General features: G+C 56.5%; 2 protein-coding genes across 7 annotated transcripts; both read left to right on the plus strand.

Moving 5' to 3' along the window:
- The first annotated feature begins 5,375 nt into the window (after positions 1–5,375).
- On the plus strand, positions 5,376–12,867 carry CDKN1A (cyclin dependent kinase inhibitor 1A). The gene is made up of 3 exons (XM_084890077.1): positions 5,376–5,513; positions 9,632–10,087; positions 11,342–12,867. Exons 2-3 carry the CDS (start codon positions 9,643–9,645, stop codon positions 11,389–11,391), a joined length of 495 nt encoding a protein of 164 aa, XP_084746203.1. The 5' UTR covers positions 5,376–5,513; positions 9,632–9,642; the 3' UTR covers positions 11,392–12,867.
- A 13,939-nt stretch (positions 12,868–26,806) lies between these two features.
- On the plus strand, positions 26,807–60,407 carry RAB44 (RAB44, member RAS oncogene family). 6 transcript variants are annotated; one of them, XM_084890057.1, is made up of 15 exons: positions 26,807–26,970; positions 31,630–31,841; positions 39,600–39,711; positions 41,397–41,571; positions 43,127–43,270; positions 43,897–43,987; positions 44,285–44,380; positions 46,461–46,648; positions 47,433–49,001; positions 49,215–51,547; positions 54,362–54,443; positions 55,439–55,553; positions 56,766–56,867; positions 58,576–58,652; positions 60,263–60,407. In XM_084890057.1, the coding sequence occupies exons 2-15, from the start codon at positions 31,641–31,643 to the stop codon at positions 60,351–60,353; spliced, it is 5,376 nt and encodes a 1,791-aa protein (XP_084746183.1). In that variant the 5' UTR covers positions 26,807–26,970; positions 31,630–31,640; the 3' UTR covers positions 60,354–60,407. The 6 variants fall into 6 exon arrangements, with proteins under 6 accessions (XP_084746183.1, XP_084746184.1, XP_084746185.1 ...); XM_084890058.1 differs by having other exon boundaries at positions 47,433–48,942; positions 49,225–51,547; XM_084890059.1 differs by having other exon boundaries at positions 47,433–48,453; positions 48,844–51,547.
- Positions 60,408–60,948: the final 541 nt, after the last annotated feature.

Genomic DNA, 60,948 nt, shown 5'->3' on the forward strand with positions numbered 1-60,948 from the left:
ACAAAGAGGAAGAATGCATAATTCCTCCTCTGTTGGGGTCATCCAGAGGCTGTTCTGGCTCCTCACCTGGGGAGGGGGTGTCTGGGGGCTCTGACAGCCAGCTCAGAAGCCTGGGCAGTGTCTGCGGGCAGTTGCCCTTGCCACCAAATGTCTCTCCCAGGTGTCACAGTGTCTGACATCCCACCATTCGCGCTTCATTCCGTGCTGTCCCTCCACAAAAATGCAAGCAATGATAATCCCTAACATGTGTCCGTGCTTTAGACTTACCCCAACAATCCCGAAAGAGAGAGACAGAGCGAGGCCCAAGCACTAAGTGCTAGTCTTCTCCAATCACTTTCCTCCGAACAGAAAGATGGCAGGGGCAATTCTACTCTGGGGTGTACATCCAATAGGAACGCTTCCACATGTGGCCGTGACACATGGGTAAGAATAATCGTGGCAGCCCTTTGTGTAATTACGGAAAGTTGGAAATAACCTAAGTGCCCACTGACAGGAGCAGGGATCACCGGATGCTAAGGAACAGTTAAAACGATTGGCCCTGTTTTCATAACATATTGCTGCACAACAACCCAAAATATAGTGGCAGACACAGCCACTGGTTTGCTCACAATTCTACAATCAGGCAGGGGCTCATTGGGGATGGTTTGTCCCCACTTCATGTGGCTTCAACAGGGGCTGAAAGATCAACTTTCAAGAGGGTCCCACTCACCAGCTGGCGTGCTGATGCCAGCTGCCAGCTGCCAGCTAGGAGATCAGCTGGCCTATTCCGGGGAGGCGCGCCAGAGTCTGGCCTGTGGCCTCTGTACATGACTTCTCCGGGCGTGGTGGGCTCAGAGCAATCACACTTCCCACACGGAGCGCCAGGTCCTCAGGAATGCAGAAGCAGAAGTTGCTAGACCTTCTCAAGGCTTAGGCCTGGGATAGCCACAGGGTTACTTTTGTCCCATTCTGTTGGCTAAAAGAGATACAAGCCGGACATATTCGGTGGAGGTAGGAGGTGGGGGTTGTGGTGGTGGTGGGGTAGTGAAGGCAGGGCACACATCTACAAAGGAGTGTGAATACCCAGAGATACACTGCATTGGGTGCCACAGACTTCCACAAACCACAGCCACCCACAGCCACATGGCTAAATCTTAGGTAGGTTATGCCGCAGGAACAAACAAATGCCACATTTCAGTGCCTTTCACACAACAAAGGGTTACTTCTTTCTCACACACATATTCGACACAGCTGGTGGGGTGCTCTGCTCCACACAGTCACTCAGGACCCCAAGCTGATGAGATGGACCACCATGTTGAGATGAGACCTCACTTTTGCCATAGCCATGGAGGACAGGACTGGAGAATTCCACTGGTCTCAGCCCCAAAGGGACAATGTCACTTATGCTCATGTTTCAGGGCTAGGACGAGTCACATGACCCTGTCTAACCTGCAAGGGAGTGCTGGGAAATGTAGAAGATGAGCGAGGAAATGTAGAAACGTAGGCAAACGGGCGAGGATTACTGTGTTGGCCACATGTGGTAAAAACTGCTGAAAACAAAGGGAAGTTCAAGAGTGCTTACTTCGAGGTAGGGGAGGGAGGAAGGGGTCAGGAGAGGAGAGAAATTCACAGGAAGGTGCCAGTGATTTTTAAAGAGACGGAAGTCTAATCTCAGAGTGTAGGCTAAAAATGGCACTTCTGTATATTCAGCTGAGGCTGCTATGCATCAAAGGTACAAAGATGAATAAAATAAAATATGGGCTCCTCCCCAGCTCAGGTGATGCAGGGGGCACGCAAACCAAGCAGGCAGCCAAGCACAGTGGTGTGGACTGCTCGCCGGGAGCTCTAGGAGGCACGGGGCACTCTGAGAAGGCCTCCGGCCGAAGGGTCATGTAAGTTGGGCTGTGAAGGATCCATAGGAGTTCAGTCAGTGAAGGAAGGCGTGAAGGTGGCTTTGGGTGGTTAGGAACAGTCATTCAGGAAAGAGGGAATGATATGTGCAGGCCCTCCACTCCGCGGGAGGCCCGTCTCCACTGCATTTCCTCACCAGCTTCCAGTCCCTCAGGGATCTGATCAACTCATTCACACCGTGCTGTGCCCCCCAGAGCCCTCCACAGGACCCCAGCTCATTCTCTCCACGGGAGTGCCGGCTGCTAATGCTCACAGTTGAGTTCTTTCTTAGGAGCTGGACACAGATACTCCAGGGGTAGCCACATCCAAATGACAGGAGGGAGAAGGGGTATAAGGACCTGCCCCTTGCTTCAGGAAACTCTGCAGGACCAGCCTAGCTTCAGAGCTACCTAAGGGATCAACCTCCAGTCTCCTCACAACCCAGCTCCTCTCTCCCAGCTCAATCCTGCTTTCTTTACCCAGGTGTTGACTGCGCATGTAACTCCCCAAGAAATATCCTTCCAGCAAATCTCCACGTTAGAGTGTGTATTCTGGGAAACCTACCAAAGATTCCACTAAAGAGCTGGCTGGCTCCCCACCCACATCTCTTCCCCATTGCCATCCCCACCTCCAGTCGGCGGCCCCACGCCAATTGGGGGTGGGGTCCACTGGCCAATCTCCCACAGCCACTTCCCACAGCCGGCCTGGCCCTGATCCACCCCCACTGGGGCCGAGCCAGCCGGACACATTCCCCTCCATCTCGTGCATGAATTTGTGCACTGGGCCTCTAGTTATAGAAAAACAGGATTCATGCCAAAGGAATGACTTTCTCATGGTGAAATCGTAGGCTTAGGCAAGGTGAAATCTCCAGCTTAGTGATGCCAGCTGGACGTATTTGTGTAGCACAAATTCTGTCACAAAATCCTCTGCCTCCCTGCATGGTCAGTCCTGATCTGTATACTGTCTGGGTAAGTCCCCAGTGGGTCAGGGCTGGCGGGGGGTGGGGGGTGGGGGGGTGGTGGTGGGGTGGGGATGGGTGGGCATGTCTCAATTTCATTCTTCTTTAACAACAGCAACAAAGCAGGGCTCTGCTTAGTAATGTAATATCTCTGTTCTGTCTCTTCTCTGGGATCTCACTTCTTGGGAGCCGTGTGGAGGCAAATTCCTCTGAAAGCAGACGCCCGGCTTGGGGCTCTCCGGGCCTTTCTGAGAAAAGGTGACATGTTCCCAGCACTTCCTCTCCCTTCATGGGAAGTTCCTGCGCCACCACGGAGTCCTCCTCACATCCTCCTTTTCAGGCTTGGGCTTTCCACTTTTCCTTTCCATCCTCACCTCCCTGCCAGGGTGGGGGGTGGGGCTGATCTGGGCCTTTTTGTCCCCCAGGTTGAGCCTTGCTCCCTCGCTAAGCGGTGGCTTTTTGAGAGCCTGACCCCCGCCCTGCAGGCCCCTGGCCCTCAGGAGCATGTCCCGGTAGGCTGAGGCCTGGCATGGAAGAGGCTGATGGCTGCTTTGTCCACGGGGCTGCCTGCTTTGGGTGGAAAGTAGTGTGTGTGTGTGTGTGTGTGTGTGTGTGAGAGAGAGAGAGAGAGAGAGAGAGAGAGAGAGAGAGAGAGATGGGAGACAGGAGAACCCCAGACCCCAGAGAGACCTTGGTCTGAGCTTTTCTGAGCAGAATATGCAGTTTTCAGCTTACTCCTTGGGGGTGGCCTGAGATCTGTTGTGTACACACACCTGTGTACGTGTGTGTGTGTTTTTGTGTGTGTGTGTGTGTGTGTGTGTGTGTGTGTGTGTGTTTTGGGAATCAGATCTCCTGTGTGACTTCTCACAGCTTGCTCCTTTGCCCTCTCCAGGGAAGAAGTCCTCCTTTAAGAACATGCCTGGCTTGGAAACAGTAGGGGCTTTGTAAATATTGGTTGAATTCTATTGTGTTGGTGGCAGTGAGCTAGAAGTAAAACAAAACAAACAAACAAACAAACAAAAACCCCACAACCACCATCACCACCACAACAAAAAACACCTCATTTCCCAACAGGAACAAAAAGTTATTTCATTGTGAAGCTCCATGCCACAAACCTGTAAGTAGTGCACTACAAGCCTTCATTAAAACGTTCTCCCCCAAAGCAAACAGCCAGACAATGTGCAGTCTATTTGCAATGCCTGGAGGCGCGGGGGATTCAGGGCACGGGAGGATGTGCCTCTTCTGGCAAGCAGCCTTCAGGGGCCGGCATGTGTGCAGGGCATGTGTGTGTGTGTGTGTGTGTGTGTGTGTGTGTGTGTGTTGGGAGGAGTGCTGTTTTCTCTGAGGTCAGCTGTGAGAGAGGAAGAAGACTGGGCATGCCTGGGCAGAGATTTCCAGACGCCGAGCAGCCCTCCGTGTCAATAACTGAAGCTGCTCTAAGCCTGGGTCTAACTTTCCAGCGGGCTTTCTGTTCAGATCTACACTGTTCCCTGCAATTTTTAAAAAGGCAGAAACTGCAAATGTCTTAGGTGAAGGAAGGGGCGAAGATGGGGCCCAAGGGGGCATAGGGTGAGGGCACCTCGCTTGCTCTTATCTGTCAGAAGCACCGGGGACATTTGCAGAATTGCTCTTCATCAGTGTCGCCCCCGTAAGCCGTCTGGAAACAGGGGTCCCGGTGTGTCCCTTAGTCTAGAGCCTCTGAAATACTGAGGGCAACAAGCAGAGAACTCTGACGGAAGGCAAAGTGACTGTGACCCACCTATGGCCGTCTATTTGCTGCATGTTGTTAGGGCATGGGCCTTCTCTGCCTCAGTTTCCCCCGCAGTGTGTGGGCTGTGTGTGGAGCATCCAGGAGATAACTCATTCACCAACCAAGCCTTCTGCCCTGCCTCGCACCAAGCCCGGGCAATCACAGAGGTTTGCTCTGTTGAGGGAAGAGGCGGGTGTGGGGAGCGAGGACCCTGTTCCAGGAGGCTGTGCACTGCAGGACTTGCCCCGGAGACAGGATGCCCCTTCCTGAGAAGCACCCCCAATTCCCTCCTGTTCTGAGGCTCCGCCAAGTCCCCTCTGCAACCCTTCAGCTCTGTGGGCCTCATCTGTGGAATCAAGGGGACTGACCGTGCTGCAGGCCTTCAGGGGCTTTGCTGGGGTGTCTGGGTCCCCCTGGTGCGTGGGGAGGGGTGGTCTGGTGAGGGACGGTGGGAATAGTGGTGATATCATGTGAGGCTTTTCTGGGAATTGCAAAGTGAGGTGTGCTATTGTTATTATTTATGGATTTTTATTTATTATCAGGGTCAGAAAGGGGGCTTTTCTTAACAGTGCCATCCTTCCTGGGGAGTGCCAACTCACTTCCCACCAAAAAAACCGCATTGGTGGCTCAGCTCGTGGGGGAAATGGGCAAGCGCACGACCCCCAGCTCAGGGTGCAAGGAGGGAGCCTCTGTCCCAGGACACAGGGAGGGATCAGAGCTCAGCCGGTGCAGGGAGGGGCGGTGTCCCCGGGGAGGGCGGTGCCGGTGCTGTGGCTCGAGCAGCCGTCCCGCCCAGAACGTTTATAAGCCCGGAGCGCCGGGCGGCGGCAGCTGAGAGGTGAGCAGCTGCTCGGGTGGCAGCTTGGGATCCGGAGCTAGTTCCGAGCCGAGCCCGTTCCGTTCCGTTCCGTTCGCGAGCCGCAGACGCCGTCGGAGGTGAGGGAGCCGCGGCCACCGGGACGCACCGGGCCGGGCTGGGCGCGGAGCCGGGAGCCCGCGGATGAGTGTCCGCGGGTGTGCGCGTGCTGTGCCCACGGGTGAAGGACGTGCGTGGGGCTTGGATCTGCCCGTGGAACGGGCTGTGCCGGAGACCCGGACGGGGAGAGGGACGCGAGTACGCGGGACCCGTGCCACGGCCCTTTCCCTGGAAAGCCGGGGCGCAGCGGGCGCGGCGGGCGCGGGGGGCGCGGGGGGCGCGGGGTGGGGGAAGCAGCTGTCCGCGCCGGGCCGCCGGCGGGAGCGCCCAGCGCAGCAGGTTCTCTGGACCCGCTCCCGGCGGCTCTCGGACCCATCCCCGCCCCGCCCCGCCGCTGAGGTCGGGGTGCCGTGGGGTCCGCCGCCCGGCCGGGCACTGAGGTCGCGCGGGTTGAGTCCCCAGCTCGTGGCTATAGGTCGGGGCATGTCCCTTAGGGCCAGCGGGGAGGGGACTCGCGGGGACCAGGGGACTCCGGGGGTTTGGGGGGGGGGGGCTAAGGACAGGGTGTTCTGTACCCAGAAGTCCCGGCCTCGCCCCTCGCGGGCCCGCCCGCCAGCACAGTGACCCATTTGGCTGGACGTGTTCCCGGGGACGCCGGAGGTCCAGCCCGGGCGTCCGGGCCCCGCCCCGCGCCCCGGAGTCCAGCCCCAAGCCCCGGAGCCCGGCCCCGCGCCCAGAGCCCCGGCCCCGCGCCCAGAGCCCCGGCCCCGCGCGGTGGGCTCGCTGCGGCCAGTCCATCGGGAAGCGCTGGGGCCCACGCACCTCTCCCCCCGCCTCCCGGCCCGGCCCGGCCCGGCCAGGGCTGCCCTCCGGGGCGGGGGGATCCCGGCCGGCCTCCCCTCGGGGGCGGGGGCTGCGGGCGGAGCGGGCTCTGCACGGCGGCCCTGGGTGCGGTGTCGCCCGGTGGGACGCGGGTGGGGTCGAAACTCGGAGGGCGAGGCTTTGCGGGGCGCCGCGTCAGGGGCTTGGGGCGCCCCCTCCGGAGGCCACGGGCTGAGCCGCCGCTCGCCCCGCGTCCAGGTGCGGCACCGCCCTCCTGGGGAGGAATCCTGGCACCGGGCTTGGCACCGCAGGCGCCCGGCAGCGCCCTCCCGCCCTCCCCGCCCTCCGGGTCGCGTTTCGGGGCGGACTTTCGGGCTGTTGTGTTTTCTTCGCTCCGGCTATTTTTATTCCAGGGACTGACTCAGCCCGCCCTGGGCGTGGAGACACGGTGGGGGGCCAGACCCCTGCGCCCTGTGCGCGCGCTGCGTGTGAATGCGTGTGTGTATGTGTGTGCGTGTGTGTGCGTGTGTGTATGTGTATGTGAATGTGTGTGCGTGTGTGTATGTCTGTGCGTGCTGTGCTGTGTGTATGTGAATGTGTGTGTGTGTATGTCTGTGCGTGCTGTGTGTGTGAGTGACAGATGGCGCCAGAGCGCGCGGTTTCCCAACAGCCGGTGTTTGGGAAGCCGGGCTGGGTCAGCGTGACGTGTTCGGCCCCCCCCCTCCCCGCGGGCCCCATCCCCCCCCAGTGACGCGGCCGCAGTGGAGCGGGTTTTGGCGGCGGGAGCGGGAGCAGGAAACTGACTCAGCGCGCCTCCCTCCGCCCCCAGCGCCGAGGCTCGGCCCACGCACCGCCCCCCGCGCGTGATTTCCTGGAGGCCAGCGCCCCCTTCCGGCCCCGCCGCGAACGGCACACGTTTCCCGCCTTTCCTCCCGCGGCCCCTCCGGGCTCCTCACAGGCGGCCCCTCCACCCCTCCAACGGCCCCGAAAAGCACCCCATTGGCTCAGCAGAGCTTACCCGGTGCTCACTGTTTACTCGGGAATTAAAACTGGTTGAAGCCTAAAGCACAAAGGCCAGCGAAGAAGGCTACCTGTTACCCGATTCTTGTTTGTAAAACCAGGGTTTGTGTTTGTGAGTTTCTCTGGGCTGGGAGTTAGGATAAGGGGGGCCAGGGTTGGGGTGGTAGGAGGAGAGAGGTCACTGCCTGGATTAGGGTCCCGTCCTCCTCCCAGAAGCCAAAGAGGAGCCCAGCTGGTGCCCCCCGCACTGAGGCCCAGGGTGTCCGTGTCAGGTCCCCGTGTGTCCCCTCCGTGTGCCCTCTGGGACTGCCTAAGACTTGCTTAAATCCCCTTCAATTTGAATTAAGTACGTCTGGGGAGGGAGGGGCATGGATCTACATTTCGATAAAGCTCCCCAAGTGATTCCAACCAGCCTTTCTGAAACCTTGAAATTAGTGAGGGAGTGGAGTTCAACCCACTCAGGGTAAATGGGCGCTGCACTCAGGGTAAATGGGCGTGGGTTCAAATCCTGGCTGTGCTACCCGTGAGCTGTGTGACCTTGGGAAAGTTATTAACTTCTCTGAGCCTCGGTTATCTCTTCTGTAAAAAGAACTAATATGCCCACATTTTAGGAAAAGTTAGTATTTGGAAACATCTTAGAACAGCCCTGGCATGTAAAACTATACAGATAGATTTCAGTCCTTGCCCTGCAGACAGCGGGCAAAGGCTATTCGGAGGCTCTGCGCTGTGAATCTCCTCTCTGGGGCGGTGGCCTTTGACCGTTTTTAGCTGCATGGTTTGGGGGCAAGTGTCCTGTCTCCTCCGCCCTTTCGGCTCGGTCTGAGGCTGCCCAGGGCGCCCCTCCCCTCTCAGCTGAGATGTGAGTGCGCTCACGCGAGGGGCGGAATGGGGAGCGGTCGGTGTGTCACGGGTCCAGGTTCCTGCCCCAGGAGATCCCTCAGCACAGCGTTTGCCTCCAGAGCCTGCAAATCAGGACTTGTCCCCAGGAAAACCCGGTCCCTGCCAATTCCGCGCAGCCCTTAGCCCTGGAGTCAGGCCAGAGCGGGGCAGGCAGGGAGATCGGTGCTCCCTGGAGTGGGAGGAAGGAGCCAGGAGACCGGGAGACCGGCCGCCTCTCATTTTCTGTGCCTGCAGAACGGGTTCCGTGGAGGCAGACAGCATGGGGCAGGGGCTTCAAGGCAGTCTAGACTGCAGTCACCACGGCCTGGCAGGATGTGGCTCAGCCGGGAGAAATCGGCCGGCTCCTCCTCAGCCCCAGGCCACTCGCTGATGACACCCCTGTGAAAGGCCCAGCCCACAGCACCTGTCAGCTGCTGTCTGGGTGGAGGCTCAGCCAGAACTGAAGGCAGAGAAACAATAACACGTCTGTTTTCCAAGCGCTTCTGCGTCCCAGGTGCTGCTCTAAGCACATTCTCTCCGCCGCAGTCCCTCCTCACGCCTGTCCTCGGAGATGTTTACTGTCAGTGTCTCCCTTTCACAGAGGAGGAAAATAGGGCCCAGAGAAATTAAGCCACTTGTCCAGGGTCAACCAGCAGAGCCTGGATTCCCACCCAGGCAGTCCTGCGCCAAGGCCCTCGCTCTTAACCACGACAGACAGCCTGCCCGCTCTCTGCCACCCTGGGCATTTGCTTGATGGTGCTTCAACGGCCATCCTCTTTAAACGCCCATGGACCCATTTCACAGTTGAGGAGACTGAGGCCCAGAAACATTAAGTGACTTTTTTTTTTTTTTTTTTTAAAGCTTAGATAGTAAGCAGCAAAGGTAGGCCCAGATCCCAGGCGTTTTTCTCCAAAAGTCCAGGGTGCTTTTAAGTGTGAGAGCAGGGTTGTCCCGCAGGGGCCCCTGGGAAGGGCCTCAGGAGGCTGGAGGAGCTGTGCCAGCCTGTCCATTCACTGGGGAACTGACCTCCTGGCCAAGGCTGGGACACTGGACTCGAAATTCACACGTACTTGGGGCATTCACACCCGTGAGGGACACCTCAGGGGGGAAAGTAAATTGATTTTAGCTGATAACGCCGGGTGGTAAACAGGCCCTTGATCCCTGCCATTGCAATAGCCTTTGTGGACATAAGCTTGCCCTTTAGCTGCCCGCTCTCCCGGTCACCCTGGGGTGCCATGCTGGCCGAGCTCTGCCCCCACCCGGTGTGTGTTGGTGGGAAGGAGGTGGTGGGAAAGCAGCTGGGCGGAGCCGCAGACTCCTCCCACCCCCTGTCCTGGTAGGCGGGCGCCCCCAGCACAGCACGCCTGGTACGGGGGGGGGGGCGTTTCCCGAGTGACCAGGCGTCCTTGTGTCTCAGCTGCAGGCACCATGTCGGAGCCGTCCCGGGACGCCCGCCCGATCCCCCGCGGCAGCAAGGCCTGCCGCTGCCTGTTCGGACCCGTGGACAGCGAGCAGCTCCAGCGAGACTGCGACGCCCTGATGGCCAGCTGCGTGCAGGAGGCCTGCGACCGGTGGAACTTCGACTTTGTCACCGAGACGCCGCTGGACGGCGACTTCGCCTGGGAGCGGGTGTGGAGCCTGGACCTGCCCAAGCTCTACCTGTCCTCGGGGCCGCGGCGGGCCCAGGGCGGCCCGGCCAGAAGCACGCGGTGCAGCAGCTCCCCGGCCGTGCTGCAGGGGGCCGCGCGGGAGGACCACGTGGACCTGTCGCTGTCCTGCACCCTCGTGCCTCGCTCCCCCGGGCAGCCGGAGGAGTCCCCGGGCGGGCCCAGCACGGCCCAGGGCCGCAAACGCCGGCAGACCAGCATGACAGGTGAGGACGAGGCGGAGGTGACACTACGAGGGACCACGGCTAGCATCCGTGGTGCGAGGGCTGGCCTGTCTGGTCCAGCCTGCTCATCATGAGGGGAAACGGGCTCAGAGAGGGCAAGGACCTTGCCTGAGGTCACACAGCCAAGGCCAGCTACCCCTTATTTGGAACACTTATTGAATGCTAGCCCTTCACTGAATTTCTAAGGTGGGTTTCATTTAGTCCGTGTGACATTCCTGCCGCCCTTTCACAGGCAGGGAAAAGCGTTCAGAGAGGTAGGTTTTCCTACAGACCCACAGGGAGTTTGCAATGCAGAGGAAACTAATGATAGTAATTTCCTGGCCGCCCCGTCCAGACTAAACTTCCCTTCCCTCTTCACACACACACTTCCTGTCCCTCTGCTTTTTACTGCCAATAGCCATTTCTTTATCTTGATATTGTCCGTCTTTCCGACTGGGACATTATCTCCGTGAGTTACCCACATTCACCGGTGAGGACACTGAGGCTCAGTGAGATGCAGCCAAGAATCCCACAGCAGCCTTGGCTGGTTTTGCTCAGTGGATAGAGCGTCGGCCTGTGGACTGAAAGGTCCCAGGTTCGATTCCGGTCAGGGGCATGTACCTTGGTTTTGGGCACAACCCCAGTGGGAGGTGCTCAGGAGGCAGCTGATCGATGCTTCTCTCTCATCGATGTTTCTCTCCCTCTCCCTTCCTCTCTGTAAAAAAAAATCAATGAAATATGTTTTAGAAAAAGAAAAAGAATCCCACAGCCACTCTGTAGCTGGGTGGGCACTAACAGTAAGAACAGGAGCTATAGCTAACGTTCCGTGCCCAGGCGCTGTGCAGGGCCTCCTGGGTGACCTGAAGGTCAGCATGGAGCAGGCTGCCCAGAGCTCGGTGCACATGCAGCGCACCGGCCTCCTAGCGCTGTGTGACTGAGGAAGGGGACTTCTGTTTTATTTTCTTTTAGTTCATTTAAATAACCACCTAGGACCGACCGGTGGCCAGGGTTTTGGGCGGCTTGGGTTAGAGCAGGCCCAAGGATGTGGGCTCCATTGTCAGTCACGTCTGGGAAGCGGGCTGCTGGGTAAAAGCCCGGCGGGGGTGGGGGTACGGGGAGGGGGTGCGGGGTGGGGGGGAGTTCTTCCCTGCACTTGGCAGCGTGGGAGGGGTCGAGGCCCCTGCAGTTGGCCTGGCTGGTGGCTCCCAGCGGCCTCTCTCTCCTGGCCTGGCTGACCTCTGCTCTCTCTCCCCGTAGATTTTTATAACTCCAAACGCCGGCTGATCTTCTACCAGAGGAAGTCCTAACCGCCCGCGGGAAGCCTCTCGCTCCTGGAAACACGGCCTCCCGCAGGCCCGCTCTCCACCCTGCGTCTCAGCCCTCAGTGTGTGTGTTAATTATTATGTCTGTTTTAATTTAAACTCCTCCTCATGTACATAGCCTGATGGCCACCACCCCCCCACCCCGCCCGCTGCCGGCATTAGAATTATTTAAAGAAAACAGACAGCGGAATGATAGGCCCATTCGATTGCCAGGTACTTTTATTATGCAAACTATTATTTAAAACCCGCTCCTCCTACACTCACTATTTCTCCTCTCCCGGAGGTGAGGTGGCCCGGCCTGACCCTCATCTGCTGGGTGGTGCTCGGAGGGGCCTGGCTCCCTCCCTCTGCTCCCTGCTTCCCGGGTGGTATGAAATTCTGCCCCTTCACCCTCAGCCCCCGGGAGGAGTAGAGAGATCGCACTTTGAAGGAGCCCAGCAGCGTGGGGGGCGTCATCCACACTTTGGGGTCCCCTCGCCGCCTCTGCGGGTGGGCAGGGTGACCTTGAAGTGGGCACCGCTGGAACAGGGGTGGGGACTGGCACTCTCCTGTCCTGTGAGGGGGAGGCAGGATCCCGTAGCAAAGCCTCTGCCTCCCTCATGCCCCTTCCTGCCCAGGTGCCCGATTTCCCAGCCCAACTCCCCCTCCCCCCAATCCTCCCCCAACCCTGGGCAGCTGCGCTGGGGTGCCCGACCCCCCAACTCAAAGGACTGAGGGCAGGGTCTACCTCGGGCAGCTGGAGCAGTGGGCGCCCCCTCTCAGCCCGGGGGTGGGGTGCGGGTGGTGGTCTCTCTGAGAGGGATGTGCGGTGGGGGAAGCAGATTTCTAGAAGGAAGTGACACCAGCCCCTGGAACTCATCCAAGGGTCTCCCCGGCCCCACCCTCCCATTCCCTGCACTCTGAAGAGCAGCGGCGCAAGGACCCAGGCGTTTGACATGGTGGGAGGGAGGCCGTGGACCAGGCTCACAGCGGGCTGACCGCGGGCCTGGGAGCTGTGTTATCTTTCCTGGTGCTGAACACTGAGCCCCCAGAGGCACCGAAGCACTTAGTGGGTCTGCCCCACCCCTGCCCAGCCCTGTAACACGCTGTCCTGGACTGTGTTCCCCTGGTCCCCGCCTCTGCCACACTGTACATACACCTCTCCGGGCCGGGGCCACGTCCTGTATTGCTCCGTGTCCCTCACAGCCCCCTCCCCCAAGTGCTGGATATACAGCAGGTGCTCAATAAATACTCCTTGTTTTTACTTGTAAAAATATCTTGTTATTTTTAAGAATAAGTAGGCAGAGGTGGTGTTTTTTTATTTTATTTTTTGGTTGTTTTTATCATTTAAAAATTAAGCACTTAAATTTTAAAAACACAAAAAGCTTAGCAAAAGAAGGAGTATCAGGCAGAAAACAGACAAACAAGAGCAACATATAAAAAATAAATCTATCACACCTCTGCAGAGATTGCCATTGTCAATATTTTGGTTTGCTGTGTGGTCTTTTCTAGTAAAGAACACATTGTAGCTTCACATCATTACTCGTTGGGGAAATGCAAATAAAACCACAACAAGACACCACTAGACACCCACCGGGGTGACTAAGATGAAAAGGGCTGACAATGCAACGTGCTGACGAGTGGCCTGGCCAGTGTGGCTCAGTGGTTGAGGGTCGACCATGAACCAGGAGGTTTGATTCCCAGTCAGGGTACATGCCCGAGTCATGGTCTTGATCCCCAGTAGGGGGAGTGCAGGAGGCAGCCGATCAATGGTTCTCATTATTTATGTCTCTCCCTCTCTGAAATAAAAAAAACACACATTTTTTGAAAAGCACAATGTGCTGTTTGTATACCTTGCTGGTGGAAATATATTTCAACTACATTGGGAACCTGGCAGTATCTTCCACAGATGCCTCCCCTCCTGCCTGACCTCATGACCCAGGAATTGTAATCCTATGTTTGTTCTCAGGAGAAATGAGTACGGATTTCCACCAAAAGATATGGTCATGCAACATTCTTAACAGACCCCAACTGGAAACAACCTAAATGCTCATAACAGGAGAGTAGCTATGTCAGTTGTGTATCTTTCTATAGTGGAATACTATACAACATTTTAAAAAAATTAAAGTATTTTTACACGCTTGCTCTGATTATCTATATACTAGTGACCTGGTGCCCGGATCTGTGCATGTGAAAGGATATTAATTAGAAGGTGGCCTGCAGGGTGGGGACTGGGCAAGATGGGCTGGACATGCCCTGGAGCCAACCTCCCACAGTCCCTCCCTGGTGTCTGTAGAGGGAGCAGGGTCTCTCTGGCAGGTGGGGTCCCTCGGCTGGACTGTGAGTATTGGGCCGAAACCAGCTCTCCGACAACCCAGCGTGCAAGAGGGCACTCTGCAAAATTGCTGTTGTACAGGGTGTGGGATGCAAAAGCAAGTGTGCAGTAAACCAGATTCGGGGCCAACAGTGCCCCAGCAACAACATAAGCCACGGCTGAAGGTGGAATCATGCAGCCCCACAAGGAATCAAGCTCCCTCTCTGGTTTCGGGGTGCATCACCCGAGAACTGCCGCTGCCAAGTCACTGCAGCTCAGCAGCTCCTGCGTTGAGCGTCAGCTCCCTGGTGGTCAGTACGCGTCATAGAGACTGGTCGGATGGTAGGAGGGACACTTAGCATATATATATAAAAGGCTAATATGCAAAATATCCCCTCAGGAGTTCAACTGAGAGACCAAGAGTTTGGTCGCTTGCTATGTCATGCACTTACCACCAGGGGGTGACATGCAATGAAGGAAAGGCCCTGACCAGCAGCCAGAAGGCCCTGATCGCCCACCAGGCCTAGGGACCCTACCTGTGCATGATTTCATGCACTGGGCCTCTAGTCTGTTCATAATTAATCATCCCAGGACTTAGTGGCTTAAAACAATAATCATTAATTTGCTCCTGAATTTATAATTTGGCTAAGAACTGCTCTTCAAATGTTGGGTCAATCTCTGCATGCCTTTGCTCCTGACCCCGGGGTCCGAGATGAGGCTCTCCGCTGGGCTTCTCAGAGACCTGGCACTGCCTACTTGTCTCCCGTGGATCTTTCTCGAACTGTGGGATATGCCGGGCCATGCTTCCCGATGCTTGTCCCAGAACACAGACCCATCATAGAGTCCTCTTTCGCTCTGGGCTCCACTCAAACATGGCAGCTTCCCACGCCACCCAATACACGGCTGCAGCATTAACGCACGCCTCCCATTCCAACATGGCCTCTTTTTAGTGGTAGGACGTCCCCAGTATAATAAGGTGTCCTTTCCCATAGGAGGAACACCCCAGTATGCCCCCGTTCACTGACCACTTAAACCTTAACCGGCATGATAGTCTTTCCTGATGTGGATTGAAAAGAATGCAATGGCCGTTATTATCAGCTTCTTATCATCAGAGGCTGGGCAGACTGTTCCAGTAAAGGTACGGTATGTGACATATTGGCTGCAATTAGAGCTACCACCTGGTAGCCATCAATCACCACGTTTCACTTGGTTGTTATGGCAGCAGCACGGGGTGGGCTGAGTGGGGATACGCTGGGGCCACCCTGCACCTTTGAGAGTAGGACTGATGGCCGCAGCTCCACGTGGGATGTGTGGTGTTGCTTCTGATGTGCTATCTTGACTAGTGGGACAATTTTAGAGACTCCTAATTGGATCTTTCCATAATGGCTCTTATTTTATAGACTAGAGGCCCGTGGCATAAAGATTTGTGCAATAGGCCTTCCTTCCCCTGGCTGCTGGCACTGGTTTTTCTCCAACACCTGGGACCCAGGCCTTTGCTCTGGCCTCTGCCTTCAGTCTTCGCTCTGGCTGGAGCACCACTTCTGTAGCTCCCTCCACCCCCCCGCCCCCCACCCTCCCCCTCATAGTAGGTGTCCTGCTCCACCTGGCCGCTTCACACCTGCATGCATACTGCCCAGAGGCCCAGAGTGGCTGGGAGGCAGGGCCATCTTTGCTGGGTTAATTTGCATACTCACTCCTGATTGGCTGCTGGGTGTCACAAAATGATGGTCAATTTGCATATTGCTCTTTTATTAGTGTAGATTAGGGAAGCAGTGTGAGGTTCTCCCAGCTGCTAACTCTATCCATCCCACTTTAGGGGCTAGTAAGTAACCAAGACCCAGAGGGCTCTGAAGTGAATCTGGCAGGACTGCCTATGCCCTCTACTCTTAAAGGAGGGGCGAATGGTATTTTGGGCCAGGTGGAACCAGTGACAGCTCAGACTCTATCCCATAGACTCAAAAGATCTGGCTTCTCCCCACACTGTACAGCTATTCTGGTAAGTAGCCAGAGGGCACCTTGTGGGGAGAGCTGAGGAGATATTTATTTTATACACTTTGAGTGGCATCATGGTCTTTTTCTTTAAGCAGTGGGTCTGGTGAAACTGGGTGAAAGGTGGTCACTTTTCATCAGAGCAGCTGGAATCCACCTCTGCTCCCCACCCCCTTGATCCAGTGTGGCTGAGTCAAGCAGTATCTGCACTGAATGCTCATCTCCCTTACCCTGGGGACACCGCCGCCACGGGGCCCAGCCTGCCTCTGGTGAGCCAGTGGCCTACGTGGCCTCTGCTCCTGCAGGATCATGGCGTCTCCGCCAACTGCATCTCCCCAGCCAGCACCGAGTCCTTCTCACCAGTGCACCTTTGCTGCTTCGGGGAGAGAGGGTCTTCTGGGTGGTAAGCAGGGGAGATGGTGAGCTGGTGGGTTCTCATGCAGGGAGTCCGTTCTCTCTCCTTTCCTCTCTGAGCCTCCTTCCCCCCACCCCCCTTGGGGTCTCCAAGGCAGTTTTGGCATTCCCCCCCTCATTAGCTGTTGGCCGGTACTGTGCCTAAGCTTTAAGGACCAACTCAGCAGTGTGTTAGGACCAGCTCCTGGGGCGCTTGGCTGGGTGTTCAATCCTGAGTCAAAAGAGAGAGAGAGGCCTCCCTAAAAACAGCCTCTATCCAGCCCTGTGTTCCTCCTCTCTCCTGCTCTGGTTCCACCCCGTGCCCCTCCCCGCCTCCCGACAGGACCTCCCATTTCTGCTCCCCTGTTCTTACCAATACACACCAGCCACGTTATTTCCTCCACACCAGGGGCTGTACTTTCCTGCCTGGGCAATGACCTGACCCTAATTATTGGCCTAGAGAAACGGCAGGCAAACTGGAATTTGGAAGTGGGAGGCCTATTTTTGTATCGAGTTTTACTGGAATTCAGATAGGCCCATCTGCTTACCTATTGCCTATGGCTGTCTTTGCACTATTATTTTACTTTAAATCTTATTGTTGGGAGTGTTACAGATGTCCCCCTTTTTGCACTATTATTTGAAGTACAAAGCAGATGAGAGGGGTTGCCACAAAGGTCATATGGCCCCAAAGCCCAAAATGTTTACTCTATATTCAATGGACTCTGGTCTATAGGCAGTGAGGGGAGGGGGGGGGGGTGGGTCTGATCTCTCATCAGAAACTCTAGAGGCCAGAAGGGAATGGCATGAAGTACTCAAGGAGATGGAAAGCAAGGATCTGAAACCAAAATTACTATGTCCAGTAAGGCTATATCATTCAAAATAGATGTCAAATAAAGAGCTTCCTGGACAATAAAAGGCTAAAGAAATATATCACCACCAAGCCAGCATTACAAGAAATGCTAAAGGGACTACTGTAATGAGAAAAGAAATAGAGGGAGAGACATAGGCATACAGAATTAAAATGGATCGGGGGCTCTGGGGTTAGAGTTCAGATGGCAGACATCCTGGTTTCCTGTGCTGAGTCATTCCCCCCTGCTGCAGAGGTCATCTTTCTCACTCAGACATCAGCCATACAGGTGACCTTGCCTGGGGGAAGACAGCTGATCCACCCAATTGGAAAACACCTTGCCCAAGGGTACAGAGTTGCTCTGGTCCATTAATAGACTGAAAGTAACAATTAGACTAAAATAAAATAAAATAAAATAGCCTCTAGGCAGAAGCAATTGCCCCACCCTGTTGAAAAAAAAACTTTGCCACACCTGTGGATAATTGCCTGAGGGCAATTCAAGACAATATCATATCAGTCTAAAGGCAGAGGTCTCTGGAGGCTTTGAGTCTTTTGCCTGATCTGATTAGTCAAACAGTATTTGACAGTGTCCTGCACTAGAGTTTGAGAGGCATAGCAGATCAACCTGATATATAGTCACAAACCCAAATAGGCAGTCAAAATGAGGAGACAAAGAAGCAACCCCCAAATGAAAGAACAAAAGAATTCTCCAGAAGAGATAAGTGAAATGGAGATAAGAAATTTATTTGAGCCTGACCAGTTTGGCTCAATGGATAGTGTCGGCTTGGGGACTGAAAGGTCCCGGGTTCAATTCCGGTCAAGGGCATGTACCTTGGTTGCGGGCATATCCCCAGTGGGGGGTGTGCAAGAGGCAGCTGATCGATGACTCTCTTTCATCGATGTTTCTAACTCTCTATCTCTCTCCTTTCCTCTCTGTATAAAATCAAAAAAATATACTAAAAAAATTTATTTGATACAGAGTTCAGAATAATGATGGTAAAGATGCTCAGCGGCATGAGAAAAGATATAGTAACTATGAAAATAGAAATAAAGAATGACATAGCACAAATAGAACACATTGGAAGGAATACACTGCCCATTAGGGAAAGCTGAGGATGAAGTCAGTGAATTAGAAGACAGGGTTGAAAAAAGATCAGAACCAAAAAGGAAAAACCATTTAAAAACAGGAGGGCAGCCTAAGGGAGCTGTGGGACAACATGTAATGATATTAGAATAGCAGGTGTGCCAGAAGAGGCAGAAAGGGAGCCAGGGAAAGAGAATGTGGTTGAAGAAATAATGGTAGAAAATATCCCTAAGTTGGTCAAGGAAAAAGTCACACAAGTCCAGGAGGCATAGAGAACCCCAAGCAAGAACCCAAACAGGCCCATGCCCAGACACATCATAATTAAAATGCCAAAAATCAAAGACAATGAGAGAATCTTAAAATCAGCAAGAGAAAAGAAAACTGTTACCTACAAAGGCGCTCCCATAAGGCTAAAACCTGATTTCTCATCAGAAACTCTACAGGCCGGAAGGGAATGGCATGAAGTACTCAAGGCAATGGAAAGCAAGGATCTGAGGCCAATATTACTATGTACAACAAGGCTGTCATTCAAAATAGATGTCAAATAAAGAGCCTCCCAGACACACACACACACACACACACACACACACACACACACACACAAAAGGCTAAAGGAGTACATCACCACCAAGCCAGCATTACAAGAAATGCTAAAGGGACTGCTGTAATGAGGAAAAGAAATAGAGAAACCTTGCTGAAACCGGTTTGGCTCAATGGATAGAGCGTCGGCTTGGAGACTGAAGGGACCCAGGTTCGATTCCGGTCAAGGGCATGTACCTTGGTTGCGGACATATCCCCAGTAGGGGGTGTGCAAGAGGCAGCTGATCGATGACTCTCTCTCATTGATGTTTCTAACTCTCTATCTCTCTCCCTTCCTCTCTGTACAAAATCAATAATATATATATATATATATATATATATATATATATATATATATATATATAAAAGAAATAGAGAAACCTAGGTATACAGAATTAAAATGGTAATAAATAAGTACCTATCTTTATATATAAAAGCCAAGCTACCAGAATGATGGAACAACTAAAACAATTGGTTGCTATGACACGCACTGCAGCGACCAACTGGCTCGATCAGGGCCCCGGTTGCTCCCCCCTCTCCCCAAAGTCCCACAGCCCCTCCCCCTGGCCAGCCCTGCCCCTGATCAGCTCCTCCCGTCCTGATTGGTGGCGGGGCTGGCAGACCAGCTGCCTGCAGTTTCTCCCCACTGCCAGCCTGGCTCCCAGTCAGCTCCCCCACCCTGATCGGGAGCAGGATCGGCCGACCCCCACCCATGCATGAATTCATGCACCAGGCCTCTAGTCAATAATAACCCTAAATGTAAATGTATTAAATGCTCTAGTCCAGCGGTCGCCAACCTTTCTGACCTCAAGGACCACCTGTGGTCCTCAGACCACTGGTTGGCTACTGCTGCTCTAGTCAAAAGGCAAGGGTATCTAGAAGCCCATCTGCCATTTCTGGCACCAGCCATCCTAGATCTTCCCCCTCAAAAGCAAGCTGAGACAAGGGCTTGGGAGCAAGGTGTCTGCCTGGGGGGGTCCTGGAAGCACCAGCTCTCGAGTGGAGACTGTGAAGAAGGAAAGGAAGAGCCACCGAGGGGCTGCTGAGACTCTGTGTGTGCACCCGGGCCTGGCCCTGCTTGGGAGGCCTGACAGGACCATGTGTGCATGCCCTGGAATGGTCCATCAGGACCCAGGGCTGCGGCCAGGGTCAAGTTCAGGCCACTTCTCACAGGCGAAGCTAGCTCCCACTGTTAGCCGTGGAAGTGGAGTCTTGGGCTACGGAGACGGCATGCGTTTCCTGAGGCCCCCACGGGAGGAGGGGGTTTGGCGGGAAGCCTTATTGATGATGTAAAATTGAGGGGGTTCCCTTCCAAGGTCCCATCTCCCTCTCTCTCCTGGTGGCAGAAGTCCAGCTGTGTGGTCAGCAGGGCCAGGGTCAAGGCCACTCCCGGAGCTTCTCTCCTCATTAACGCAGAGCGCAGCCTCCCGCGTGCCAGTCTGCCTGGCCGAGGGCCCCGCGGCTGCTGAGGCCACGTGGCGATGGAGAGAGAACATGCGAACGCACAGGCGAGTGTGGCTCACGGAGCCAGAGAGAGCAGAGTGAGGGGACTCGTCCGGGGATTTTAATCAGGAGCTTCTTCAGACAAACCATTCAACCTTCCAAGATTTCGTGAGCTTCTGATGGGGTCCACCTCCCAGCCAACCCACTGTTCCCCAGGCCAGACTGACAGGTAACCCTCCCCTGCGCACCCTGTCTTCTGTGCATGGCCTATGTCACCCCTCCTGTATCCCCCCCCGCCCCCCACTTTCCCCCCTCCCCTGGAGGCTCCCAGTACCAGATGGGGGAAGGGAGGGTGTTCATCTCCTTGGAAGGATGAGTTGTGTGAAGCTGGAGCTTCCTGGTGGTGTTTCCCAGGTGACCATCCCTCAATGCCCGACTCTCCTTGGTTTTCTTTCCTTTATTCATGTTGACTAGCTGGTTACAATAACACGGTGAAGGCGGGAGCAAACAGAAGGATGCAGGCAGGGGAGGAGCCGCTCTGTCCCTCCCGGGAACTATTGTACCTGCCAGAGCCTCAGGTGGACACCGATGTGGGCCTGGGGCCGAGCGGCTGCTGCAGCCCTGCCCCTGATCAGCTCCTCCCATCCTGATTGGTGGCGGGGCTGGCCGACCAGCTGCCTTTAGTTTCTCCCCACTGCCAGCCTGGCTCCCAGTCAGCTCCCCCACCCTGATCTGGAGCAGGGTCGGCCGACCCCCACCCATGGATGAATTCATGCACCAGGCATCTAGTCAATAATAACCCTAAATGTAAATGGATTAAATGCTCTAGTCCAGCCAGCCCAGTGCCCAGGCCGGCCCAGTGCCCAGGCCGGCCCAGTGCCCAGGCCGGCCCAGTGCCCAGGCCGGCCCAGTGCCCAGGCCGGCCCAGTGCCCAGGTGCCCAGGCCAGCCCAGTGCCCAGGCCGGCCCAGTGCCCAGGCCGGCCCAGTGCCCAGGCCAGCCCAGTGCCCAGGCCGGCCCAGTGCCCAGGCCAGCACGCGGGCAGACATCACGGTGGCTTTCCCTGCCCCCCAGTCCACAGAAACAGAGCTCCCGGAGGGCAGGCCGTGGCCTGCTTTGTTTCCCAGCTGCTAGACGGTGCCCAGCGCGTAAGTATTTGTCCGGTGATTCACCACGGCTTGGATCTTCTTCCTGAGCTGAGCACTCATCTCCCAAACCCCACCCCAGCCCCTGTCCCCAGCCCTACCGCACCCACCAACCCCCAGAACAGGGAGTGTCTTGATTCAGGCTTCACGAGACTAGGAAGTGAGCTCAAGCATCTTTAGGGGCCTGAAAACTTGATGAACAAGGAGTGGGAAAATGTCTCCATTGATAAAATGGCCTCAAGGTTTGTTAGTTCAGCTTTTGTAAAATGTAGTTTCTCAGCTCAGAGTTTTAGTCCAGTGACACTGTATTTTCAAATTAGCTCCATGTTTTCCAAAAAGGCCCAGATCTTACATTTTCTTGGTACTTCCTTAGTCCACCTGCCAGCTGGCTGAGGGGAGTTTCCCCCTGGGTACGGAGACGGAGACGGCATGCGTTTGAGGAGACGGCTGGTGGAGCGGGCGAGGCCAGGCTGCGACATCAGGGAACGCTGGGACCCCCTCCCTCTCCGTGCTGGCAGGGTGTGGGCAGGTGCCCTGGGGGCTGGGTCTTAACCATCTAACCTCACTCCGTTCAGAGAGAAGTGAAGAGTCCCTCCTGGAGAGAAAAAGTTCCGGGATTTGCTGCATTTGTCCAAACCCAGCGGCACACGCTGCTGGCCCCACTGTCAGAGCACGTCCAGCCCAGCCGCCTCTCCTCACCCTGCTGCCTCCTGGTCCCAGCCATCATTGCCTGTCTGGGCTATTGGACCGGCCCCCTCCCTGGTCCCCCACTCCCGTCTCTCCGGGTACAGCTCTCCACAGCGAAAGCAGCCAGAGGGCCTCTTTCAAAACCTCCGTGGGACCCTGTCATCCTCCAACGGCTTCCCTCTCCCTTCAAGTAAAACCACGTCCGTCCGTAAGTGACCTACGTATAGGGCCTGCTGTCTGCTCCCTCTGACTCGTCTCTGCTCTTCCCCTGGGACCTGCCCCAGCCGCCCTGTGTCCTCGCCTTCCTCACCTGCCGAAGCAGCTCCTGTCTCAGGGCCTTCGCACGCCCGTTCCCTCTCCCTGAACACTCCGCTTCCAGGTCTTCTTCCTCACACGCTCCATTCCAGGATCCATTCCAGGATCCCCTCCTCAGCCAGGCCCCCGGCCTCCTCTAAGCTCACCTCCCACCATTCCTTCGAGTTACTTTTCCTCAGACACTTATTGCCACCAGGCATTCTATGACACATAAATATATATTTTTTTCTGTTTTCTTTTCACTTTTGTATCCTTGGTGCCTAGCACTGGGTCTGGCACATATTAAGTACTTGAAAAAAATATTTACTTGTTTTAAAAAATCCTATTTACTTCAATAAAGCCACAGAAACTCTATCAATTTCCTCAGTGGTAAAAAAAGGAATAAAAAGATGGTTGTGAGAAAACATATTTATTTAGAAGTTAAATTTATTAATTTTGAAAGCCCTTTGTTTTGAAATGATCTCAGACATACGGAAAAGCTTCAAAATAGAAAAACAATTCCCATATACTCTTCAATATTAACATTTACCACTGTTCCTCCACCACTCTCTCTCTCTCTGTATATCTTTAAAATTATTCTTAAATATGTTTTTGAATGTATAATGTACAAAGATGATTCAAAGTAAACAATAAAACATAAAATCTCCTTCCTTCTTTCCAACACTTTCTCTTCAGCCCAACTGCTACCAGTATATTCTTGTATATTCTGTCAGAAATATTCTTTTTTTTTTAAGTTGAATTTTTTTAGGATGACATTAATAAAATTACACGTTTCAGGTGTACAATTCTACAACACGCCAGCTGTATGTTGCATTGTGTGTTCACCACCCCAAGTCAGGTCTCTCACCATCACCATTTATCCCCCTTTTCCCTCTCCCACCACTCCCTGCCCCTCACCCCCTGATAATCACCTGACTGCTGTCTGTCTGTGAGTCTGTTAGGAAGATTCGATGCATTTACAAACATATACCATGTTTCCCCGAAAATAAGACATCCTCGGAAAATAAGACCTACTTACAGGTTTCCTTCTGAGTGAAATATAAGGCATCCCCCCAAAATAAGACCCCTCTAGGCTAAACATGAGAGATTTGGTCCACTGATTCTGAAAGAAATGGAATCACAAGAAATTCACCAGGAAATTCAGGAATTGGATTGTTATGATGATGTTCCAGAAGATGATGACATGATTGTCATTGAATAAATGAGTAAATTCTTGATACTGTAGGATTCACAGTTTGTCTGGTTTGTGTTGACAACTACCGTATTACCGTTCCGTATACAGGTAATAAATTTCCTTTATTTTCACTTAACAATAAATGTGTACCGTATTCTTCTTCATGGAAAAATAAGACATGCCCTGAAAATAAGACCTAGCACACCTTTGGGAGCAAAAATTAATATAAGACACTGTCTTATTTTCGGGGAAACAGGGTATTTGCACAGCATAAATTCTATCCTCACACATGCACGTTTTTCATGCAAAGCATACTAATATCCTCACTCTTTCACACCTTACTATTTTATTTTTTTTCCACTCAATATTTTTTATTGATTTTTTACAGAGAGAAAGGGAGAGGGATAGAGAGCTAGAAACATCGATGAGAGAGAAACATTGACCAGTTGCCTCCTGCACACCCCCTACTGGGGATGTGCCCTCAACCAAGGTATGTGCCCTTGATCAGAATCGAACCTGGGACCTTTCAGTCTGCAGGCTGACGCTCTATCCACTGAGCCAAACTGGTTTGGGCACACCTTACTATTTTCACTTGACAATAGATTTTGAAGGTCATTCCCTGTGGGTCCACCTGGTTCTTTCGCATTTTCTTCCCAGCCACACAGCGGGCCATTGTCTGGCCGTATCCGAGCTTACTGAACCCGTTCCCGCTCCCTGCGGATGAACACGTAGGTGGTTTCCAGCCCTCTGTTACTGTGGGCACTGTGGGAATGACTACCCTCTTATGGCATCATGCGGGCGGCACCTGTAGGACCAGTGACTAGAAGGGAAATTGCTGAGTTAAAAGTGTTCTGCATTTTAAATGTTGGCAGAGCTCACCACATTTCTTTTCATGAAAGACATACTAGTTCTTCTTCTTCTTCTTCTTCTTCTTCTTCTTCTTCTTCTTCTTCTTCTTCTTCTTCTTCTCCTCCTCCTCCTCCTCCTCCTCCTCCTCCTCCTCCTCCTCCTCCTTCTTCTTCTTCTTCTTCTGTTTTAATGTTTAAAATACTCCCTGAGGATATGTGTTTTATTGACTTTAGAGAGGAAGGAGAGAAACATCACACGGTTGCCGTCCACATGTGCCCTGACAGGGAGGTGAACCCGCAGCCGTTTGGTGTATGAGACGGGGCTCCAAGGATGGCAAAGTTTCTCTTTACGCAGCATGTTACTTTTCTTATTTTTTTATTTTAAGTTTACCGATTGGACAACTTAAACTATCTCATTGTAGTTTTATTTTTAAAAACATTTAACATTTGTATTATTTTTTCTGAGGAGAGAAAGAGAGAGGAATGAGAGAGAGAGAGAGAGAGAGAGAGAGAGAGAGAGAGACTTGAGAGAGAGAGAGAGAGAGAGACTTGAGAGAGAGAGAGAGAGAGAGAGAGAGAGAGAGACTTCAGAGAGAGAGAGAGAGAGAGAGAGAGAGAGAGAGAGAGAGAGGGAGAGAGACTTCAGAGAGAGAGAGAGAGAGAGAGAGAGAGGGACTTCGGTGGGTTGCCTCCCATATGTGCCCTAACCAGGGATCAAACCCGAAACCTAGGTACATCCCCTGACCTGGAATTGAACCAGCAACCTTCTGGTGTATGGGACAACCCTCCAACCAACTGAGCCACCCGGCCAGGGCTATAGTTTTATTTTTATTTCTTTTATTACGAGTTAAGATAAACATTTTTTCACATGTTTAAAAGCCAGTTGGTATTTCCCCCATGAATTGTCTCTTCATACATGGTGCCGATTTCTCTAAGGCCTTACTGGGTTTCCACTGATCAGCAGGGACTCACGCTATAAAGAGGAAATCAGTTTGTTTTCTGTGATGTGAGTTTTTATTGTACAGTTTGCTTGCTTTTTGAGTTGTCAGCGGTGACTTTTTTTTTGCTCTCCAGTCATTTTATTTTTAACGTGTTTTCTTTCTCCAGGAGAGAACACTGTACCTCCCCGTGGTTACTGGTGCTGGGACGTCTAGAGAAGCTTCTGTAACGAGCATCAGAATGGCCCCTGAAAGTATGGTCTCGGTTGTGTTATTTTAAAATTTCTGTAGAGTTGAGTATCTCAGTCTTTTCTGCTATGGCTTCTAATGCTTTGTGATGTTCCTGGAGAGGCTGTGCCTGCTCCCAGGTTATTGGAAAACCACCCCCGGGTTCCTTATGGCTTTTGTTCAAAGGCAGAGAGAAGCATGGAATGAGCCTGTGTTTCCCACCAGCTTCAACAGTCACAGAGCAGGCCAGGGCCAGCGCCAGGGCCAGGGCCAGCGCCAGGGCCAGTGCTGTTTTATCTGTTCCCCACCATTCCCCCGCCCTTTCATTATTTTGAGATAAATTCCACACACACACACAAAAAAGAATTGTATGATTTTTTATTGCTTAAACTTTTTGCCCATATAAAATTATTTTATTTTTTATTGATTTCAGAGAGGAAGGGAGAAGGAGAGGGAGAAAGAACCATCAATGTTGAAAGAGAATCATTGATCAGCTGCCTCCTGCATGCCCCACACTGGGGGATTGAGCCTGCAACCTGGGCATGGGAATTGAACCATGACCCTCAACCACTGAGCCATGCTGGCCAAGCAACCCATATAAATTATTTTAGAGTTAGAGCTCCAACTTCGTCTTTTGCAAATACCTAAGCCAGTCTTCCAATGGCTTATTGAATAAACCGTCTTCCTCACTGATTTGAAACATGTTCCTTTATTATACACTAAATTCCCATGTATATATTTTAGGGACCAGAGGTCACGGTTTGATTCCTGGTCAGGGCACATGCCCAGGCTGTGGGCTTGATCCCCAGCGTGGGGTGCAGGAGGCAGCTGATCAATGATTCTCTTTCATCATTGATGCTTCTCTCTCTCTCTCCCTTTAAAAAACAAATAAATAAACAAACAGATAAATAGCCTGCTATATTTGGTCAAACGTTTAATTAACTCACCCCTAATGCCTTGGTAGGGCCAGACCAAATGATTTTGCAGGCCTTAGATGGCCCTAGGGCTGGAGGCGGCCTGCCCCTGCTCTACAAGGTGACCTAGCTGTAAGCTCCCCTGAGATTCCATGGCACTGCCTGACAGTGAGGGCCTAGGCAAGGCACGGTGTGCAGCTTCACAGCCAGCGTGCCCATAACTGTGCCCATTAACACTCTGGCCGGGATAAGGCGTGGCATCGCCATGGCAACCAGAGATAGAGTCCAACCTCTGGCTTTGCCATGGAGGGCTGGCTGGCCGCGGGCCGTCCACCTCGCTGTTTGGAGCCCCCCCTTAGACGGACTCCCCTCCCGGCTTTGCCTGCTCCCAGTCCCGGGTTCTGGAGCAGAGGCCTGGGAGGAGCAGGCGGGATTGTGAAAGGTAACAGTGGCCACTTCTGCAGGAAGTCTCAGAGATCAGCACAGGAGATCCGCTCGCCGGGAGCGGAAGAGAGATGAAGCAAGAGACAGACTGTTAACAGTCCCGCGATCGCTTGCACGCCCAGGAGGCCAGGAGGCCCCGGAGGCACAGGAGGCCCAGGAGGCCAGGAGGCCAGGAGGCCCAGGAGGCCAGGAGGCCAGGAGGCCCCGGAGGTGCAGGAGGCACAGGTGGAGCACGGATCCTGAGGTGGGAGCCACCCCCGTGGCGATGCTTTTCTTTGGAGGGATGAGGATGGGGGGCAGCAGGGCCCCAGCCAGCTCGATGACAAGGAAGCAAAGGGCTGAGTCCTCTTTCCTTGTGAATTTGGGGCTCTCTCCCTGGTCTAATGGAGGGCACCTGGGCAGGAGACGGGGGTACAGTACCTGCCCTTAAATGTCACGTGACCTGGGGCAACTCACCTGGCTTCTCAGAGCCTCGGTTTCTCTATCAGGTTGGAGGGAGGAGAGGTGAGTGGACTAGAACAGGCGCGAGGTGGGCGCTCAGACCCCTCAGCTGGGCAGTTTGGGTCTGTGACCATTGTCATTTGTAGTTATTGTGGTGAGTGGGGTGAGCGCGGACCCAGCCCTCACCCCTTTGCTGAGAGAGTGACGGGAACGGGGATGGGAACCGGGAGGCCCCGGGCACCCGCAGACACTATATTGTGACTCGGGGCCAACTCCAGACCTGGCTAGATTACTTGGGCGGGGAGTGCGGGAGAGGGGTCGAGCTGCAGGGTCGCGCATGTGCGTTCCTGGTCACAGGGGCTCTGGCCGGTGAGGGCGTGAGGTAGCGAGGATCCAGGAGGGGGAGGGGTGCTCAGGAGGGTGCCCCTGCTGCTGACTCCGGGCCTGTGCTTCTGAGTGACCGAGGGGCAGGGACCTGCGCGCGGGGCTGTGAGGGCTGGGGCTGAGGTGATCACAAGGCTGGTGGCCGGTGGGAGCTGCTGGGGAGGGAGCAGGAGCTGCTGAGGAGGGAGGTGAGCTGCTGGGGAGGGAGCAGGAGTTGCTGGGGAGGGAGTGGGAGCTGCGGGTGCGATGGACCCGAGGGTGCCCCGCCTCTGGATGGCCACGCCTGGCCCCGAGGGCACAGACTGCTCCTCGCTGGGGGGGAGGGGCCCGGAGGCTGCTGAGGAAGACACTGCTCTGCCTGTCACTGGTGCTCTGGGCAGGGCGGCTGCAGGCACCTGCTGTCCTTGGCCCAGGCTCACGATGGGCAAGGAACAGCATGGCCTCGGGGAAGGGGGCAGCCTGGCTCCGGGGTTGGGCGCTGAGGCTGAGCGGGCTGGGCACTGCTTTTTTTTTTTTTTTTTTTTTTTTAATATATTTTATTGATTTTTTACAGAGAGGAAGAGAGAGGGATAGAGAGTTAGAAACATCGATGAGAGAGTCATCGATAAGCTGCCTCTTGCACACCCACTACTGGGGATATGCCCGCAACCAGGTTACATGCCCTTGACCAGAATCGAACCTGGGACCTTTCAGTCTGCAGGCCGACGCTCTATCCACTGAGCCAAACCAGTTTTGGCTGGGCGCTGCTTTTGTACCAGATGCTGCGGGGAGCGGCCAGAGGTGCAGCTGGGCGCCCCCCCCAAACCCCCCCCTCCGCCCAAAGCACGTGGAGAGCGTCCTGTGTCCTGCCATGTGGCCGCAGGGATGCACTTCAGGACCCTGACTTCCCTGACGTGTGGCGCTGACAGACTCTACATCACAGGAGGCGCTGCCCCCAACACTGCGGTTCTAGAAGCTTCCGCAATGGGAATTTTATCATCTCCTGCTATCTCCTTCGGCGGAAGTGCATGTGAAACTCGAGTTTCCTAATGCCACGACCCGAGCGAAGCCGCCCTCTGCCCAGCAGTCCCTCCCGCGGCTGCTCTGAGGGCCGGTGACTCACAGATGGGCCTCCTGCCGCCAAGAGGCACCCTCAGGCTGTGGTCGTGGGGATGGTCACGTCCATGGCCACCCAGGGGGGCGGGCCTGGCGCTGGTCCTGGTACTGACGGCAGGGCGTGACCGGCTCTGAGGCTGGAGCCTCCCTCCCTCCCTCCCTCCCCGCTCCCTCAGTTTCCTCTTCTGTCACGTGGGTGTAAGGCGCATGTGCACAGCACCGGCTCTGGTGAGGTCAAACGGAACATCAGCTCCCCCTGTGGCCAGCTCCACGGCGCTGCCCGCCGCTGTGGGCCGGGCGCGGTGGGCTCTGCCGGGCACAGGGTCGGCGGCATCTCTGATGCGGTGGCAGCGAGGCCCAGGGACAGAGCCGCGAGCAGCAGGGTGAGCTCTCACTCACAGAGGCTGTGTTCCCGAGGAGGGGAACCGGCACACAGTGGAATAAAAGCCTATTCTGGGCCGAAACCGGTTTGGCTCAGTGGATAGAGCATCGGCCTGCAGACTGATAGGTCCCAGGTTCGATGCTGGTCCAGGGCATGGACCTTGGTTGCGGGGACATCCCCAGTGGGGGGTGTGCAGGAGGCAGCTGATCGATGATTCTCTCTCATCGACGTTTCTGGCTCTCTATCCCTCTCTCTTCCTCTCTGTAAAAAAAATTTATAAAATATATTAAAAAAAAAAAAAGCCTATTCTGGGAGGTGACGAGTGCTCAGAGGAAGTGAAGCCGGAGCGGGTGGCACCTCACCTTCAGGGATCTCATCTAGTCCTCACCCCCAACCCCAAGGTGAGCAAGGCTCCTCACACGGTCCGTGGGGAAACTGAGGCACGGGACGGCACGTGGCTTGCCCAGGTCACACTGGCGAGGGGCAGGACGGAGAGCAGAGCCTGACCCAGAGCCCCGGCCTCCCCTCTCCCCTGGGCCCCTCTCCACATCCAGGGCCGGAGGGCGCTCTGCCAGCGGGCAGGGAGCCTGGTCCTCGCTCAGCGCTCGCCGGAGGGGCCCCGGGCACCTGCTCGCCACCTGCTCATCTTGGGTCTCGTCGCCGGAGTGAAGTGTGGCTCTGGGCAGGGCGGGCAGAGGTCTCACGGAGGTGCGGGTTGCTGCTCTGGGGGATTTGCTCAGAGTCGATGCTCCCAAGTGGCCGCTTCCCAGCCGCTGGGTGAGGCGGAGGTGCCGGTGGGCTCACAGCGCCCCGGGCCAGCACCGCTGCCGTGTGGCGTCTGTGATGGGAAACAGGCTGCAGGCCCGAGGGGCAGGCAAAGAGGAGGACACAGGTGGAGACACACAGCCAGGAAGAGACCGAGGGACTGCACTGAAGTTTGGGGCCTCCCGGGTGAGGACTGCTGCAGCCACGGCCTCGCACCGTGTGAGGAAATTCGCCCGAGGGGCGCTGGGCCAGCGGCTCCCGTCCCTGCAGGGAGCCCGCCTTCCTGAGGCAGGGCTCCCCGACCTTGGCCTGCCTGCGACCTTTGGCCCCAACTGACAGCCCGGAGGGGCTGCTCCTGCCGCCTCTGCTGCTGCTGCTTCTTCTTCTTCTTCTTCTTCTTCTTCTTCTTCTTCTTCTTTTATAATATATTTTATTGATTTTTTACAGAGAGGAAGAGAGAGTTAGAAACATCGATGAGAAAGAATCATCGATCAGCTGCCTCTTGCACACCCGCTACCGGGGATGTGCCTGCAACCAAGGTACATGCCCGTGGCTGGAATCGAACCCGGGACCTTTCAGTCTGCAGGCCGACGCTCTATCCACTGAGCCAAACTGGTATTGGCCACCTCCGCTTCTTGCTGCTCACTGCTCCTACGCTAAGGTGACCAGACGTCCTGCCAAAAGCGGGACGTCTGGTCACCTTATCCTGCACCCGCCCCGCCCCCCCAGAGCTGGGCCAAGCCCACGGCCCACAGGAAGCTGCCTGGCTATGTGCACCCCAACCCCTCTCACCCCGTACAGTTTTACGTACCCCAACTTATTCCCGCCAGGGCAGGCCCCGACCGCCCCTCCCGCCTCCCAGCCGCCCTCTCTAGGGCCCTGGGCCTCCCCTGGACAAAGCCTCACCCATCACACCCTTCTTCATTGACTGGCTGACCTAAGGCCTTCAATGGCAGAAGAAAGGACCCTATTAATGAATTGGACGACCCTTACTTGAGCACCTACTATGTGCTAAGGAGCTGGGGATAAAGCGGAGCAAGGTGCACAGGGACATCCACAGGGGAGCCCGGGGCATCGCGGGGCCACAAACGGGCGTACGGAGCCCGGCTTGAAGCTGGGGGTGGCTGCAGGGAAGGCTCCTTGGAGGAAGCAGAGGGAGGAAGAGGAGTCCGCTGGGAGAGGGGATAGGAGAGTCTGCAGGTTGGGGCACAGGGACCAAGGGAGGAGGGAGTGGTTCGGAGGGTGCTGTGGGCTGCGAGGAGGTGGGCAGTGAAGGAGGGCACGTTCTGATTCCTGGGTGGGCGTGTGGAGAGAGGAGGGAAATGGTGCTGAGGAGGAATCAAGGCGGGAGGCAGGTGACAGGGAGGGAGGAGGCAGCTGGGGAGGGTCCCTCTTAGAGGGGACGGTGGGGATTGAGGGTCGGGGGGAGTGAGCTGGAGGAGCAGAGGGAGAGACTGCTCACCAGGTGCTGCCGGCCCTTCAGACGTGGGACTCGGGGCGACCCTGTGTCACCACCCCAACCCCTAAACCGGAACCTGTGCGGTACAGGGACCTCCTGGTTCAACAGCGGGAAGACCCTGGACGGCTGAGCAGAGACCTCACGATGAGGGCGCGGGTGGGCCTTCCAGGCAGAGGGCGGGCAGGCCGGGCCTGGGCGGCTGCGCTGAGGCCAGAGGGCAGCGAGGCCCCGGGGCCCAGGCGGGCGGCATCACCGTGGCGGGTCTCTCCAGGGCTATCGGGGAGCCGGCGGGGGGGGGGGGTGGGGTGGGGTGGGGTGGGAATGCAGCCGCTGTGCCGGTGCAGCAGGCAGTGACCCCTCGCCGTTCTCCTCCTCAGGCCACAGCAGCATGGAGTCCGGGCAGAGAGCCCCCCGGAAGGGCCGGAAGCTGGGCTCCAGCCGGCGGCGGCTGACGCGGGAGCCCGCGGCCGGCCAGGACGCCCCTGCGGCTCCAGAGCCCTGGCCCCCCGAGGCGGCCGAGGAGCTGCAGGGCTTCTTCCAGGCCTGCGGGGCCGCGGAGAGGGGCTTTGTCACCCGCGCGGACCTGGCGGTGAGTCAGACCCCGTCCCTCCCCGATCCCCCTCCAGGGCTCGGACCCAGCACTGCGGGGCCTGCCCGCTCCTTCCCTTTCTCTCAGCTGACCTCTGACCTCAGAAAGGCTAGGCCAGTGGTGGGCAAACTGCGTTCTATTGACTAATGCGTTTGCCGACCACTGTCATATACCACCCTTTACCTCTTTGCACACAATATGCCACAATTGCCCATCCTCACAGCTTCCAACCACACGGTACAGTTAGTCTAGTCCAGTGGTCGGCAAACTCATGAGTCACCAGAGCAGCCGACCACTGGCTTATACTAACGTGCAAGCGACCGACAAGGCTCTGTGAGTTACCCTCTCTCAGAAACAGTGACGTTTTGACAGAGGGAAGGACTTTAAGCCAAAGAACTAACTTGCAAATGATATAACTTGGGCCCACGGAGCAGGGAAGTCTGGTTAGAGGCCTGGACATCTAACCTGTGGAGGATGGGAGATGTGAAGGAAACACGGTCAGCCGTGGCCGTGTGCCGGATAAGGAGGCTGTGGCCCAGACCAGGTCGGCAGATTTTTCCCGGGTTTTCCTCTCTCCCTGCAGAGGGGCCCCTGCGGGCTGCTCGGGTCTCGCTGGGCCTGCCGTCTCCTCCCGACGCTGCTCCCGGCTCCGGACTTTGTCCTTTCCCCAGCAAAGCTGCCCTTCCCATCCCCGCCTCAGGGCCACACAATGTCTGAACGGCCCACGTTCAAATATAATTTTTTAAAGAGTAACAACAAAGACTGAAGTAAATATAAAATCAGCCCTTATCAAAAGTCTTAACTTAATTAATTATTGTTACTAATTAATAAGGGAACCGGTAAGATGTTCCGGCGGGTTCAGAGAGCATTCGAGGAGCGGGGATATGTATAAGCAATCTGACAGAGGAGTGTTAGGATAAAATTGCTGAGTTCGATTTTAAAAATGGCTCGTGTCCAACAGCCGTCAATCTTTGGGGACGTCGGTTCTGCCAGGCAAAATTATTTCCATCTCTCCCGGACAAAACCGGCAGGTTAACGAGTAACCAGGAGTCAGGGACTTTGAATTCAAGGTAAACAATGAGAGGAGCTAAGTGCATTCCCCGGGTCTGTCTTCCTCATTCCCAAGTTTCAGACTTTTACCATCTCTGTTCGTGGCTCTGCGAGCCGGCGTGACCATCCGACCCAGTTCGCCGGGGCTGGTGGGTACCAGGGATGTGGCCCCTGCTGGGCTGTACCTGGCCACCTTATGTCTGTCCTAAGGCCAAGAACCAACCCAAGACTCTCTCTCTCCACCAGCTTTGTCTGCAGGCTCCAGAGTGTGAGGGGCTCTCTTCTTGGGGTCCCCCCCGGCCCAGATCGACCTTCCCGGTCACCTGGGCCCTCGGAGGCCTGGCAGGCCTGGGCCCTGTGCTCCTCACGGTGGACTTGTCCCGCCTGATGGGGTGGGAACCACCCTCCATATGACACTCCCCTTACACAGCCGACTTACCGCACCATCTCCGCAAAGGACAGGCTCTCACTGAACCTGTGCACAGGGCGATGTGGCGTGGAGAGTTAAAGTGCAGGTTTCTGAATCAGAAGGTGCCATTTAATATGTTTAATTTCCATTTACAAAAGCCATAGCCTACTCAGCTGAAGGCTGGAGACAGCTCAGGAAGACAGATCCATAAAAATCACACCAACTGTGTTCCCAGCAAGTACCTGGACCGTTCACTCGGTCCGTTCACTGGGTTCCGTGGAGCCAGTGCTGGCTCCGCTGGACCCGGGGAGAGGTGCCGCTGGCTCAGGCTGAGGGCGGGCGTCCTGCCCCGGGAGCTCCGGCAGCCAGAGAGCTGGGTGCAGCCCGCCCTCAGCTCCGGCCTGGCCTGCGGGAGCACAGACTGGCAGCCGCTGTCCACCGAGCCTCCGGGCACAGCGCAGCTTCTTTAGGAGCGAGACTGAGCGCGGTGGCTGTCGGTCACGGTAACTAACAGCATCGGAATGGCAGAGAGCCCAGCTCTCTCCTGGGACAGGCTGTTGGTGAGGGCTGACCGGCGTTTCCCCTGAGGCAGGGACGGCATTGAACAATCCCCATGGTTGTATTAATGGCATTTTACTGCCATGAACAGCTTAGGAAAGGCCACCGTCTCTTCTGAGTTGATGTTCTTCCTTCACTGCTCTTCTGTTTTGCACCCGAGCCACGTTTACTATCAGGTTTTGTTACAGGTTAAAGCCTCAGTTTTCGTGTTCTTCTACAGGCAACAAAGATTACAATATTCTTTATTGATAATGATCAGCTTATTTTTTTAGAAGCAGGTGTCAAACACAATTGTGTTCATTAATCTTAATGAACTTAAAAATTAAAACAAATATACAGCATAGGTATACAGTACACCCCGTCTTCTCTGGCCATCTGCCCATCGCTGGGGGCTTGGGCTGTCCCCATGTCTCGGCTGCTGTAAACAGCCCTGCAGTGAACACAGGGAGCATCTATCTTTTCGAATTTGTGTTTTCGTTTTCTTCAGATAAACACCCAGAAGTGGAATTGCTGGATCATATGGTAGTTCTATTTTTAAACTTTTGAATTTTGTTTTTAATCCTCACTCGAGGATATGTTTATTGATGAGAGAGAGAGAGAGAGAGAGAGAGAGAGAGAGAGAGAGAGAGAAAGAGAGAGAGAGAGAAACAGCAATGGGTTGCCTGACACATGCACACTGGGGCATCGAACACAAACCCAGGTATGTGCCCTGACCTGGAATCGAGCCTGTACTCTTTTGATATATGGGACGATGCTCCAACTAACTGAGCCACCAGGCCGAGCTCTATTTTTAATTTTTTGAGGGGCCTCTATACTGTTCCCCATAGTGACTGCACCAATTTATGTTCCCACCATGAATGCACAAGGGTTTCCTCTTCTCCACAACTTCACCAACACTTGTTATTTCTTGCCCATCATGTTCTTATAATAGAGGTGAAGTATTTAATAATATATGGAAAGATATCCTGAAGTTTCATTTCCCCCCCTAAATTTAGGATCTGATATTGGAAGGTGAAATCAAAAGAGCTACCAGAGAAATGGGGCCACTAGTTTAAGGCAGGCTCACGGGAGCCTGAGAAATAAATAGTACTGCTTGGTTACCTGTTTAATCAAAGTGACAAGAAAGTGCAATCGTTTGGAATAAGCATAGAGGAAGGTGACACAATTGCAGGGCATTGAGCTCTTTCATAAGAGAGGTTCCTTAGGTTCTTGTTTCTGAAATAGAATATGATAAAGCAAACATAGCAGAGGGGGTTTTCTGCTGAGAAGTGGAATCCATCATCTGGGCAGCTCACACAGGATGAAGAGCAGCCTGTCTCTGACACTGGCTAAGGGCTCTGAAACCAGCTTGTCATTTTAACAGAGATGGAGCCCAGCTCTCGTTTTGCATTGATATAACACAAGGGAGTTTCACAATTTGTTTATTTATTTACTTATTTTTAATATATTTTTATTGATTTCAGAGATGAAGGGAGAGGGAGAGAGATAGAAACATCAATGATGAGAGAGAATCATCTATTGATTGCTTCCTGAGTGCTCCCGACTGGGGATTGAGTCTGCAAGAGCATGTGCCCTTGATCGGAATTGAACTCCGGACCTTTCCATCTGCAGGCCGATGCTCTATCCACTGAGCCAAACTGGCTAGGACTTAATTTATTTTAAAACCCATCAAGCCCTGACAGGTTTGGCTCAGTGGATAGAGCGTCAGCCTTATGACTGAAGGGTCCCAGGTTCTATTCCGGTCAAGGGCATGTACGTTGGTTGCGGGCACATCCCCAATAGGAGGTGTGCAGGAGGCAGCTGATCGATGTTTCTCTCTCATCGATGTTTCTAACGCTCTTTCTCCCTTCCTCTCTGTAAAAAAAAATCAATAATATATATATATATTTTTAAAACCATCAAAACTGAGGCGAATTTGGCAAAATGTTAACCTATTTCATAGCTTATTTTCAGAGTCGGGTATTATAAATCAAGGCAAAAAGATTCCCTCCCGTTCAGTAAACCTTCTGTGACTCTATCCATTCAGGCTGTGGCCTTTATATTTTTTCATGTTCTGGAACAACCGGACACGTTAAGACAAAAACCACTTCCTTCATCTCTTCAGGACAAAAACACACCCCGTGTTCTGTGCAGACACAGTGGATGTCTCTGTCACTCTGTTCCTAGCATAGACTCAGACACTGTAGTGACTGCAGCTTTTAACCAAAGTAATTGACCTCAGAGTGAACTGGGGGTAAGTACCCTGTTTCCCCGAAAATAAGACGGTGTCTTATATTAATTTTTTCTCCCAAAGTTGTGCTAGGTCTTATTTTCAGGGGATGCCTTATCTTTCCATGCACTAGGTCTTATTTTCGGAGGATGTCTTATTTTTGGGGACTAGCAGAGCTCACAAGGACATCTAACACAGCTTTCTGCAGTCACACATGTCCCTTGCACAACTTAAAAAAAATTGTGATAAAATATACCTAACGTAAAACTTGCCATCTCGGTGGTATTAAGTAATTCGCATTGTTGTGCAATCGCCACCACCACCTCTCTCCAGAAACACTGCTTCTCCCCCCGAGGAAACTTGGCCCATTAAACACTGACTGCTAGTCTCCTCCCTCCCCAATTCTACTTCTATCGCTGTGATCTGGCTGCTGCAGCTCCCTCATGAACGTGGGTGCAGACAGTGTTTGTCCACAGGTTCATTCCTGTTGTAGCACATGGCGGAGTTTTCTTCCCTTTTAAGGCTGAATGATGTCCCGTTGTATGTATCTACCACATTTCTTGTACCATTTGCCCCTGGGTTGCTTCCGTCTTTAAGCTATTGTGAATACTGTTGCTCTGAATGTAGATGTACAAATAGCGACCTGGTCCCTGCTTTCTCTTGCACAACTATCTGAAGTGTCAAAATGGATTCACTCTTTAACACGGCCCAAAGTACAGCTGCTCTCCAGCACATAAAAGGAAGAAGCAAAAAGACACAAACTTAAGATGATGCTTAGCAATTAAACTTTCAGTATTACATATGTTCTTAATTAATTTAGTATTAATTCAAGTTTTTCATGTTACTAAAGATCTTGGAAATTATGTTTGAAATGACATACTACAGGAAAACATAAGTACAGTTGATATAAAATTTGTTAGAATAACTAATCAATTTAGTTGAACACAAATTTACATTGTTATACTTTTTTTCTTCAGAGTGCACAACTAGGGCTTAATTTTTTTCTATTTAATATATTTCCTTTTTTATGTACTTGTTTATTTGTTTAATTTTTAAATGTATTTTTTATTTTATTTTAAAGAGAGAGGAAGGGAGAGGGAGAGAGAAACATTGATTGGTTGCCTCCTGCATGCACCCCAATCAGGGAACTAATGTACAACCTAGGGATGTTCCCTGGCCAGGAATCAAACCGGTGATCTTTCAGTGCATGTGACAATGGTAAACCAACCAAGCCACCCTGGCCAGGGCATGTACTTGTTTATTTTTATTTTTTATTAAGTTTATTAGGTGACATTGGTTAATAAAATTATATGGGTTTCAGGTGTACAATTCTAACATTTTTTATAATCCTAAACGTTATGTACAGATAATGTTAGCTTATTTGATCAGAAAGACAAAAATAAGAAGTGCAGGACATCCAGATGAACTAGTTTCTTCACAAAAAAAAACCAACAACCTATATCAAGGCCTTATCTACACTAATAAAAGAGAAACATGCAAAATGACTGGAACATGCCCACCAGCCAATCAGGAGAGACTATGCAAATTAACCATACAAATGTGGAGGTTAATTTGCATACACAGGCACGGAGCCAAGACTGAAGACAGTGTGGAAGGAAGCCGAGGGCTGCAGGAGGGAGTGAGGCAGCAGGGAAGGGAGGGAGGGAGGCAGCGGAGAAGGGAGTGGGCTTTGCTCCCTTCTCCGCTTCTCACAGGCCGGCCGCAGGAAGCCCTATTCTTGCAGGAACCTTCCTGCAACAGGCCTCTAGTAAAAAATAAAATGTATACTTGTATTGTATTTAATATAAATCAGAGAAAACACAGATAACTATGATCAGTCTCTTGTAACCCAGATTTTAAAACTAATCTCATTTGTCCAAAGATTCACCTTAATGATTGAACCTGGATCCTTAAGAGTTTTCTGAGCTAACAACTTCTTGTATGGGGAACTTTTTTAAAAAAAGCTGAGTACTTATAAAGCATAGAAATTGGGTTTCTTTATTTCCTCTGACTTCGGAAAACGTCAGATTTATGTAGGCACTTAGTTGTCTCTACAAACCAATCAATACGGACCCTGGGACTCGAAGCTGTCAATACCTCCAGAAGTAGGAAGTTATTTCACATCCACACTGAGAGCTAAGGCCTCTGATTACAGACGTGTAGGCACACAAACATAGAGTGACTCTGACTATTTTTGCAACTCCAGCCATGGGTCAAAAGCCAGCAGAGCCGAAACCGGTTTGGCTCAGTGGCTAGAGCATCGGCCTGTGGACTGAAAGGTCCCAGGTTCGATTCTGGTCCAGGGCATGTACCTTGGTTGCGGGCACATCCCCAGTGGGGGTGTGTGCAAGAGGCAGCTGATCAATGATTCTCTCTCATTGATGTTTCTGGCTCTCTATCCCTCTCTCTTCCTCTCTGTAAAAAATCAATAAAATATATTAAAAAAAAAAAAAAAAAAAAAAAAAAAAAAAGGCCAGCACAGAGACAGAAAGACTCACCAGTCCAGGTCTCAAAAAGCTGCTCTCCCTCCCAGTGGGGGCACAACTCGTAACTAAGTGGCGGGCGGTCACACGTAGAAGAGCAAACACGCCCACCTCCAACAAAGATGGGCAAATCCGACTTCCTGTGGTCTCCCCCTCCACTCTCCCACCGTGGCTGCCACCAACATGAAAACACAGTCAGCAAGAAGGACCCCAGAGACACCGAGTCGGCGAGCTTAAAGCTCAGACACACCCAGGCTGCCCTCCCAGCGCCCAGAGGTGCCTGTCATTCCCCAGCAAAGCAGCTTCCGTGGTTCTGACAGCGAGTCCACTGGGCATCCTCACGGGACCTCCCAGACGGTCCAGACATACCCTCCCGAAAGGCAGACTCAGGGCCCTTCGGCAACGATAAGATGGATCACCACAGATTTCATTTAAATCATTAATGGAGAGCGGCTATGAATGGTTGAAAGAGCATTTAAAAAGCTAGGTAATTTAACAAAGAAATGTGAGAAATGCTGAGTTAGAGCTTTAAAAGCTGGTGAATGCCTGATGGCCATACATCCTTGGGGTTACCGGTTCCTTTGGACAGAAATCACTCACGTCTCTCTCGGACGAAACCTACACGTGAACCTGTGACTCTCTCTAGTCTGGGCCCTTTCGTCAGCTCCCTGCGACCAAGTCTGTCCATCCCTGGTCTAGATGCTCGGCGGCTTTGGCCCTGAGGAGCGTGCTGTCCACCTCGGGGACTTATTGCCAAGTTCCAGGTTAATTTTTGGACACCGATCAACACCATCTGGGGCGGATTCCCGACTGTCCTTTATTGGGGCCCTTAAGGGAGAGACTGGGGACAGGCAAATGCTGACGTAGGAGGGGGGATGGGAGAAGGTGTGGAGGAGCTCAGGGCTCTGCCGAGGCCGTCTGGGCCAGGGTCCGGGTCCGGAGCCTCGGGCAGGCCCTGGCTCAGGCGGGCCGTGGGACTCCAGAACTGGGGAGAGGGCAGGTGGGGGTGGCCCAGTGGGAACAGCACCCAATCTCCCCCCTCCTTGCAGGCGGCCAAGCTCAGCTTCCTGGGCAGCGAGGAGGAGCCGGAGATGATCTTTGACTGGGTGGACCTGGAGCGGAAGGGACGGCTCTCCCTGGAAGAGTTCAGCTCCGGGCTCAGTATGTCTGTCCCAGGGGGAGGCGCCGGGGGCCGGCCGCGGGCAGGCGTCCCTGCCGTGAGCCCAGCACGGGCCAGGCTGGGCTGACGGAAAGGCCACGGTGACACCTTAGCAACCAGGGGCCCTCACAGCACCCGAGAGAGAGCTCAGGGGTGGAAGACAGTCCTGGGGACTGGAGATGAGGACCCTCAGCCCGGGGGAAGGCAGGCGGTTTGAGCCTTAGGACTCTAGCCCCGGAGATCGATTGGGTGGCTTCCTCTCCCACCGGCCAGAGCCGTTCTCGGCTGGGGGACCCCCTCCGCATCCCCCTTCTCTGGGCTGCCAGGCCTGTTCTCTGATGCCTCCCTGTCTTCTCCCCAGCAGAAGGCTTCCCTTGAGCGAGAAGTTAAGCGCCCCCCACTCTTGAGGCCACAGGCTTGTTTCCCTCTGAGGACGCTCACGGCCGGGCTGGTGACGCTCACGGCCGGGCTGGTGATGGCATTAGGGCCCAGGGAGCAGCGAAGGGTTTAGTCCTCACTGAGCTGGGCTGCTTCCACCCTGCTTCTCAGCCAGGCCCCAACGGACCTAAAGAGACCAGACCGGCAGGGAACGATGCCCCCTTCTCCGGGGGAGGGGGTGGCGGGAGCGGGGGAAGACCTGGCCCAGGGAGGGGAGTGTGATGTCCTCTGAGCCCCTGCCCAGCCCAGCTGGCCTCACATTAATGCGGGGCCACCCGGGGTTCCCAGTTTGCTGGTCTCTGGCAGGAAACAGAGCGGGAGGCCAGGGATCTGCATTTGTAGGTCCGGGCTGCCCAGGAGGTGGGTGTCTGGCTCTGGTGATGGGGAAGCTGGGATGGGGGAGGGGGTTGGGGTCTGGAATCGGGGGGTGGGGGCAGAGGGAACATTGTTGTCCATGCACCCCCCCCCACCCCCCGGCCATCTTCCTGTCAGTATCCAGTCCTGCCCAGCGCCCCAGGGACCGCCGCTGCCTGTGCAGCTCAGTCTGCACCCCTGCCCGGGCCCCCAGGGCAGCACAGCCAGGCTCTGCCAGCCTCTTGGCTCACTCAGTGCCACTCGCTCCTCCAGTGTGCCAGTCTGTTTCCCACCACAGGACCTTTGCACGTGCTGTTCTCTCTGCCTGGAATCAGCCTCCCCAGGAAGGCACAGGGCATGTTCCTTCTTGCCGTTCTCATCTCGGTCCTAAAGACACGTCCTCAGGGCACGCCTACCCACTCGCTCTAGAGTCGCCACCCATCTCTTAGCGGAATTTGTCCTGTTCATTCCATTAGCTCACTTAGCAAATTTACTTTTCAGAAAATGTGTCCTTTTCAGCACTCACTACAATTCAGTTCTACTAGGACAAGGATTTGGGCCATTTTTGTCCTCAGCACACAAATATTCTGTGCTCAGTAAATATCCTGGGTGAACGAAGGATGTGTTGGCCACCATGGAGCGGCTGTGTAATTTCCAGCGACTCTAGGCCTCTCTGGGCCTCGCCTGTTCACCTGTAAAACAGGCACAGGGCTGCCGCCCGTAGCCTTCCTAGGCTGACATGAGGCATGCATGAACATGGCCCAGCATAAATGTGACCACAACGGATACAGCTACTTCCCCCTGGGCTGGAGCAGGGCAAGGCCAGGGGTCAGGGGTCAGGGGTCAGGGGCTGAGCCCAGCCCACTCCCCCCCTCCTGCCCCCTCTGCCGCACAGAGAGCATCTTCGGCTCCAGCCCGAGCACGCAGAGGGTCCGCGGGAGGAGGCCGCTGTCATCCAAGCGGGGATCTGCGGCCACCAGCTTCCCGGCGCTGGAGGAGGCGGACGCGGAGGAGAAGGAGGCGTTCCTTGCCTTCATGGAGCAGCTGGGGGGCGGCCACTCCCTTCCTGAGTAAGGCCCTGTGCGGAGGAGGGCTGGGGGGCGGGGGGCGGGCACTGCCAGTCCGTGTAGGCCAGGCCTCACTGGACACCGTGTGGAAGTGGACACAGTGTGGAGAGCTGGGTGCGAATTCTGGTTTGGCCACTTGTTAGCTGTGTGACTTGGGGCAAGTGGCCTAACCCTGGCCTCGGCTTCCCGGGCTGCAGAGTGAGCAGCTGTTGGGGAGAGATACAGCCCTGTGGAGATGCCTGCTCGGGAGGCGCCCCAGGCCCGGGCCCCGCCCCCGCCCTGCTCTGTCCTGCCCTAGAATCCCTCCTCCGGAGGGTTACTGGGCTGGGGCAGCCCCCCAAGGGTGGGGGACATCACACCTCCCCTCCCTGGGCCAGATCTTTCCCCTGCCCCCCCACCCCTTCTCCCCCGAGAAGGGGGACCATCCTTCCCTGCTGGTCTTGATCTCTGAGGGTGCCTTTCTTAACCCCCAAAGAGGGTTAGGACGGTGCAGGGCGGGAGATTTGGAGACAGACGGCATTTCCCCCAAATTGGCTCTGGTTCTGGGCTCTTGGGTTACTTGTGCTCAGAGAAGGGGGGCCCTGCCTAAAAGGGCCCCTCCCGCACACCCCATCTCCCTCACACCCCATCTGCCCCTGGGGGTCAGAGCGGCAGGGGGTCGCGGCCCACAGGGCTGTGGGAACGAGCTCTCAGAGGGCAGGCCCCGGGTGGGGCAGGCCGGGTGGGGTGTGGGGCACAGGCTGCAGGGCCAGGCGTGGTGGGGAGCCAGTCACCTCCTTGGCGCTCGGCCTGCTCTCGCTCTGGCACCGTCCTCACAGCTCAGTGAAGTCCATGCGAAGGCACCCGGGTCAGGTGCCAGTCCGGGCCAGGCCCCAGCCATGCTCTCACTGGGCGTGTCTCATGCTCTGGAGAACTTGCTGGGCAGGTACCAGCCTCCTTATTTTACAAAGAAGCCCAGAGAGGGCATGGCCCTTGCCCAAGATCACACAGCTGGGGAGCGGGGGAAGCGAGAAGGCAGCTGAGGCCCTGGGCCGTCGGGCTCCCAAGTCCCCCTCCCCACAGTTAATCCCCAAACCACAGAGAACCAAGGTACTCTGGGGGTTCAAGAAGGGAGAGGGCAGCCCTCACCAGTGTGGCTCAGTGGCTAGAGCGTCAACCCGCGGACTGATGGGTCCCGGGTTAGATTTCGGTCAAGGACGCTAACTCAGGTGCAGGCTTGATCCTAGCCCCAGGTTGGGGTGTGTGTGGGAGGCAACCCATCGACGTGTCTCTCTCCCATCGATGTTTCTCTCGCTGTCCCTCCCTCTCCTTTTCCCTCCCTTCCACTCTGTCTCAAACTCAATGGGAAAATATCCTTGGGGAGGATTAAAAACAAGAAGGGAGAGGGCACGCCTGGGAGAGGCTCCCGGAGGGCGTGGCGTTTGGTGGCACCCACAGGGGTCAATAGATTTTGCAGCCCAGGCGCCCGGTCTCCTGGAGTGCTGCCATTCATGTGGAGAACGGGGCCCCTCTGCTTCCTGCCCCCCCCCCATGTCTCAGCTCTGGCTCCCCCTCCCAGGCAGGAGATCTGGCAGCTGTGGGGGAAGCTGAGGCAGCAGGAGCCCCAGCTGGCGGGCAACCTGGAGGGCTTCCTGGCGCAGATGACCAGCCGCCTGCAGGAGGCCCGGGCCGACAAGGAGTCTCTGGAGCTGACCCTGAGGAAGTGAGTGGGTGCACGCAGTGGGAGCTCTTCACGTGTTCGCTGAATCCTAACGGGATCCCCTCGGCGGCAGGAGATGGAGGCCAAGGCCAGGCAGGGCCCGGAAGCTGGGATGGGGCTGGCTTCGGGGGCTGGGAGGACAGAGTCGGCCTTTGGTGAGAGTGGGATGCCACGTGCTTCTTGGTGCAGGGCCCCATGGCAGCCAATGCCAGGACTGCCACTCACGTAGGTGGCATTGCATGGGGCGGCCCTGGGGTTGGCATGGGCACAGCTCTACGGGGATCTGAGCTATGGAAGCAGGGGGATGGGGATAGAGGGGTGTGGGGGACAGAGGGGTGTGGGGACAGAGGGATGTGGGGACAGGGTGTGAAATGATGGGGACCATGTGACAGGCCCAGGGGACCAATAGCTTGGTGATGGCTACAGGAGTCAGGTGTTGGGACCAGCATGACCAGTGTCAGGGGTGCGTGGGCCAGGGGCTGCTACTGGGATAACCGTTTCCAGGGTAAGGAGGGTCAGGGGTCCCTGCCCAAGCGAGGTGAGCAGTAGATGGACTCCAAGCCAGGTCCTCTGGCAGCAGCAGGGCCCCGGGGCACTGAGGCGCTGCCCGGCCCCCTCCCCCCCTCCAGGCGGGACTCTGACCACCAGCGCGAGGTCCAGCGGCTGTACGAGGAGATGGAGCAGCAGATCGGCCGGCAGAAGCAGCAGCTGCAGGCCAAGGTGGGCTCCTGGCGGCCTGCCCTCCCCGGCCGGACCCCTCTGCTGGCCCAGACGCTGGGCCGGCGCCGGCCGGTGTGGGGCAGCAGGAGGCGGCCGGGGTGGGTCCTCTCACACGCCTGACCGGGAGATGGGGTGAGGAGTATGGGCCTCGCTTTGTCCCCTGGGGCCGGTCCCACTTCCGGGGCCTCGGTTTCCTTGCTGCCACAATCTAGGCCGAGACCCCTTCTGCGGGGACCCCGCGCCCCGGCCTGGGTGGCGGTGAGCCAGGCCCAGGGCCTGAGGCCTCTCTCTCCGCAGAGTGAGTCCCGGGACCTGGCCCTCAGCTCCCAGATGCAGGAGGTCCTGGAGGCCAAGGAGCGGGAGGCGCAGCGGCTGGCGGAGGGCCAGAGGGAGGTGAGTGCGCGGCCAGGCCGTCTCTGAGCATTCAGACTGGCACCCCGCCTCCTCGGAGAGCGGCCCCCTGGGAAGGCGTGGCGGGCCCTTTTCTGAGGTCAGGCCAGGTAGGGCCGTGGGAGCACCGGGACAGGAGCCACAAGGTTCCCTGTGGTTCCAAAGCAAATCTGAGGAAATCACTGCTCGCCCGGCCTAAGTTTCTCCACCTGTGCAATGGGACTGGCCACATCTATTGCATCTCCCAGGCTGGTTGTGTAAAAGGGCAATATGCTAATTAGACCAGGAGACCTTCCAGACATCCTTCTGGACAAAGCCATGTGGTGGGGCTGAGGCAGGCTGGTGGGTTGGAGGGGGTGGGGAGGCAGCTGAAGGCTATCAGGCCGGCAGGGGGGGCAGTTGGGGGCAAGCGGGCTGGCAGGGGGGCAGTTGGGGGTGAGCAGGCTGGCAGAGGGGCAGTTGGGGGCAATCAGGTAGGCAGGGGGGCAGTTGGGGGTGAGCAGGCCAGCAAGCAGAGTGGTTAGGGGTGATCAGGCAGGCAGGCAGGTGAGCAGTTAGGAGCCAGCGGTCCTGGATTTCGAGAGGGATGTCCGACTGCTGGTTTAGGGTCAGACATCCCCTGAGGGATCCCAGATTGGAGAGGGTGCAGGATGGGCTGACGGACACCTCCCTGTGCATGAATTTCGTGCACCGGGCCACTAGGAGGCAATAAATGGAAAGCGCTGCGGAGAGGAAATGCAGGGCAAACCCAGGCCTCGCCGCTGGCATCCAGCTCCGTCTCCATCTCCGAGGGCAGCTGAGCCACTTTGGCAGGTTTCTAACCTCCCTGAGCCTTGGTTTCCTCCGCAGAGAAGTGGGGCTCGGTTCTTAGAAAACGGCTGTGACGTGCCCGGAGCTTTACCCATCATGGCTATTCCTGCCTCTGAGTCTGACCTGGCTCCGGGCACAGGACCTGCTGCCCTGACCCCGGGCCGGCAGCCGGTGGCCACTCCCGTCTCCTTGTGGCTGAGTCTTTGGTCTGAGACCCTGCCCCCTGTCCCCCTCCCTACTCCCAGTCTCTTCCTCCAACTCCCAACCGCCGCCCGAAGTAACTCACAGCGGTGGTGACGGGCTCCCGCATCCCTTCGGCTGCTCTCCCCGCCGCCTGGCTGCCCCGCCGCCTGGCTGCCCCGCCGCCTGGCTGCCCCGCCGCCTGGCTGCCCCGCCGCCTGCTGGTGCCCCAGTGCCCCCGAGGCAGCAGGGAGAAGGCCGGACTTGCACGCGGGGCCATGGTGCTCTGCCCCCCGAAGCTCTGCCCCAGGCCCTTCATCCCTCCCCCAACAGCCAGTTAGGAGGCACCCGGACCTGCCAGGCAGGTCTAGGCTCTGAGGACCACGGCAGACAAAAGCCTCTGCCCGCGGAGTCATTGTCTAGCCAGGGAGACGGAGGATAAAACCAGCCAGGAAAATCCGTAACAGGTCAGATAACGAAAGTGCGGAGGAGGATAAATAAAGCAGGGCCGGGGGACAGAGGGGTTTGGTCGAAGAAGACGTTGGAGTAAAGGCCTGGAGAAGGGGAGGGTGGGCCATGCGATGACGGAGAAGAGCAGCTGGGCAGAGGGAATGGAGAGTGCAAAGGCCCTGAGGTAGGCACGTGCTGTGGATGTTTAAGGCACAGCAAGGAGACCCGTGGCTGGGACGGGGGTGGGGGTGGGGTGGCAGGGGGAGGGGAGGTCAGAGATGTAACAGGGTTGTGGGGGTGTCTTTGCAGGGCCCGGGGCCACTGGAGGGCTTTGCCTCCCACTGCGGGACAAGCTGCTCTCCGTGGGACTGGCTGTGGGCCCCGGAGCTCCCTGCAGACAGAGGGAGGTGTGGCCTCAGGCAGCGTGTTCCTGCAGCTCCCTGTGGCCCCTCCACCCGGCATTTACACGTCCCTCCGCTGGGAGGGCATGGGGCCCGTTGGGAAGGAGCGGTCACCCCTCCAGTCCTGCTTTAAGCCGGGCCCTGGGGACCTGGAGCCTGTGCCCCCATGGCCTTGGGGGGCTGCCGTTTGACCTGGAGGGCAGCTGGCTGTCCCTCACTGCCCCCTCTGTCCCCTCCTGCAGCTGGAGGCCGAGCTCAGGCGCCTGAGCAGCGCCCAGCGGGAGGCCGGCTCCGAGAAGCAGCAGCTGCGGGAGGCCCAGCGGGACCTGGCCGCGCGGCTGGAGCAGGTGCAGGGGCAGCTGCAGGCCACCCGGGGCCACCTGAGCTTCGCCAGGAGCCGCGTGTCCTGGCAGGTGGAGGCGGAGCCGAGGCAAGTGGCTGCCCCCGGCGGGGTGGAGGGGGGGTTGGGACCAGGGCTCCTGGAGGAGGGGGGCTGTCCTCTGGCTGTCACCCCAGCACACGGCCCCTCACAAAGCCACTGCCAGGCGGATTGTCAAGTCCATTTCCAGACGAGGAAACTGAAGGGCAGGCAGGAAAGTCAGTGCCCAACGCCACACCTGGGATTCAGACACACACTCACTCACACACACACTCACACTCACTTACACACTCATACACACACTCACACACACTCACTCACACACACTCATACACACACATACTCATACACACTCACTCAAACACACATTCACACTCTCACACACATACTCATACACTCTCACACACACACTCACACACACAAATGCACTTACACACACTCATGCACACTCACGCACACTAATAGACATTCACACATACTCATACACATACACACACTCAAACACACTCTCACACATACATAAACTCACACTAACATACACACTCACACTCACTCGCTCGCACACGCACTAACATATTCACACACACTCATACATTGATATACAATCACACATGCACTCATAAACACACTCACTCGCACACACACTAACATATTCACACACACTCATACACTCACATTCACTCACACATGCACTCATACACACTCACACACGTACATACACGCACATTCACACCTACTCATAGGTCTTGTGTGCAACTGAGGCATCAATGAGGTGAGGGCCCAGGCAAGGCTGGGGTGCGGTACCTGCCCCCCTGACCGGAGCCCCCCTTTCCAGCGCGCCCAGAGCAGGTGAGGAGGTGGCTCCGGACCCTCAGGCAGCCTCCGCCGAGGAGGCGCCCCTGCCGGGACTGTTCGGGGACAATGACGACTGGGACCAGCTCCTGAGCGGCTTCAACAGCCCCTGGCACAGGACCCCGCAGCTCCTGTGGAGCCCGCCCGCCACCCCGACCGCCCCCTCCGCCCCCCAGACCCCCCGGGTGGTCAGGCAGATCTCCATCTCAGAGCAGCACCGCCTGCTGTCTGGCCGGGAGCCGTCTCCAGACCCCGATGCGGCCCCCAGGAGCCCCCCGGGGCCGGCTGCCGGGCCCGAGGAGGGGAGCGGAGAGGACGCAGGTGGGCAGGGCGGCAGTGCAGGGCGGCCCGCGGAGCCGCGCAGCGAGCTCCCTCCGGAAGAGCCGGGGCCCGGCCCCGAGAGCCACTTCTTTGGGGGGCCACTTCTCCCCGAGGCTCCGGCGGGGGGGTCCGGGCGCCTGGTGGCAGCGGCACTCAAAGTGCTTGTTCCTCGGGGGGACAGCCCCCCTCCCCAGGGGACGGCTCCCCCTGCCTGGGCCCCGGCTGGGCCCAGCACACTCTCCCAGGCGTCAGACCCAGAGCACAGGGACTCCTGGACCGGGCCTGTCCCAGCCAAGCTGCCCAGGCAGAGGGAGGCCCTGCTCCAGGACCCTCAGACTGCGGGCTCCACCCCGGGACTGGAGCCCAGAGGGGCCAGAGTCCTCCCGGCTGTGTCCTCCCAGAGCTGGGAGGGTGAGGCTGAGGCCCCCTTGTCTGAGCCCTCAGGGGGTCTGGAGGGTGTGGCTGAGCCCTCAGAGGGTCTGGAGGGTGTGGCTGAGGTTACCCTCTTAGAGCAGTTACCCTCTTTGAGGTTACCTTCTTTCAGACAGGGTGAGGTTCCCCTATCTGAGCCCTCAAAGGGTCTGGAGGGTGTGGCTGAGCCCTCAGAGGGTCTGGGGGGTGTGGCTGAGCCCTCAAAGGGTCTGGGGGGTGTGTCTGAGCCCTCAGAGGGTCTGAGGGATGTGGTTGAGATTACCCTCTTTGAGCAGTTACCCTCTTTGAGGTTACCCTCTTTCAGACAGGGTGAGGTTCCCCTGTCTGAGCCCTCAGGAGGTCTGGGGGGTGAGGCTGAGCCCTCAGGGGGTCTGGAGGGTGTGGCTGAGCCCTCAGAGGGTCTGGGGTATGTGGCTGAGGCCTCAGAGGGTCTGGAGGGTGTGGCTGAGCCCTCAGAGGGTCTTGAGGGTGTGGCTGACCCCTCAGGGGTTCTGGGGTATGTGGCTGAGGTTACCCTGTCTGAGCCCTCAGAGAGTCTGGAGGGTGTGGCTGAGCCCTCAGAGGGTCTGGGGGATGTGGCTGAGGTTACCCTCTTTGAGCAGTTACCCTCTTTGAGGTTACCCTCTTTCAGACAGGGTGAGGTTCTCCTGTCTGAGCCCTCAGAGGGTCTGGGGGGTGTGGCTGAGCCCTCAGGGGGTCTGGAGGGTGTGGCTGAGCCCTCAGAGGGTCTTGGGGGTGAGGTTCCCCTGTCTGAGCCCTCAGAGGGTCTGGGGTGTGTGTCTGAGCCCTCAGAGGGTCTGTGGGGTGTGACTGAGCCCTTAGAGGGTCTGGAGGATGTGGCTGAGCCCTCAGAGGGTCTGGAGGGTGTGACTGAGCCCTCAGAGAGTCTGAGGGGTGTGGCTGAGCCCTCAGAGGGTCTGGAGGGTGTGGCTGAGCCCTCAGAGGGTCTGAGGGATGTGGTTGAGGTTACCCTCTTAGAGCAGTTACCCTCTTTGAGGTTACCCTCTTTCAGACAGGGTGAGGTTCCCCTGTCTGAGCCCTCAGAGGGTCTGGGGGGTGTGGCTGAGCCCTCAGAGGGTCTGGAGGGTGAGGTTCCCCTGTCTGAGCCCTCAGAGGGTCTGGAGGGTGTGGCTGAGCCCTCAGAGGGTTTGGGGGGTGTGGCTGAGGTTACCCTTCTAGAGCAGTTACCCTCTTTGAGGTTACCCTCTTTCAGACAGGGTGAGGTTCCCCTGTCTGAGCCCTCAGAAGGTCTGGAGGGTGTGGCTGAGGTTACCCTGTCTGAGCCCTCAGAGAGTCTGGAGGGTGTGGCTGAGCCCTCAGAGGGTCTGGAGGGTGTGGCTGAGGCCTCAGAGGGTTTGGGGTGTGTGGCTGAGGTTACCCTGCTAGAGGAGTTACCCTCTTGGAGGTTACCCTCTTTCAGACAGGGTGAGGTTACCCTGTCTGAGCCCTCAGAGAGTCTGGAGGGAGTGGCTGAGCCCTCAGATGGTCTGGAGGGTGTGGCTGAGGCCTCAGAGGGTCTGGGGGATGTGACTGAGGTTACCCTTCTAGAGCAGTTACCCTCTTTGAGGTTACCCTCTTTCAGACAGGGTGATGTTCCCCTGTCTGAGCCCTCAGAGGGTCTGGAGGGTGTGGCTGAGCCTTCAGAGAGTCTGGAGGGTGTGGCTGAGCCTTCAGAGAGTCTGGAGGGTGAGGTTCCCCTGTCTGAGCCCTCAGAGGGTCTGGGGGGTGTGGCTGACCCCTCAGGGGGTATGGAGGGTGTGGCTGAGGTTACCCTGTCTGAGCCCTCAGAGAGTCTGGAGGGTGTGGCTGAGCCCTCAGAGGGTCTGGAGGGTGTGGCTGAGGCCTCAGAGGGTTTGGGGTGTGTGGCTGAGGTTACCCTGCTAGAGGAGTTACCCTCTTGGAGGTTACCCTCTTTCAGACAGGGTGAGGCTCCCCTATCTGAGCCCTCAGAGGGTCTGGAGGGTGTGGCTGAGCCCTCAGAGGGTCTGGAGGGTGTGACTGAGCCCTCAGAAGGTCTGGAGGGTGTGGCTGAGCCCTCAGATGGTCTGGAGGGTGTGGCTGAGCCCTCAGAGGGTCTGAGGGATGTGGCTGAGGTTACCCTCTTTGAGCAGTTACCCTCTTTGAGGTTACCCTCTTTCAGACAGGGTGATGTTCCCCTGTCTGAGCCCTCAGAGGGTCTGGGGGGTGTGGCTGAGCCCTCAGAGGATCTGGGGTATGTGGGTGAGGCCTCAGAGGGTCTGGAGGGTGTGGCTGACCCCTCAGAGGGTCTTGAGGGTGTGGCTGACCCCTCAGGGGTTCTGGGGTATGTGGCTGAGGTTACCCTGTCTGAGCCCTCAGAGAGTCTGGAGGGTGAGGTTCCCCGATCTGAGCCCTCAAAGGGTCTGGAGGGTGTGGCTGAGCCCTCAGAGGGTCTGAGGGGTGTGGCTGAGCCCTCAGAGGGTCTGTGGGGTGTGACTGAGCCCTTAGAGGGTCTGGAGGGTGTGGGGTATGTGGCTCAGCCCTCAGAGGGTCTGAGGGATGTGGCTGAGGTTACCCTTCTAGAGCAGTTACCCTCTTTGAGGTTACCCTCTTTCAGACAGGCTGAGGTTCCCCTGTCTGAGCCCTCAGATGGTCTGGGAGGTGAGGCTGAGGTTCCCACACAGGGGGTGGCACCGCAGGGTGAGCTGGGCCCGGAAGTGCTGGAGGGCTGTCCTGCGGGGCTGAGGGAAGCTCCTGGCCAGGCCCAGCCAGGCGGGCCGCCTGCCCCCCCACAGCAGAGTCTGGAGGAGGAGCCCAGGGAGGAGAGGAAACAGGGGGGCCGACGCAGGCGAGGCCTCAGTTCAGAGCTGCCGGCTGAGGCTGGGGGCCTGAGGAATGGGCGCTCAGAACTCCCCCAGCCACGCTCCCTGCCCGCCCCTCTCCCAGCTGACACAGCGCAGGCTCCGGCTGAGGCCGAAGGCCCTGCTCCTGGAAGACCATCCCCTCCAAGGGACTCTCCCCCTCGGGGTGCTCAGCCCGAGGGTGGGGCAGGGCCCCAGCCGCCCGAGAACACCCTGCCCAGCACCCTGCCCAGCTCCGAGGCTGCGCTTCAAGCCCAACCCGGGCCGCCACCCACCGCGGAGGGCGAACAAGGCCCCCCACAGCCCCGGGCTCCTCGGGCAGAGGACCGGCCTGAAGACCCAGGAGCAGGCTCCGGGGGCGCTGGGCTGACCCTCGCCCCCGGGGTCCGCACGGGCAGCGAGTCTCCAGCCGACCCCGATCACATCTTCCACGTCATCTTCCTGGGAGACTCCAACGTGGGCAAAACCTCCTTCTTGCACCTGCTGCACCAGAACACCTTCGCCTCGGGGCTGACAGCCACAGTGGGTGAGCGCCCATCCTGGGGGGGTGTAGGGGGAGAGGGGGAGGCCCAGGGCCCTGGCCAGCGAGCTGAGCAGGAGCAAGAGCAGGCCGGAGCGAGCACCCTGGGGAGCTGCAGTCTGTCCTGGCCCAGGCCCTGCTCTAGATAACCTATAGGGGATACTCGTACCATTTTACTAATCCTCTCTAATTACAGGTAATTTGCTTTGATCTGATTAGCTTTTAATGTGCCACATCAACAAAGCACCCTGCAATTTAGGTGCCAGCGCTGATGGACGGTGAAAGCAAGAGGGTCCCACCCACATGGCTGGGGGGAAGGCAGGGCCCTGCAGGGTCACCCAGGTTGCATGTGGTCAGGACCAGCCCCTGCCGGTCAGCCAGGCTCTGGGGGCGTTGCCTTGGGCACGTTGAATGTTTTACACAGAAGGCACTTGTGGCACTCCGGGAAGCTGGGTGCCTGAGTTCGTATCTTGTGCTGCCACTTACTAGCCACAAGTGACTTAAGCCCCCTGAGCCCCCAAACCCTCATCTGCATAATGGGCACAACAGGGGTGCCGGCTTGCTAGAGCGGTTGTAAGGATGAGCCCTTAGTATGCACCAAGCTCTGAGAATCACGCCTGGCACCTAGTGCTGATCCACACTAGTTATTTGCATTGTTGTTAGTGTGAGTATTTGAGATGGTCTCATTCAGCGGCTCCTGCCAGTGAGACGTGCCGAGGCACAAAGCTTCTTCTCCCCGGAGGACCGGGCTGTGTGGCCACGGAGTGTGGAAGGCCCACGGAGGCCAGGGTGTGGACCCTCGGGATGAAGAGGGAGGGAGCCCATCTTTGTGTCAGTCAGGGTCACGTGACCGGGACGCGAGGATGATGACAGCCCACATGCAAGAGGGGCCCAGGGCGAGGCCCCGGCTTTTCTCTGCTTACCAATCCCCCCCGGAGCAGGGAGCGATGCAGTGTCCTGGGGATGGGGACCGATGGCTGGCCTGCAGGGACACCCTGGTAACCTCCTAAGGCAGTGGTCGGCAAAGTCATCAGTCCACAGAGCAAATACCAACAGCACAACGATTGTAATTTCTTCTGAGAGCCAAATTTTTTAAACTTAAACTTCTTCTAATGCCACTTCTTCAACATAGACTTGCCCAGGCCGTGGTATTTTGTGGAAGAGCCACACTCAAGGGGCCAAAGAGCCGCATGTGGCTTGCGAACCGCAGTTTGCCGACTAGGGGACTAAGCCAGTGCACCAGGCATCTTACAACAGGCCCTGCTCCCTTCCCCCCCATCTAATAACCGACTCTCCCCCCATTATCACGTGCTAAGAGGCTTCCAAGAAATTGAATCAAGAAAAACACAGATTGATGCCTCAGTGGTCGGCAAACTCAGTGGTCAGCAAACATATGTGGCTCTTTGGCCCCTTGAGTTTTTAGCAAAGGCCAGCTTAGGAGTACCCTGATTAAGTTAATAACAATGTACCTACCTATATAGTTTAAGTTTAAAACATTTGGCTCTTGAAAGAAATTTCAGTCTTTGTACTATTGATATTTGGCTCCGTTGATTATTGAGTTTGCCGGCCACTGGCTTAGCCGATTTGGCTCAGTGAATAGAGCGTCAGCCCACGGTCTTTTCAATTCTGGTCAAGGGCTCATACCTTGGTAGCAGGCTTGATCCTCGACCCTGGTCGGGGTGCATGTGGGAGGCAGCTAATCAATGTGTGTCTCTCACATTGATGTTTCTCTCTCCCTCTCTGTCTCTCCCCTTCCCTTCCACTCTCTCTAAAAATCAATGGGAAAAATATCCTCAGGTGAGGATTAACAAAAAAAAAAAATAAATTAATAATAAATAAATAAAAGAAGCCCTCTCCATCATCCCCCACCCCACCTGCTTTCCTTTGGGAAGTAGGGTTGGCAGGAAGTTGCACCCCAAAGATCCCAAACTTCCCCCAGATTTCCCTTACCTCCATCTTTCCAGAAAAGGTCTGGAGCCATGACCTCAGGCAGGGATGGGGCTGTGAAATTCAACGGGCTGGGGTTCAGAGGGACCAGAAGCACCTCCCCCTCCCAGGAACTGGGCTAACCCTTGGCCATAGACATTTACTCTTCCCCGCCGCCCTGCAGGTGTGATGAGGAAGGGAGGCTCAGAGAGGTGAGGTGACTTCCTGAGGTCACACAGCAGGTACAGGGGCTGAGGGCGGACAACCCACAGCCCACCAGTCACCCCTGGCTGTCTGGTAGGAGGGAGGATGCATGCTGTAACTGGGATATGAAATGAGTATCCTATCTAATAAAGAGAGAATATGCTAATTGACTGCCACCCCCTCAAAGATGGTTGTGCTCAGCCCCCAAGTGCACAGGCCCGCCCGAGGCTCAGGTAACCAGGGCTGGCAGGCCGAGGCTTGCGTTGCTGGCAGTGGCAGCAGCAGAGGAGGTGTGATGGGGTCATGGCCTTCCCCTGAGGGCTCCCAGGCTATGAGAGGGGGAGGCCGGGCTGAGGGACCCCCCTCCAGTTTTAAAATAAAACAATGAAACGGGTTTTCCTGAGTGGACTAAGGAGTGCAATGGCTGGGCTCACAGAGATAAAAATAATGCGAGGTTCCCTGTGTCGGCACGGAGAGCAGCAGGGCAGTGAGCCCCAGGGTTGGGAGGGCGGGAGGGCGGGGAAGCTTCCAGGGAGACCTGGGCCCTTGAGTGTGGATGGGTTTGGGGAGCAGAGGGAAGCAGTGCCACCGGTTCCTGTCCCCTGGGGCAGGGTGGGGCACTTGGCCCGGCCTGGGCTGGCCATCCTGGGTGGTGACTTGAGAGTAACGAACCCTCTCTGTGTGCCCTAGGAGTGGATTTTCGGGTCAAAAACCTGCTGGTGGACAACAAGTACTACGCGCTGCAGCTCTGGGACACGGCTGGCCAGGAGAGGTAGGCCCTGTCCCCCCTCCACAGTGGCCTGAGCTGAGCCTGGGTGCCGGAGGGGGGGGCAGGAAGGCCCCGCCCTGAGGAGGCCAATGTGGGCCAAAGAGACATCACCCCGGGGAGTCGGGGCTGGGGAGGAGAGTCGGGGGCCGGGGAGTCGGGGGGCCGGGGAGAGCCTGGTGGAGAAGACAGGGAGGCCCGAGGCCCCTGGCTTGGTGGGGCTTCTGTGAGGACACACCAGCTGGGCCCTCAGGTCCCTGTCCTGCAAACGCTGGCCGTTCACTTGCCGGGGGGGTGCGGGGAGGTGGTGAAACAGTGATCAGACTTGAAAGCACTGCTCGCTACCCAGAGGTTTCCATCTAGAAACTCTGGTGACTCAGATGCTGACATCAAAGGGTCCGAGGCTGTTCACAGCAGCGTTTACCTCGCAAAGCACTGGCCACCACCCAGAGCATGGCGCGGCTGGCGGCCAGTGAGGCGGGCGGGGGTCTGCCCACACGATAGAAGCCACAAAAGCACCGAGGCCCTCACTGTGGCCCCCAGGGAAACTCCTCCGAGGCCTTCTCTGGCTAGAAAAACACGGCCGGGGTTACTGACCATGAGGTGCGAGTGCTTTACTCCGTGCCTGTGTGAACGAGGGCCGAGGGCCGGTGCGTGTACACGTGCACAGATACGTGTGTGCATGCACATTTAGGAATATGCACGAAGCACCTCTAGGGAAACATTTAAGAAGCTGGTGGCTCCGGCTGCCGCTGGGGAGGGGGTCGGGAGGCTGCAGAGCGGCGGGGGAGACTTTCCATGGTGGCCCTTCCGTCCCTTTGGCCATCTGAGCCATGAGAACGGTCACCTGTTCGCCAATGACCACAGCGTGAGAAGGCAGGCACATGCACACTGTCGTGGGAAGCAACGAGAAGCAGGGAACGCTAACCCTCCCTCGGTGGCGATGGAGCGGCCGGGGCCTGGGCCGGCCCCGCAGGCCGGCTCACACGGACCCCCGGCAGGTACCACAGCATGACGCGGCAGCTGCTCCGGAAGGCCGATGGCGTGGTGCTCATGTATGATGTCACGTCCCAGGAGAGCTTCGCCCACGTGCACTACTGGCTGGACTGTCTCCGGGTGAGCAGGCCGCGGCGGAGGCCGGCCCGGGGCCCGCGGTCAGGAGGGAACTTGTGTCCTGCCCGCTCTGCCCTCCCCCGGGATGGCAGACGGTACCACAGACATGCAGGGGCCACCGCTCCCCGCGGGCCTGTGACTGGGTGGCCTGGGAGTGGTACCCGGGAGCCACAACCTCGCAGCACAGCCTCCAAAACAAACGTCTCCCTCTGTCCTACGAGCACTTCTTTTTTTTAATTTTAAAATATATTTTATTGATTTTTTTTATAGAGAGGAAGGGAGAGGGATAGAGCACTAGAAACATCGATGAGAGAGAAACATTGACCAGCTGCCTCCTGCACCCACCCCCACCGGGGATGTGCCCGCAACCAAGGCACATGCCCCTGTCCGGAATCGAACCTGGGACCCTTCCGTCCGCAGGCCGACGCTCTATCCACTGAGCCAAACCGGTTTCGGCTTGATGTCTTCTTAACCCCTGGGGATGAGGCAGTTCTGGTGCCACTCGAGGCGGCACTTCCTCTGTCCACACATCCCTCGGTCTTTCCCCGTGTGCTTAGTGGGCACATAGCTGCTGAAATTCTGCAGCGTGTGCTAGCACAGCAGAGGCATGTGAAATAAGACACGGGGTCTTCTTTCTAGAAGTTCCTAGTGGAAGAGGTGCAAAAGGAGTGAGATAAGGTCATATACAAAGGCAGCTGGGCTCTGGGGTCAGACCGGCCCATCTATCCCACCCCAAGTCAGTGACAGCCTCTCCGAACTCCCTTTCCCCGCTTCTCTCCTGGACTAATGAAGCTCACGGATACCATTGCTCTCAGCACAGCTCCCCGTAGATAGCCAGCACTCTGTGAATAAAAGCTGTTATTATTGCTCTCCATGAAACAATTAGGAAAAGAACCAAGACACCCTGTGTCAGCCAGCACTGGGTGGCTGCGCCCAGGCAGGCAGAGAGGGGCCTGGGCAGGATCAATCCATGAAGGCTTCCTGGGGGAGGGGGCTTTGAGGTTGGCATGTTTGCAGGCAGAGAGGAGGCAGCCTCACGGCAGATGGGAGGGGATGTCCAGGTGGGGAGGCTGTGGAGGGAGGTGACAGGAAAGGCGGTGTCTGTGGGGGCAGGAGGCACGCTGCCAGCTTCCTGGAGGCCAGGGCCAGGTCTGCCGGGGCCTGGCACACAGCAGGCACTGGCGGGTGTGCTGAGGGAATGTGCTCTGTGTGCAGGACTCGGGGCTTGACGGAGTGGCCATCCTTCTCTTGGGAAACAAGATGGACTGTGAGGAGGAGCGGCAGGTGTCCACTGAGGTGGGGCAGCAGCTGGCCCAGGTGAGCCCTGCGTGTCGGCCTCTCCCGGCCTGGACCAGGCAGACCCCTCCCTGGGGGACAGTGAAAAAGTCCCCCTCGCCTGGGCATCCAGGAAGGGCCCCTGGCCCGGCCGGCGTGGCTCAGTGGTTGATCATCTTGATTCCCAATCAAGGCACATGCCCGGGTTGCAGGCTTGATCCCCAGTGGAGCGTGCAGGAGGCAGCCAGTCAATGGTTCTCTCTCATCATTGAAGTTCCTCTCTCTCTCTCTCTCTCTCTCTCTCTCTCTCTCTCTCTCTCTCTTTTTCTCTCTCTCTCTCTTCCTCCATCCCTCCCTCCATCCCTCTCCCTTCCTCTCTGAAATCAATTAAAATTTTTTAATTTTTTTAAAGAGAAGGACCCATGGGTCATTTCTGCCCCTGCCCGGCCAAAGGCCAGGTCAGCGTGGGCAGCAGCCTGCACCTCTGCCTCCCTCCCCCCCCCCCCCCCCAGCCTCAGGCCCAGACCTGAGTGACGGCGGGCCCGGCATGGAGCCTCACTGCTGAGTCCGCAGACCCCCACCCGGTGTCCCGACCTACGTCAAAAATAGCCTCAGAGCAAAAAGGTTTTAAAAGCTTCACTTAAAATTCCCCGATCGAACCCTAATTTTATCTCTGGCCTCTCATTAGCATAACATTCCTTCTAATTTAATCTATTTTAAGACTCAGATTCTTCCCCAGGAAGATTAACATCAAAGGCCCCGTCACCAGGCCGCGGTTACTATTTATTTATGAGTAGAAGCTGACGAAACATCTGGAGAATAGTAACGAGAAAATAGGAAAATAAAAAGGAGCCACTCCTTGCCCCACCTCTGCCCCAGCCCTGCCCTCGCTCTCCTCTCGCCGCCGCCCTGAGCTCGTCGCGGTGGCGCCTGCGGGGCGGGATGTTTCCTCTGAAAGCAGTAGCTCATCCCTGTGACACAGTAATTCCTCCTCCAGCCATTTACCCTAAAAGCAGCATAAATAACAGTCCCTGGGAATAGCGTGACGGAGCCCCATGCACAGTGTGTAATCAGACATGTTTACGCAGACGTGTTTATAAGGAAGGCACCGGGCAGCGGGGTAGTTAGATCGTGGGGTTCCCGTGAGAGGCCGCGCTGGCCTGGGGAACCCCGCCTGGGGAACGGGGACGGTGCGGAGGAATGTGAAGTCGGAAGAGCAGCTGCAGAGCTGGGCACAGATCGGGTCCACCCCATGAGGCTGCTGGCATCTGAGTGCTTGGAGCCTATAAAACAGCAGTTTCCTCGGCTTAATCTAATGGCTAAGCGGCGTCTAGACCCTCCCCCCCTCCCATTAAAGGGTTATATAAAACAATGGAAATATATATGCCAACAGGAGTGGTTTATATTGTGTACTTTTTTAATGCTGTCTTTCCTAATATTCCCCCCAATTAAATACGATTGAAACGAACAACATAACGAATGGTTTAAAAGCATCGCAGACATTTCTCCAGGCCAGGACACGGTGTTCCCAGGGTGGCACTGACACGGCCCCGCCGGGGGCAGGGGCGGCGGGCGAGGGGCGAGGCTGGGGACTTGGGCCACGCGGAGATGGGCTGCCTCGCCCCGTGGCCGGCCTCGGGACCTGCTGGCGGGACTCTGTCCGGGCCGGGCCGTGGTGGCGGGCTGCCTGCCGGACCCCAGGTCTCTCCCCCCCACACCCTCCGGCACCCACCCGTCTGTCTGCCCGCAGGAGCTGGGGCTGTCCTTCGGGGAGTGCAGCGCGGCCCTGGGCCACAACATCCTGGAGCCCATGGTGAGCCTGGCCAGGTGAGTGCCCGCCCCCCACCCTGAGCCCCCGGCTTGGAGGACAAGCATCCAGGAAGCCGCAGGGCTGCCCAGTGTGGAGAGCTGCCAGTTCCACCAGCCCATTCCACCACCCGTCTGGGCTCGGAGCCTCAGTTTACTCATGGCCAAGTGTTCCCAGCCCTCTAGTGACTCCTGCAGGATTTATAATACAGTGCTATGCCTCACAACATCCTGCATCACACACACACACACACACACACACACACACGCACGTATGTACACAAATGCACACTTGTGTGCACACGCAGGCACACGCGCGTGCACACACTAAGCTTCAGCCCCTCAGAGGGCCTCCCTGACCACCTCCTCCCCCAACTATGCGGGATCTCAAGTCTCTGTCCTTCAAAGCGTTGGGGTACAATTTATAATTATTCGTCTGTTTTCCTGCTGCCAGCTGCCTCCTCCTGGCCCCAGGCTGTAGATCCTGGGGACACGGCTCTGTCTGTTTTGTTCGGCCCCTCCCCCTCCCCCTGGGACCGGGCAAACACTAGGTGCTCAATAACCGAATGAAGAGTCAGAGCAGGAGGATCAGACCTGCTGACCTCAGGCTCCTTCTCTGTGAAGTGACGGCAGAGACTGGCTCGTCTGTAAGCCGTCAGCCACGCTCTCCTCTGGCAGAAACTGCTCCCGGCTCCCCTGTGCTTTAGGACGGGAGCCCCCCGAACCTGAGCCCGCTGCCCCCACGGCTTCCTCGGCCACTCCGCCCTCCGCCCTGTGATTTAGCAAAGGGCCCAGAACATAGTGAATATATATCGTGCTGTTGTTTTTAAACATATTTTTATTGATTTCAGAGAGGAAGGGAGCGGGGGAGAGAGATAGAAACATCAGTGATCGGCTGTAAACATGCTGTGAATGAATGAATGAATGAATGAACAAATGAGTGAATGAACTCGAACGGGCATCTTTTACCTTCCCCACCCCCAAGCTCTCTCTTCACACGGAGGGGTCCTACCCCTTTTTCTGCTGGCAAACTTTGGTCCGCTGCTGGGTCTCAGCCCAGACACTGCCTCCCTCCCTCCTCCCTCCTCCCTCCCCCCCAGCCCAGACACTGCCTCCCTCCTCCCTCCTCCCTCCTCCCTCCTCCCTCCCCCCCAGCCCAGACACTGCCTCCCTCCTCCCTCCTCCCTCCTCCCTCCTCCCTCCCCCCAGCCCAGACACTGCCTTCCTCCTCCCTCCTCCCTCCTCCCTCCTCCCTCCTCCCTCCTCCCTCCTCCCTTCTCCCTCCTCCCTCCTCCCTCACCCCCTGGGCCTGGTGTGAAGTCCTCTGGGTGCTTCGCTCTCCTGGGTCCTGACCCACTGTCTCCTCTGCCTCCCTCGCTGCCCCAAGCCAGCACACGCTGGCTTCACGGTCACATCGGAGGCCCTGGCACCGGGCCTGGCACATAGCAGGCTGGACAGAACGCCAGAAAAGAGACGGAACCCACCGTCTGTGCGGCCCGTTTTTCTGGTGCCGGTGGCGTGAAGGGCGGGCAGAGCAGGGAGGAGAGGGGCGGCTCAGGGCCCAGCTCTCCTGCCCCCCAGCTGCACCCCGGGGAGCCGAGAGCGCGGCTGATGCCTGGGTGGTCGTGCAGGTCACTCAAGAGGCAGGAGGACCTGCTGAAGGGCGCCCTGGTGGAGGTGGCCCCCGAGAGGCCGCCGAAGAAAGCTGGCTGCTGCTCCTGACCGCCCGCCTGGCTCGGAGACGGCCTCCTGGCTCGCCCGCCTGGACAGCACGCCGGAGGCCCGCTCGGGAGACCCGGAGAATCCTCCCGGTCAGGGCTCGGACCCAGGGCCGGGCCCGCGCTCACGCTGCCCTTCGCTCCCCGAAGAAGGACTTTGCTGAGCGAATAGCCCTCGGGGTGGGGGAAGGAAAAGCCTGGAGAAACCACGTAAGGCAAACACGCCACAGTGTGAGCCACCGTCTCCGGGCAGTGGGATGGCAGGGTGGATGTGGGCGGTGCTTTCCTCTTTCACACATTTGTCCTTTTGGGTCTTCTGCGATGACGGCTGTTCCCATAGAGCCGGAAATAAAAACGTGTGCTGAGGGGAAGACGCTGTTCCAGGGTCTTGCTTTGGTGCTGATTCCCAGCCGGCATCGCTGTTACCAACACAGTCCTCTGCTCGCCAAAGCCGTCCGCCGTCCGCTGTCCGCCGGGAAAGGCCGTGGCCTTGCTGCACTCCCGGAGCTGCCTGGGAGCTCAGGTTTCCTCCAGAAGCATGGATTCCTGGGGGAGCCATGTCCTCTGGTCCCTGACCGACCCCGGCATTTCCTGAGCCC

Source organism: Pipistrellus hanaki (genome assembly GCF_964339955.1).
Source record: "Pipistrellus hanaki genome assembly, chromosome: 7".
NCBI classification, from domain to species: Eukaryota; Metazoa; Chordata; class Mammalia; order Chiroptera; family Vespertilionidae; genus Pipistrellus; species Pipistrellus hanaki.

Coding starts and splice junctions, on each gene's coding strand:
- CDKN1A (XM_084890077.1), top strand. CDS start 9,643: ATGTCGGAGCCGTCCCGGGACGCCCGCCCGATCCCCCGCGGCAGCAAG. Junction 10,088..11,341: donor CCGGCAGACCAGCATGACAG/GTGAGGACGAGG, acceptor CTCTCCCCGTAG/ATTTTTATAACTCCAAACGC.
- RAB44 (XM_084890056.1), top strand. CDS start 31,641: ATGGAGTCCGGGCAGAGAGCCCCCCGGAAGGGCCGGAAGCTGGGCTCC. Junction 41,572..43,126: donor GGCGGCCACTCCCTTCCTGA/GTAAGGCCCTGT, acceptor TCCCCCTCCCAG/GCAGGAGATCTGGCAGCTGT. Junction 51,548..54,361: donor GGGGCTGACAGCCACAGTGG/GTGAGCGCCCAT, acceptor TGTGTGCCCTAG/GAGTGGATTTTCGGGTCAAA.